Below are 70,944 nucleotides of genomic sequence, written 5' to 3'. Positions count from 1 at the left end.
CTACTTTTTCCAATCACTGGTAAAAGATGGCAGTGGAGCAGGCTGGCATAAGGCTGGTTTGGAAAGCCAACACGCGACTCAGGGTGGAATTACCATCATACAGGCCCTGAAGATGTCCCCCAAGTGCACATGTGTGACACTATCTATTTGCCTTTCCCATCCATCATTCTGTCTACCAGTTGTATAGTGCCTTTCATATCTGTCTATCTATCCTGATATTCTGTGTATGCATTTAAATTTTTTTTTTCATGGCTCCACAATCCGTACTAACCCCTACTTTCTCTGCTGTTCTTTTTCCAGTTTTCTGTGGTGACAATCAGCCCCCCACCACCTGATCATGGCACCGTGCTGTCCCTACATTGATGGATTGAAGACCAGGTTTCCACATGACCATCATCATCTAATTCTTTCATGTGAAGCCTGAAAACCATGAGGACTGATTTAGATCATTGTGACACACGGATATCAGCAAGAGTGAAAGGGAAGGTCTACAGGACGGTAGTGAGACCAGCTATGTGATATGGGCTGGAGATGGTGGCAGAGGAGACAGAGCTGGAGGTGGCAGAGTTAAAGATGCTAAGATTTGCATTGGGTGTGATGAGGATGGACAGGATTAGAAACGAGGACATTAGAGGTGTCAGCTGAAGTTGGACGGTTGGGAGACAAAGTCAGAGAGTCGAGATTGTGTTGGTTTGGATATGTGCAGAGGAGAGATGCTGGGTATATTGGGAGAAGGATGCTAATGATAGAGCTGCTAGGTAAGAGGAGAACAGGAAGGCCTAAGAGAAGCTTTATGGATGTGTTGAGAGAGGACATGCAGGTGATGGGGGTGACAGAGCAAGATGATGAGGACAGGAAGATATGGAAGAAGATGATCCGCTGTGGCGACCCCTAATGAGAGCAGCCGAAACAAAAAGAAGAAGAAAAGCCTGGAAAAAAAATGCAAAAGCAACTCTATTCATAGTTGGACCTTTAGAAAAGAAAGATGTATTCTTCAAAAAAGTAAGCTCTCTATGCTGGTGGATGCTCAGTGGATCAGAAAAGCCAGAAGAGGAGTTGCCTAAAAAAGCAAGACAAACAAGTACTCGCCACCTCCCAAGCGTATTCAGAATGAACTGCAAGGGACTGCGGGTTTCCCCCGCCTTTATTGGGCTGATGGTCAGTCCCTTACAGGGTAAGGCAGCTGGCTCCGCCTCTTGGGGAACCACCCACATGCTGTAACGTAACATACATGAGCACACAGGAACTTAAAGGTCCACAATACTAACATACACCCTGGCTGAAATACAACTAGCATAGGCCATATATGGTTGTTTGAGAGTGGCAACCGGTTGGGGTTCGAGAGGCATTCACGTATGCAAATGTTCAAGACGATTGTGATTTATAAATTGCGTACAAATATGCATATGGCAGGTTTTATAAATCCAATATTTTTTTTTTTGCCGTACACACACTTTCACGCTTGAATCCATGCAAAGTTTTATAAATGAGACCCCAGACAGAAGATGTGAAGTAGAATTCCTAGTGATGGCCAGGTGGTCCCGTGGCCTCGGAACCAGGATTTTTTTTTTCTTCTGTCCTACCTGGCCATTGGATCTCACTTTATTCTTTGTTATTTAGTATTGCCTAATTTTATTTTTATATTTTTTGTCTTCTTTCTTTTTTTTTCTTTCTTCATCTTGTAAAGCAGTTTGAGCTGCAGAAAATTTGCTATAGAAATACATGTTGTTGTTGCTGTTGTATCTATCTATTTGTTATTTGTTATATAGTACCTTTTTATATTATCTATCATATAATACATATTATACATATTATATCGCAGATCTCTGTGCCCGTATTAAGTGAAGAGCACTTTACAAAAATAAACTGAATTAAGTTGATTTGAATTGTTGTCTGCCTCCTAAAACCACGAACATCTCCTGAAATACACTGTGTGCACAATTATTAGGCAAGTTGTATTTTTGAGGATGAATTTTAATATGGAACAAACACAGTGCTATCGGTCAATCCAAAATGTTCATAAACCTGAAACCTGAATGTTTCACAACGGAAATGTGAGTGTGAACATCATCAGGGGAATACATATGTGCGCACAATTATTAGGCAACTATTAGTGTGCAGATTTATTATGCAACTAAAGGAAAATGAACATGTTCCCATCTCACTTGTTTCTTTTCATCTGTTATAGTGAGAATAATAAACAAACAAATAAACATCTCTGACATTTCAAAAAAAATCAATCAATCAATCAATGACCAATATAGCCACCCTTCTTTCCAATAACAGTCCTAAGCCTTTCCATTCATGGAGTCTGTCAGTTTCTTGATCTGTTGACGATCAGCTTTTTGTGGAGCAGTGACTACAGCCTCCCAGACACTCTTCAGAGAGGTGTATTGTTTTTCTCCCCCGTAAATCTAGCGTTTAAGAAGTGCCCACAAGTTCTCGATAGGGTTTAGGTCAGATGAGGAAGGGGGGCCATGTCATTATTCCTTCATCTTTAAGGCCTTTACTGGCTGGCCACGCAGTGGAGAACTTCGATGCAAGTGATGGAGCATTGACCTGCGTACAAATCATGGTCTTTTCCTGTATCACTGTTTGAAGAAAGTGTCTTCAAAAACTGGCAGTAGGTTTGGGAGTTGATTTTGAGTTCATCTTCAATGCAAAAGGTCCAACTAGCTCATCTTTAAAAATACCAGCTCATACCAGTACCCCACCTCCACGTTGGAGTGGAGCTCTGTGCCCATTACTGATCCACAGGTCCATCCATCTGGTCCATCAAGAGTCACTCTCATCTCATCGGTCCATAAAACCTTTGAAAAAAATCTGTCTTCAGATATTTCTTGGCCCAGTTTTGACGTTTCAACTTATGTTTCTTGTTCAGTGGTGGTTGGGTTTCAGCCCTCCTTACCTTGGCCATGTCTTTGAGCACTGAACACCTTGTACTTCTGGGCACTCCAGGTAGGTTGCAGCTCTGGAATATGAAAGTACTGGAGGATAATGGGTTCCTGGTAGCTTCACGTTTGATTCTTCTCAAATCTTTGGCAGCTAATTTGTGTCTTTTGTTCTCAACACGTTTCTTGCGACCCTGTTGACTATTTGCAACAAAATGTTTGATGGTTCTGTGATCACACACCAATATCTTAGCAATTCCAAAAGTGCTGCATCCCTCTGAAAGACTTTTTACAATTTTTGACTTTTCAGAGTCATTTAAATCTCTTTTTTGGCCCATTTTGCCCGAGGAAAACTAGCTGCCTAATAATTCTGCACACCTTGATATAGGGTGTTGATCTCCTTAGGCCACACCCTCCCTCATTACACAAATACACATCACCTGACGTGCTTAAGCCAATAAGCATTCAAGTTAATACAGCTTGGAGTTGGAATATACGCATTAAAATGATGATATGGTCAAAATACTCACTTGCCTAATAATTCTGCACACAGTGTAGCTTTGTCATGGCAGGCTCTGCTGTCGGTGCCTCTGATGAGATGTCTTCCCCAATATGATGCGTAACTCTGTCTTTTTCAGGTTCCCAAAATCAAGCAGCTACTGAGTTGGCTATGTAGGATCCAGCATGAGTCAACAGAAGTAATCCACACATACAAAGAAATCAAAACAAGCAAGTCCATAAATGAAGTGATGTGTAATAAAGTGGAATGACACAGGGAATGAAGTATGGAACACGCTTACTGAAATGTACTGAATACTTAGTAGAAAAGCCTTTGTTTGTGATGACAGCTTCAAGACACCTACTGTATGGAGAAACTCACCGCCTGCATCGCTCAGGTGGGATTTTGGCCCATTTGTCCATACAAACTGTCTTCAAATCTGGAAGGTTCCGGTGGCCTCTTCTCTGAACTCTGATCTTCAGTTCTTTCCATCGATTTTCAAGTCAGGTGACTGACTGGGCCATTCTAGCAGCTTCTTGATTTTCTTTATTCTCTGACACCAACCGAGAGTTTCCTTGGCTGTGTGTTTTGGGTCTTCGTCTTGCTGAAATGTCCCCCCTCGTTTCATGTTCAGCATCCTGGTAGATGTCAGCAGATTCTTATCAAGAATGTCCTGCTCCATTTCTCCATTCATCCTTCCTTCAATTCTATGAAGTCTGCCGGTGGTGTTTCTGGGGTGATGACATGCAGTGCCATTTCTCTACCAGTGACATCCAAAGAGTTCACTTTTGCTCTCCTCTGACCAGACTCTACTCTCTCAGGACTTCATTGGTTTCTCCAAATGTTGTACGGTAAACTTTCAACGAGCTTCAGTGTGCCTTCTCTTCAGCAGTGGAGTCTTGTGCGGTGAGCGGTGTGCGTAGAGGCCAAGGCCGTGGAGTGCATCACTTACTGGATCTGCTCATTCCAGGTCTTTCTGAAGCTCTCGCCAAGTGGTCCTTGGCTCTTCTGATTATTCTTTGGAACTACTCTGTCAGAAATCTCACGAGGAGCACCTGGTTGTGGCCGGTTGATGGTGACATGATGTTCTTTCCACTTCTCCACTATGACCACAACGATATTCACTGGAACATTCATACGTTCAGAAAGACGTCTGTCACCAATGGCCATCAGTGTGTTTGTGAAGGTCTTGAGAGAGCTCTCTGCTTTTACCCATCATGCAGTGCTTCTTCTGTGACACCTTGGGAATGAGAGGCCATCAATTCGGACTAAAGCAGCTAAGATTCATTTGCACTGCTAGGGGGGCTATCAGGATTGACAGATGTCAGCTGGTGTCTTGACTTTCCAGGCCTTTTTTCTCCTCCTTTTCTTCAGGTGTTCCATACTTTATTCCCTGTGTCATTCCACTTTATTACACATCACTTATTTGTTTTGATTTCTTTCTATGTGTGGATTACTTGAGTTGTTACTGACATCACGTGATAATTTCATGTTAGTAGCCCCATTAGAAATATAAACGTTGACGTGTTCAAAACTTATTTTCCCCGCTGTATGTTAACATAACTGTGAAAAAACTAACTAACAAATGGCTCTCACGCAGTGGATGCAGGCCCCTCCACTTCCTGCACACTTTATCGTGTGGCAGATTTCAATTCCCACTTTCGCTCACCAGTCTGCCCTCCATAACCATAATGACAAAGGGGGAGCACGTTTTCAGAAAGGTTTGCAAATTTATGAATGTGTGACCTGTCTTATTCACTAACAACTTGGAAAGGAACTGATTTATTGCTCTACGGGAATACCACAAGTGACGACAGATCTTAAACAAATGTCATTGCAGCTTCAAAATGCACAGAAGGAAAAGCAGCCGTTCAGGCCATCGCCTCAACTCGGTCTTCGGTTTCACCGGTAAGCGACTGCTTCAGCAGCACAGCACAAAGCTGGAGTTCTGCTCCGTTGTTTGCAGGCCTTCCTGCACTGTGCAAACTGGTAAACACAGTATGGTGGTGGTTATCTTCTGCCTGTATGAGTGCCTGAAGTCGACATACAAAAGTCTGATTTATTTATTCGCTAGGTGAGTGGTCCTCCTTGCATCTCCGAGTGCTGTGATACTTTAACATTCGATCGCCGTTGTGTGGTGTAAAAGTGTCCTGGAAAGCCTGTTTAATTTCTGAGGTTCTTTTAATGTTGGGGGGTAGTTACTACTGGAAATGCCCAAAGTGTTATCCTTGATTCACGTATACACCCCACAGCACTGAGCTATGTGACGTCCACTCATCAGTCATTGTATCAAACACCCAAACCAAGCAACTGAGCAACATGGCCAAGGCCGGCGACCTTAACTTCAAAACAGAATACCTTTACAGGGGCTAGGGTCCTATTGCTGCCCCCTTGGGCACCTCTTCTGCAAGGGCTACACTTCAGAACGCCTTAGCAACAGCCAGGAGCCACGGCAGCTATTCCTGCAGGTTTTTATATCCTGATGGCCACCTTTGATAGGGCTAAACAATCTAACAGAAGCCAAGGGCTAATCGCTACCCCTGACAGTACCTAACCTAAGCTGACACAGTTCATTTCATTAACAACCATCGGTCATTACTGAATATCAGTAAACATCGCCACAAATTCAGCTAAGCAACACTCAAACCATTTCAGTCATTACTCATATTTACTTGAAGCAATGTCAGATATGAAAACATACAGCCTGAACGGTTCAAATCGGCGTCACGCAGCAAGCTTCGTATCGGGTGTCGTAACCAGGTATGATGCTTGGGAGCAGAGGGGTGGTCTGTAAGGGGGCAAAGTCTGACCAAGGGGTCTTCTCTTTGGCAGTTGTTTCTCTCTGACTCCTCCTAATTCTCCTTTTAGAATCTTTGAATTTATAGTGCCTTGCTGGCGCACAGTTTCATGAGGTCCTAGGGACAGATACTCCCATCTCCACTGTGGATCTTTGCAGCTCCATCAGGGTTCTCCTTGGCGTCTTTGTTGCAGTTGAGATTAAAACCCTCCTGACCCGATCTGTGAGCTTCTCTTGTCAGGTTTGTCGTGATGCCATATGCTTTCCATTTGTTATAATGTAATTAATGGTACTCTGTGGGATATTCAAAGTTAGGGATATGTTTCTTATAATCCAACCCTGATCTCTACTTTTTCACATCTTGGTCTCTGAGCTGTTTGGAGTGCTCCTTGGCCCTTAAGTTGCTTGCTTAGTTAAGTTGCAGAGTGAGGGGACTTACAGAACGGACATCAAGCGACAGATCACGTGACACTTGACACACACACAGATGGACCTCGGTCAACTAATTATGTGACTTCTGAAGTTCATTGGTTGGACCAAATCTTATTTAGGGGATTAATACATACTGTATGCGTTCACAGTTTTTTAATTTTTATCTGTTTTACATATACTATACTAGCTGTCCCCCATGGCACCACTTGCATAGTTGTGAAACAGGCCAAACTTTAAAAATCTATTTAAAAAAATGTAATACTTTGTATTGAGAAGAATTTATATTTATAGTGTGGCATGCGGCTGGGGGTGGAGCCCAGCTGGGACGCCCAGGAGGGCTTGTGCCTCCTCCAGACCACGAGGGGGTGACCGCCCTGGTTGTGTTGGGGGCCACGGGTAGTGGGCTTGGAAGCCCAACCCTGTAGGTGGTGCCCCGGTGCCTGAAGAACCCTGGACCTCAGCACTTAGGCCACACCCGGGAAGTGCTGGGGGAAAGAGGACTGGGGACACCTGGAGGGCTTCCGGGTGCGCAGCCGGCACTTCCGCCACACCGGGGGTGTGCCCGCAGGGGATTGCCGGGAAAGCAGCTGGAACCCATCCGGGCTGGTATTTAAGGGGCCGCCTCCCTTCATTCATCAGCAAGAGTCGGGTGGAAGTGGACGGAGCTAGGAGAGAGGAGTGGAGGCGGCCAGGAAAGGCACTAGAAACTGTGAGGCCTGGACTTTGGGGGACGTGCACTAAAAGAATTGTAAATATTTCCTTGTAAATAAATGTGTGTTGGGTGAACTAATGATGTCTGTCTTTCTGTGTCCGGGGCCAGTTCCACAATAGCTTTCGTAAGCTGTCAATATACAATATTTTTGGTTTTGCTATCAGGGTGAGAATGTAGCTGTGATCTCTTTGCCATAAACGTAAAAAGTTGGCAAGGTATCTCTGGCCAAGTGGATGGCAGGTGCCACTCCAACATCAAACACTGCCATTATATCTGATCATGTTCAGCTCTGATGGGAGAGCGTCCCCCGCGTGGGGAGAACAGCATGTGGCTGTGATATCTCTGCCTAGGAGCAGCTACCTTCTAAAACACATGTAGCTGTGATCGCTCTCTCAAAAACGCCATATGTTACTCTTTAACAATCTCTAAATGATAATGTCTGCTGATCTAACATGTATCGCTAGCTAAGTGGCTCCCTACTCCTGAGGTCCTGCCTCTCCCTCCCCTCGGCCTGCAGCCGGTCTCTTAGATTCGCATGAATAAGTTGGTGCTGCAACCAAACTATAATATTTAGCACTTTGAGAAAATTCACAAAATTAACATGCAAGTTCAAGCAAATTATAGAAAAAAATCTGATCTAAATTTGTTAAGTTGTTCTCTCATGAAAAGTGGACAGACAGACAGACGTTGAATTTTATATGTAGAGAGATAAGGTATTTCATTTTCATTTCACTTCAAAAATTTGGACTATACTGTGAAGCCTGAAAACCATGAGGACTGATTTAGACCATCTATGTTAGGTAGAATGCCCAGTGGGGCCTTGGAGCCCCTGCAGATTTTATTTTTTTCTCCAGTCTAACTGGAAAAGTTTTTTTTTTTTTGGAAAATGTGCTATACTAATAAATGTTGTTGTTGCTATTCCAAAATCGATTAAATAAAATCCAAATGAAAGTCCATTTTAATTTCATATTGTAATGTGACAAAACGGGACAAACACCCAGGGTGATGAATACTTTCGCAAGGCTCTGTGAATACAGAAGACATATTAGTTCTGTCTGTGCTTATTGAGTTCTTTCCTTCATTCATTTCCAGATGTGTGACATTTACTTTGTGTGTGTGTGTGTGTGTGTGTGTGTGTGTGTGTGTGGTGTTAATGCTCCTCCTGCAGAGTTTTGACTAACTCATGTTAGGGATCTGTGCGGTGTGACGATGTGGGTTCTGGCTCCACACTCCCTTTGATGTTTGGGAACCCTTGAACCCAACACCGTCGATAATGAAACCGAGAGAGCTAGTCAGTGAAGGCAAATAATTGAGCATCTGAACAAGGGGATGGTTAAAAGTGAAAACAGTGCTTTTATTAAAAATTTGTCCATCAAAACAAGTGTTCCATAAATAGTGCAGGGTCAAAGTTCTTCATTAAATAATCCATAAAAAGGTAAAACGTGGAGGTTAAAATATTAAGAAAAAACAATCGTTTAAAACCAGAGGTTAAAATCTTCTCATGGAAGCAGTCTTTAAAACAACAACAAATCCAGTGCATCGTTTATTAGCGTCTCACCCGCTTATCCCGTTTGGGCCAAGCAGCAGGCAAGACGCTCTCTGCAGCTGCCCTCCTCTACACTTTCGCGAGACTGGAGACCTCCTGATCCCTGGCTCCGGTATGGCACTCATCCCAGTCCCCGAGACTTGATGTCCACCAATGACCAGGACGCACACATTGGGGACTCCACCACCAAGCCTCCCGACTTCCGCTGCCTTTTCACGGCCTTCTGCGGTTCGTCGCTTTCACCTGGTCACTCCCGCTACATGGTCGCTCAGCGGGAGCAACATCAACTCAAACGCCTGGGTGTCGGCCTAACACCCAGCTTCCTCGCAGCTGCCCACGAACGCTCGATCGCGCGCTCACCACACGCACGCACCGCCTGCTTCCTCGCTCCCTGTAACCTCCGTCCTCATCTCCTTTTTTTTTTCACACCGATCGTTTCTTTTTCACCTCTCTCCATTTTTTTACACCTCCTTCAACCGACTTGCGCTTCTTTTTTATAACGTGAGGGGCCATCACAGCTGTAGCATTAGCCACGGGAGCAATCACGAATGTGGGCAGTTCCTCACCTGTGCATGCGGCTGTCAGACAAGTGAAAGAGGAAAATATACAAAACCTTGGCTTTGCCCCCTGCTCGTTTCGCTCGCCAACCCCCGGCCTGTGCTACGTGCCAGCCACTTCACGTCCCTGCGCCTGCGTATGTAGATTTCACTTTCACCAAATAACAAATCTTTTCGTTCTTGCGATTTTTCCCTGTTGGCAACACGAATTTGAATAAGTTTAAATTCAAACAATATATTCAATCTCTTTTCATTGTTACGTTATTTCACCGAGTAATAATTTCTGTTTGTTAGCGCTAATGCGATCTTTACTATCATTTTTTTGAGACTTTCGAAATTTTAGTACTTTCATTATCTCTAACCTGCTCTGCATGTGTATCACGCCAATGTTTTTGAATTCTTCACGACATTCTACTTCGTCTCCTACTCTTTGTCTTTTATTTCCGGCCCCAGGCCTGGTTAAATCTCTTGGCACAAAGTCTTGTCTCGTGGGACGCGAAAGTATCTCTCTGGAAAAAGTCACGACTTGTCCCAGGATTTTTTTTTATTATAATGGAGAGATATACACGTTGGTGTAACCATTGTCAATTTTAAAGTGAAACAGTACACTAATTCCTACTGGAAGTCACACATTAGCATTTCAAGATGGACGAGCTCACAGATTCGCAAATGCTTATCAATGGGAGATTTTGGAATTTCAAAACGTTGATCTGTTTGAGAGCATTAAACATCCTCAACAAATTTCTTTGAAGAGTAAGTGTGCCAAATTACAGCAAAATTGGACCTCTGGGGGGAGTTCTTCCATGCAGACAGACAAACGGAAAGACACGGCTCTCACGATAGGTGCTTTGTGCATTATCTGCGAACTCGCCTAAAAGTGCTTCAACTTAACTTAACTGAGTTCCCAAATGCACCTGCATGTTATGCCATGCATATCATTTCTTGCCTGTTTACTTCTCTAATAGCCAAGCGTGTTTGTTTTTTGTTGGTACTTCTGGAATTTTCTTCACTTTTTTGGTGGATGGTAGCCAAGAAGGCAGTTATTTTTTATGTGTGACGTGTCACATTTATTTAAAAAAATTAAGGAAATGTTTGGTTGCTCCAGTTTTAAGTAAATCCATCATACTGTAGATAGTCCGGCCTTAAGTATACTAGACAAAATGATCTTGCAATGCATACATTTTAAAGTTAAATTAGAATATTAACCCTTTTGGCTCTGGACTTTCTGTTTTTATGGGAAAAATTATTTTGTGAGATATTCTACCTTTGGGGAGTCAAGTGTGGCGGACGGCTGGGGATCCTGCCCAGCATAAAACGCCTGGAAGGACCGGGAGGGGGACAATACCTTTCCTGGGCCGCGAGAGTGCAGCCGCCCTGGTCTGCATGGGGGCCAGGGAACAGAGCATAGAAACTCAACCCTGTTGGTACCCGTGGCCACTGCCAGGGGGTGCTCGGAGGATCATGGAGCCTTGGAATACAACACTTCCACCACACTCAGAAGTGCTGCCAGAGAGGATCCCAGGCATGCCCGGAGTGTTTCCAGGTGCTCATGCAGCACTTCCGCCACACCAGGTAGTGCCACCGGAAGGTAACTACGGACCACCTGGAGCACATCCGGGGCATGATAAAAAGGGCCGCCTCACACCATTGGACAAGTCGGAGTCCGGTGGAAGAGGACGGAGCCTGCAGGAGAGGAGTGGAGGTGGTGAATAAAAGAAAGACGTAAAAGATAAGAACTGAGTTTATTGTGCTGGTTTGTGTAATTGGGTGTGCAGGAAACGAAAATAAAATGTGTGTGTTGTGGACATCTGGGGTCGTGTCTGTCTGTGTCCGGGGCATCTTTCGCACTAGGAAGCTCAGAAATGAAAAAACAACAAACAAAAAAAAAAAAAAGATCACGTATTATTTTACAATAGCTGCCAAATACTTCCAATACTGCTTGTTTCACTTCGGTCTCTCCAGTCTAGACTAAAATTAGCACGCCCGATTCCAACGGCTGCAAACGTACCCGTGCTTTACAAAAACAGCTGCATATATACTGTATGTACTAGTAATAGGGTGTCAGGGCTGAAAGGGTTAACCTGAATAAGAACTAAAAACCAAAAGCCGAACCTTACGAATTCATCCTTGGGAGTTGAACTCTCTTGACATGCGTAGCCTGTTTATTAGATTTGATGTACTCAATGTTAAGCAATGCCATCTTGGAATTATAAAGTAATGTCAATTTATTTAGATAGCACATTTAAAACAACATGGGAATGCTGTGACCAAAGTGCCTTACAATAAAAGAAGGAAAAACATACAATTAACATAAAAAAAAAACATAAATAGAAATAAAATAAATAGAAGTAATGTTACATAATCACAATGAGGAAACCTCAATATTACTGAAGGTCACAGAATGCAAGTGAGTCTTTAGTCTCGTTTTGAATTGCAGACGACTCCTTTATGTGACGAGGTAAAGAGTTCCACAGGCGAGGAGCAGCAGCTGTCCCCTTTAGTTTGACACTCGGTACGAGGGACAACAAGAGACAACTGGCCAGAAGATCTAAGCACTCTAGATGGCTGGAGTAAAGCACACAGTTCAGATAAATCGGCAGGAGCGAGTCCATGTAAAGATTTAAAAACTAGCAACACGATTTTAAAATCAATTTGAAAACTGCCAGGCAGCAGCCAGTGTAAAGAAGCTCATATTGGAGAAACAGAGTCAGACTTTCTTGCCCCAACCAGGAAGCGAGCGGCAGCATTCTGGACCAACTGTAACCTGCGTATCAGAGATTTGCTAATCCCAGAATACAGCGAGTTGCAGTAATCAAGGCGAATTACTTCATAACGAGTGCACAAAACTTTTCTTCAATTTTAATAAGTACTTTTAACATAGTTACCTGTCTTGTATGGATTGCAGAATTTAGTAGCATAAGCACCATTACGCATATTCACATTTTATTTTGTTGATTACACTTTTTGTGTCAACTTAGAGTACACAACCATGTTGTACTGAAAAAGATCCGTTTGCAATGTAGGGTTATCAAGAAAGCAAAAAACTGCAAGAGTAAATCAGGAAGCAAAGGGAACATGAAAATTATGGAGAATCTGCAATGGATAGAATCTGTGATGTAATGCAACACATTTGTGGTGGCTTATGGGTAGTTTAAACACGCATAGCACAGCGCTCTGCTGGTAGTTTAGTTCAGTAGTTAGGTAGTTTGTGGCTGCAGGTTTTTGTTCCAACCAGCTTCTGTTTTTAATTGAACTCCTGGGATAATTAAGTGAACGGATGTTCTGTGTTTTGAGAACAATATAAGTTTCATAAAAAAAAAAAATATGAAAATGTACCAAGCAGTTATATAGAAATAATGTATTTTCTTTTCTTTTTTACAGTATTTTCATCTTGACTTTTCATTCTGCTTTTCAAGGTGTCCTAATTGTTTAATGAATCCATTATTTATTAATTAGTGGATCTGACGCTAAAGTACTTGCAGCCTTTGATTATTCAGTGTTGTTTGCTTGGGTGTCTGATCTTCTCATTTTAAATTGTCATTATTAAGATACAACAATGGGGGAAAAACTGCACAGAGAAAGGGCAAAGTATAATGAAATCAACTAAAGAGAGTTGAGCAGTCCAATCTCTAGCAAAAGCAGAAATATTTCTAAACTAGCAAAATACCAGCAGCGAAGTACTGCCTTAAAATTTTTATTAAGAAGAAAAGTAAACCTTTTTAAACTGAGGGAAAATATACCAATAATTATTTGTTAAGGATCTCTTTGTGTGCCACGTTGTGAGTTCGGCCCTCCGGCTGTAATATGACCAAGCTGTGCGCTGAGCTTACTCTTGAGCATGTAACGTACAGTTGGCCATGTGAACAGTAATCTTGTCTCAAATCTCACAGCTTGGATTGCTGCTGTCATAATCGGTTTGAGTTTCATGGTTTGTTTCAATTACGACAGTATTTGTAGGACTTGTTGTGTTGAAGTGACATTCGGCATCTGTCAAGCGTTGTAAGCATACAACCGGTTTCATCGATAACTTCACATCCAGCTTTTGAGAGTTTAAACATTCATAAACATCAAAGTGTCCACTACTGAAATCGTCACCTGTGAATCTAAGATGTTTAAGAGGCATTGGCGGTTGTCGAAAGGTGTAAAATATTTGGCCATTTCGGTACACTTGAAAACAATTCAGCGGCAGCCATCAACTCACATGCAGATCCATAGGTGAAGGGCTTAAGCATTTCACTCTTCTAGTACTCCTGTGTAGTCTAATTATCTCCTGTACCGTCATCAGTCCACACCTTGAACCTGTCCAGTCATTCAATACATAAGACACAATGTTCCTCCGGATATCAAGAGTGAGCCTGATATGGCCGTGCAATATGTAACACAGAGAATGGAAAAGGCAGGCGGCATCTCCGGGCATGGAGACCACTTGGTAAGTGACAGTCCTTTGATCGATGGTGATCACCTCGATTGACATGTTAATGGGGGTACGATTAGAATGGTAAAGGAAATGAGTACCTGAACAATGTAAAGTAAGTCTAAAATACCTACACAATAACTATAATCGTAATAAATGAACAATAAAACAGCGGAGAAGCCGTGGATTAAATAAAAAGGCTGTAGTTATCAGCAGGGAGACGTGAATCCCGTGGTGAAGCAAGGAAGGGAATGTAGAGACCGGAGCGATGGACAGCCTTATATAGGCAGGCAGCCAACAACATGGGAGGTGTGGGGATGGGGGACCCAACGCCGCCTCACACGGTGACCGAGCTGCAGGCTATGGACGTATATATGTACGTAAGTAGGATTCAGTTAGCGTTGGGAACCTGCGTACCAAATTTCTTGAAGATGGGCCCATAAGTAACAAAGACTGTTGAAAAGTTCAATATGGCGGCCGACAGTAGTGTGATACCACCAAAATAAGTACATACATCAGTTTCAGTTAGCGCAGGGAAGCCGCCTACCAAATTTCATGAAGATGGGGCCATAAATAAGAAAGTTCAACATGGCGGACGTTGCCGACCGTTATGACCGTTACGCATAGAATTTCAAAATGAATCCTGCTTAACTTTTGTAAGTAATTTGTAAGGAATGAGCCTGCCAAATTTCAGCCTTCTACCTACACGGGAAGTTGGAGAATTAGTGACGAGTGAGTGATGAGTGAGTGAGTGAGTGAGTGAGTCAGTGAGGGCTTTGCCTTTTATTAGTATAGATTTCTTATAAATGTAAAAATCATGATGCTATGCTTTTCTGAGTGTAGAATAAAAGAAAAAAAAAATACCAGCTAATTAAATGAGATCGGCGTTATCAGGTGCTGTCACTGATTAGGAATGTGGTTGGAAAAAAAAACCTGGAGCCACAGGGGGTCCCCAGGACCGAATTTGGGAAACACTGCTCTAGTTGAACCCAAGGTCCCATGAACATGGATTGGTTGAACCCCTGTTGAACAATGAGCCATAGTGAGATTTCTTTGGGCAGTGGACGTGAACCCTGCTGAAATTAACAAAGGATGTTGGCTTAGTCCTCAAGTGAAAACAGCAGGACTCCATAAAAAGTTTATGAATAGGCAGAACGGTCAAGTGTAACCGATGAAGCTCAATCTGGTCGACACTCAACATCACGCACACAAGCCCACATGGCAAATGCCTTCATTGGAGATGACCAACGGATTACGTTGTCCACTGCTGCTGCACATTTGGATATCAGCTGTGGAACTGCACAGGCCATAGTTCATGAAGACTTGGGGTACCGTAAAGTTTGCGCAAGATGAGAAACCAAGCAGCTTATTAACTCTTTCAGGGCTGATCTTGACTTTTGTCAAAAGGAGGAGTTGACGATGGTAACCAACTGTAAACTGTGACAACTGTTACGTTTTAGTTGGACTCTCATTGCTAGAAGGAAAGTTAGATTCATTGATTTGACAAAGATCCCATGCGCTCCCGTGAGTAGCAAGGCACACACAACGGCAAAAATGGCACTGACATCTTTGGAGAGAGATCAAAACGAATACAAAAAGCAAAATACTCCATGGACGACGTCTTGCCTTTTATCTCTGAACTGGACTATGACTTATCACAGATTTTGATATGTGATTGAAAAAGAATGTGAGGTTCCAGCTTTAGCTGATCGGTCCTCAGCTAGTCATGATACTGACAATGCTCGCCACTTAAAAATCAGATTGTAATGCATTGCGACCTTGACTGCCGCTGCTGCTGTCCCTGCCACACAAAGACAGTCTGGCAGCAAGCCTGCCGCTCATTCTTGGCAAACTGGCAGTCACATATGCAGTATGCAGCAACAGACGTTTTATGTTGATTTCTGTGTGAAACCATCGTTTTTTTTGGAGAAAATATTCAGCCCTCAAAGAGTTAATCTGCACAAGCGAACATCCTTGAAATGAATTTCAACTAGTTTCACTCCCTCACCAACGATAATGCACTAATGTAACAGATGAAAAAGGAACTGCAGGAAGCAACCATGAGTCTGAAAGAGGAGGCTGAGAAGATCAGGCTGCAGATCAGCACAGAAAAGACCAAGATCCACGCGGATTAATCAGAAAACGATGATTAAAATCACAGTGGGAAGACAGAAGAAGTTGAACAGTTCACGTATTTGGGTAGTGTGATAGAAACCAATGGAGGCATAGAAGCAAATATCTGCTGTAGAATCAGCAAGGTGTCTACCTTCCGTCAAAGATTGTGTTTGATCTGGTCATCCATCGACACAAGGCTGAAGATCACACTGCTCAACAGCATCGTCATCCTGACAACCACAGTATGACTGGGGATCACCCACAGGCTCAATGTATTCCAGCAGAGAATCCAAGAAGAATTCTGGGTGTCACCTACCATGACCAAGATCGATATTCTTGAAACAGCTGACGCCTGCAGTCTGGGAGAGACCATCAAGCAGCACAACATATGATTTGTGAGGCATGTCCAATGAACGCCAGACAGCTGTCACCCTTGGTTGGGGGCGGGGGGGGTGAAAAGCTGACTAGCTCCCAACAACCTGGCAGAAAACATTCCAAGAAGATCTGAAGACCATCAGTGTGTCATGGGGAAACATAGAAACCACAGCTGTTGACCGAAATCAGTGGAGTTGGTCATCACTTGTTGCCTGATGCACTACTAAACTACTCACTCCCTCTGGCCAAAGAAATCTCACTACAGCAAGTTGTTCAACAATGCAAAGTGCCCATGTTCATTTAACCTTGGCTTCAGTTAGACTAACCACAACATGCCGTGTGGGTTCAAATTACCCTTCAGCCATGGCGGATGTATTGTATTGTGGGCGCCCAGTGAGGGCTGGGTGGTCTCATGGCCTCAGAAGCCCTTCAGATATTGTTTTTTTTCTCTCCAGACCTCTGGAGTTTTTTTTTTGTTTTGTTTTTTTCTGCACTCACTGGCCATCGGACCTTACTTTATTCTTTTTTAATTAGTATTGCCTAATTTTACTTTTATATTTTTTTCTTTCTCAGTCTTGTACAGCACTTTGAGCTATATCATTTGTATGAAAACATCCTCTAGAAATAAATGTTGTTGTCATTGTGTTAAGCTTCTATTTGTAGAGTTTACCGCGTAATTTTCAAATTGTCTTTATAATTTGTTTTACTCTAGTAAATACAATGCACTTGTATTGTTATTATTTATTATTAATAAAATACTGTATCCCCGTCCTTTGACAGGGGCTATTGCAATTCACTTCACCTGTCAGTGGCTTAATGTTGTGGCTGATCGCTGCATAACGGACATCTATACTAATAAAAGGCAAAGCCCTCACTGACTGACTCACTGACTGACTGACTCACTGACTCGCTCATCACTAATTCTCCAACTTCCCGTGTAGGTAGAAGGCTGACATTTGGCAGGCTTATTCCTTACAGCTTACTTACAAAAGTTAGGCAGGTTTCATTTTGAAATTCTACGCGTAACGGTCATAACTGGAACCTACTTATGTGCATATATAGCGCCATAGCCTGCAGGTCGGTCGCCGTGTGAGGTCGGAGCTGCGTCCCTCATCGTCACTTCTCCCACGTAATCACGTGAACTGACTGTGAACGCAGTACGTAGAGAACAAGGAAGACCTCCAAAGAGCGCTGAAGAAAAAACGCATTACACAATTGAGAATGCAGCAAAAGAATATCAAGCGAGTGACGCATACAAGCATATTCACAAGTGCAGCTACTGCGGAAACAAAGCACACGGTGTAAACCTTAAGTTTAAATTAAGTTCATAGACAGGCTGCTGCTGGCGTTTGTCATGCATACGACGAATATGATATTCACGAGATACAAGTTTAATGAGAAGACACGAGGTATAAACGAGACTTTGGATCACTTTGTAGCGGAGTTAAAATTGCGGGTGAAGGACTGTGCTTATGCAAACGAAGATGAGATGGTCAGGGATAGACTAGTGTTTGGCACAAACTCAGCGAAAGTGCGACAGAAACTTTTAAGTGCTGGGTCTGAGCTAACATTAAATAAAGCCGTGGACATCGTGAGATCGCACGAGAGAGCACAAGCACAGTTGAGAACCTTTGATGCATGTACTCCGAGCGGCTCACGTGAACTGACTGTGAACGCAGTACATAGAGAACAAGGAAGACCTCCAAAGAGCGCTGAAGAAAAAACGCATTACACAATCGAGAAGGCAGCAAAAGAATATCAAGCGAGTGACGCATTCAAGCATATTCAACAGTGCAGCTACTGCGGAAACAAAGCATGGTGTAAACCTTAAGTTTAAATTAAGTTTATAGACACGCTCCTGCTGCCGTTTTTCATGCCTAAGACGAATACGATATTCACGAGATACACATTTAATGAGAAGACACGAGGTATAAACGAGACTTTGGATCACTTTGTAACGGAGTTAAAATTGCTGTAGCGAGAAACTTTTAAGTGCCGGGTCTTAGCTAACATTAAATAAAGCCGTGGACATCGCAAGATCACACAAGAGAGCGGCTCATGTGAACTGACTGTGAACACAGTACGAGTGATGAATCAAACCTGTTCAAAAAACGCATTACACAATTGAGAAGGTAGCAAAAGAATATGAAGCGAGTGACACATACAAGCACATTCATGAGTGCAGCTACTTCGGAAACAAAGCACGGTGTCAACCTAAAGTTTAAATTAAGTTCATAGACATGCTGCCGCTGGCGTTTGTCATGCCCACGACGAATACGGGATACAAGTTTAATGAGAGGATGCAGGGTATAAATGAGAGTTTTGATCACTTTGTAACTAAGTTAAAATTGCTGGTGAATGACTGTGCTTATGCAAATTCCGTGGGGGGATTGACAGTTAAGGCGGGTGGGGGGAGTCATGTCATCATCTCCCCTCCCATTCACCTCATTTCATTCACTTGATTTCACTCCAAGCTGAGCTCCGCACCTGACGCGGTCTTGCTGTTCTTTTTCCTTAGTGTTTAGTCCTCTCTCCTTTTACTGATTTATATAAAGGAGAGTTGAGATCGTCAGGGATAGAATAGTGTTTGGCACAAACTCAGCAAAAGTGCAAGAGAGACTTGTAAATGCCGGTCTGAGCTAACATTAAATAACGCCGTGGACATCACAATCCGAGAGACTGTGTTTGTGGAGGGATTGACAGTTAAGGCGGGTGGGGGAGTCATGTCATCATCTCCCCTCCCATTCACCTCATTTCATTCACTTCATTGAGCTCCGCAGCTAACGCGGTCTTGCGGAAGCAACTTTGTGACGCTACCACCAAATACTTACAAAAAAATCCACAAGTTATTACACACGCTGTCTCTAGAGTTTCTCTACACTCTGAATCCTCCAGGCACTACTGAGCATAATCTAATTTTGAGGGTCGGGACACCAATAATGTTACTGAAAACCTTACTGCCAGGAGACTTTGTAACGGCACGAGACTTCAGGCCACGTGTCTGCAAAACAGCCTAATTTGAGGCAACTATTTTTACTGGCAGTTGCTCAGGGGAGAGAGTTTGTATTCCTTGCATCCCCATTATACCCTCTGATCTCCAATTTCAATTCAAATGCCTCCAATTTCCAGTAAGGCTCTGCTTCGTGATGACAATTAATAAGTCTCAGGGACAGACCCTACAAAAGGTTGCCATTGATTTGAGACAGGATTGCTTTTCACATGGCCAACTGTACGTTACATGCTCAAGAGTAAGCTCGGCGCACAGCTTGGTCATATTACAACCGGAGGGCTGAACTGACAACGTGGTATACAAAGAGATCCTTAACAAATAATTATTGGTATATTGTCCCACAGTTTAAAAAGGTTTACTTTTCTTCTTAATAAAAATTTAAAAGCAGTACTTCACGGGGATTTTGCTATATATATGTAGATATGTGTGTATATATATATATATATATATATATATATATATATATATAGTGTGGGTATGGAAAGTATTCAGACCCCCTTCAATTCTTCACTCTTTGTTATATTGCAGCCATTTGCTAAAATCATTTAAATTATTTTTTTCCTCATTAATGTACACACAGCACCCCATATTGACAGACAAAAAGAATTTTTGAAATTGTTGCAGATTTATTAAAAAAGAAAAACTGAAATATCACCTGGTCTTAAGTATTCAGACCCTTTGCTCAGTATTTAGTAGAAGCCCCCTTTTGAGCTCATACAGCCAGGAGTCTTCTTGGAAAAGATGCAACAAGTTTTTCACACCTGGATTTGGGGATCCTCTGCCATTCCTCCTTGCAGATCCTCTCCAGTTCTGTCAGGTTGGATGGTAAACGTTGGTGGACAGCCATTTTTAGGTCTCTCCAGAGATGCTCCATTGGGTTTAAGTCAGGGCTCTGGCTGGGCCATTCAAGAACAGTCACAGAGTTGTTGTGAAGCCACTCCTTCGTTATTTTAGCTGTGTGCTTAGGGTCATTGTCTTGTTGGAAGGTAAACCTTCGGCCCAGTCTGAGGTCCTTAGCACTCTGGAAAAGGTTTTTGTCCAGGATATCCCTGCACTTGGCCGCATTCATCTTTCCCTCGATTGCAACCAGTCGTCCTGTCCCTGCAGCTGAAAACACCCCACAGCATGATGCTGCCACCGCCATGCTTCACTGTGGGGACTGTATTGGACAAGTGATGAGCAGTGATGGTTGTCTCCACATATACCGCTTAGAATTAAGGCCAAAAAGTTCTATCTTGGTCTCATCAGACCAGAGAATCTTATTTCTCACCATCTCAGAGTCCTTCAGGTGTCTCTTAGCAAACTCCATGCGGGCTGTCATGTGTCTTGCACTGAGGAGAGGCTTCCGACAGGCCACTCTGCCATAAAGCCCTGACTGGTGGAGGGCTGCAGTGATGGTTGACTTTCTACAACTTTCTCCCATCTCCTGACTGCATCTCTGGAGCTCAGCCAAAGTGATCTTTGGGTTCTTCTTTACCTCTCTCACCAAGGCTCTTCTCCCCCGGTAGCTCAGCTTGGCCGGATGGCTAGCTCTAGGAAGGGTTCTGGTCGTCCCAAACGTCTTCCATGTAAGGATTATGGAGGCCACTGTGCTCTTGGGAACCTTAAGTGCAGCAGAATTTTTTTTGTAACCTTGGCCAGATCTGTGCCTTGCCACAATTCTCATGATTCTCATTTGCTCTGACGTGCATTGTGAGCTGTAAGGCCTTATATAGACAGGTGTGTGGCTTTCCTAATCAAGTCCAATCAGTAGAATCAAACACAGCTGGACTTAAATGAATGAGATCTCAAGGATGATCAGAAGAAATGGAAAGCACCGGAGTGAAATATATGAGTGTCACAGCAAAGGGTCTGAATACTTAGGACCAGGTGATATTTCAGTTTTTCTTTTTTAATAAATCTGCAACAATTTCAAAAATTATTTTTATTGTCTGCCAATATGGGGTGCTGTGTGTACATTAATGAGGAAAAAAAATAATTTAATTGATTTTAGCAAATGGCTGTAATATAACAAAGAGTGAAAAATTGAAGGGGGTCGGAATACTTTCCATACCCACTGTATTTGTATGTGTATATATGTGTTGATATGTGTATATATATGTAGATGTGTATATGTATGTACATGTAGATATGTTTTTGTGTGTGTATGTGTATATATATATATATATATACCTGTATATGACAGCAACACTCATAACAGTGACAAAACAATTACATTGACAATCATGTTAAGTTATTTTTAAAATGTTTCCTTTTCTTTTTCATAACTTCTTTAACACACTACTTCTCCGGCGGGTATTTTGCTAGTTTTGAATGTGCACCTTTAAGAGCTCCAGTACAAACTGTTCCAGACTGAGTACTGGGGAGTGAAAAAGACTAAATGTCGAGATTAAAGTCGACATTTACACTTTATTCTATTGTTTATTTTGTCAGTAGAATGTCGCAAACTAAACTTCATCTTTAAATGAATGTTCAATTTACTAGATTTTCTCAAACCCCTTCATTAATTAATGTAGCACATTAAATGCTTTATATTAAGTGTTCCCCGACCCAGTTGTTAATCTCTATGCGCTTCTTCAACTGACTTCCTCTTGCACTGAGAGGCGCAGACAGCGATCGCCGCACATTGACTTCATGATGTTCCTGCTCCAAGAACATTCAGAATACTAAGAGAAATACTTCATATCTTCTAAACGATGAAATGCAATAAAGCATGTATTAAACATGGGTGGCGGGGGGCACGGTGGCGTGGCTATAGAGCTGCTCCCTTGCATTAAGGGGTCCCCAGTTATATGTTCAGTGCAGTACAAAGTCCCAAAAACTGGATATATGAATGGGTATCGCACAGGTTTAACTTAAATATTGTGTAAATATTGGGCTTGGTGGGTCGGAGACACGAACGCAGGATTAAATGGATGTTCTTCTTATTGCATGCGTGCTGTCTCTATCTGACGTACTAAACCTCCAGTTTCTATCCTTGCTTTTTCTTTCTGCACATAACCAATCACCACAAGATAAACGTCTTTGTGAAATTAAAACAAGTTATAAACTTAGACCTCGGAGTTTTCAGAACTTTAAATTATTAAAGCATGTGGGGGCACGGTGCTTGCTGGGATGGAGTTTTCAGAAATTAAAAAAAAAAATCTTCATTATACATGCTTAATTATGCCATCCATTCAGGGTTGCGCCCATCCCAGCAAGCATCCTGTACGAGGCAGGAGTCAATCCTGAATGAGACGCCAACACATCGCAGGGTGAATACGTGCAACATATAAAGTAGCAGGGTCAATAATACATAACAAAACCCCACATCCTACATGTCTTTGAAAGGAAATTGAAACACGCCGAGTAGACCCACCAGAAAAACATGCAAACTCAAGGCAGGGAACACCCGGGAACCCCCTTGCTGCTGCGAAGCAGCAGTGCTACCACCACGCCACCGTGCCCCCATATGCTTTAATACATTCTAAGTTCTGTACATTTTAAGTTTTGAAAACTCTGGGGTCTAGGTTTATAACTTGTTTTAATTTCACAAAGACGTTTATCGTGTGGTGATTGGTTATGTGCAGAAAGAAAAAACAAGGATTGGAACTGGAAGTTTAGTACGTCAGATAGAGACAGCGCGCATGTAATAAAGAAAGCCCGCTCAGAAGAACATCCATTGAATTCTGCGTTCGTGTCTCCGACCACCACATCACGAACCCAACATTTACACGATATTCCAGTTAAACCTGTGCGATACCCATTTATATATCCAGTTTTTGGAGCCTCGTCACACTTGCCATAAAGTTCACTACACTGAACATACAACTGGGGACCCCTTAATGCAAGGGAGCAGCTCTATAGCCACGCCACCGTGCCCCCCGCCACCCATGTTTAATACATGCTTTATTGCATTTCATCGTGAAGAAGATATCAAGTATTTCTCTTAGTATTCTGAATGTTCTTGGAGCAGGAACATCATGAAGTCAATGTGGGGCGATCGCTGTCTGCGCCTCTCAGTGCAAGAGGAAGTCAGTTGAAGAAGCGCATAGAGATTAACAACTGGGTCGGGGAACACTTAATATAAAGCATTTAATGTGCTACATTAATTAATGAAGGGGTTTGAGAAAATCTAGTAAATTGAACATTCATTTAAAGATGAAGTTTAGTTTGCGACATTCTACTGACAAAATAAACAATAGAATAAAGTGTAAATGGCGAGAATAAAGTGGAAATGTCGAGAATAAAGTCAACATGTCGACTTTAATCTCGATGTAAATGTCAAGAATAAAGTCAGCATGTCGACTTTAATCTCGACATTTAGACTTTTTTTTTCTTCGCTGTGTCCGTATTTTTTTTTTCACCGTGACCCTAATACGCTTCCGTAGTTGCTAGATGATTTTGCATTAAAGTTATGTTTGCTTTAAAACTGGGGTGGATTTTTTTAATATACATTACAGTTTGGACGCAGGAGTCACGTCTTTCACAAGGGCCAGAACTAATTACATTTTAACGCACGGGAGAACCAGTGCTTTCTTTTTGTCAAGCAGCTCAATTAATTCAGCTGCTACGTTTTTTTTTCCCCAACAGCGATTGTCTGCAATTGAAAAACCTCAAAAACTGCGTCGCTGCAATGACAGTTTCACAGGCTTTTGAAAAATGTGAACTTACGAACACCTGACGCAGAATCGAGGCCATGCCAAATCACAGTCAACTGGTGTCCAGGAAAACTAGATTTTATTGTTTTGTTATATAAAACACATGCATTAACGATTTATATATATGTGTCTAAACAATTAATTAAAGAATCTGTTGGAGGGACAAACGTGTCTGGATGAGTAGTACCCACCCTGACTAACCTGTTGCCGCATATCATACCGTCTTAAAATCAACAGAGCGCAACTGCAACCCGTATTGTACTTCTCTCAAAAAAAGTAGAAGATGCGGAAATGACGTCACCGGATGTGAGGCCAGAGGGCGGGCTGGCTCGCGTCGCTCTCTCTCTCTATTTTATTTATTCCTCTCAGCGATGGCGGCGGAGTTTGAGTCTTCTTCTACCTGCAACGGAAAATGGTTTTTTACACGGGAACAGATCGAAAATAGTCCGTCTCGCCGAGCAGGGCTTGACCCCGACAAGGAGCTCTCGTACCGACAGCAAGCCGCCAACCTTCTGCAGGATATGGGACAGAGGCTCAATGTGTATCTTTTGTTTTTTTCTCTTGTTGTTGGACTAGCGGCCACGGGAAGCCGGCCGGGTGGCATGGAGATATTCTAAAAATCGGGCGCGGGAGTTGCGTAGGACGACGTGATCCACATTGCGCAGCCTCACTGTACTTTTATTTCCGAGTGCTTCTGTTCTTTCGAGTCTTTTAAACGAAATGCGTATTTTTTTAACCCGGGTGTCTTAAAAATGCTAGCTCCAGGACCTGTAGGCCGCAACCTGGGCCTAGCGCAGCAAGGCAAACCGATCTTCCCCGACGCTTAGTCGGCTAGCCTGGCAGGGACGCGGGTGTCGACGTCTTTATCGGGCACTTATAGGAGTTGAGTCCAACACGTGGTGTGCACGAGGTTGTTAGTTTTAACGTGTCTTTGTTGTTTTTTCGGGGTGGACGGTGGCTAACCTGCTGTAACCCCATCGATCCCGAAACGGAAGTTTGGGGTGGGGGATGGGTCAAATGAATACAGTAGCTCCCTTGGTTAGAATTTAAGGGTTTCCAGTTTTTTAGGATCTCAGACTAGCAGTCGAGTCTTAATAGATGTGCTTGTTGAGGTGGTGAGGTCGTCTGGCCGCCTTTGGCTATTCGTACAATCAGAAGCACCCTGTAACCTTCTAAAGCGACTGAGTGTTCTCCATGAATTTACTTCAGTTCAGAATTGTCCCTTTGTTTCTTATAACATGATAACCGTGAATAATACTCAACTGATCAGAGTCACTTTTATTCGCCAGTATTTAATATACAGGAATTTAACTTGGTAGGTTTGGAATTGTATATAACAGAACACAGCATCACATACAAATAGGTTGAATAACATTCATTATAAACAGTTACAGAATAGTGCAATTACAGTATGTATGCACACAAACGCTCACTTGCACCTTTGTACGGTATCTGAGTTGAAAGACCAAAACTGAAAAGGGCAGGCTAAATTACTGGTTTGTGAGGGCTGTAGCTCAGGCAAAGAAACTGTTTAGGTGTCTAGTTTTAATGTACACAATGCATCTACCAGAGAGGAATTTTTGGAGCAAGTGATGAATGGTGAGATGAGTCGATGGGTGAACCTTCTGAAATGGTGTATGGCACGAGATGCACCCAGGTGTGCAACAGATAGAAGAGCACAGCTAATTGATTTTTTATAACGTCCTAATAAGTGTAGCAATAAATACAATTTTGGATTTTTCTCCATTTTTTTTCCTCCATAGTTGCCATGTTTTAAATGTGGCAAGAAGTGACACAGATTTTTGGTACACAGAATCGTGCAGTTGGAACAGTTAAAATATTAACTATTTATAGTAGTAGTTGAAGACCGGTCCTCCCTTGCCTTGTGTACCCAGAGTATTCCTCCGGTACCTTTTTTTGGTATCGTGTGTGTCTTGCCCATTGCTTCCTTGCTTGTTCCCATTCCCGTAAAGCCAGATTCTCGGACACTGTCATTTCCAAGTGTGCTGCTTGCCTCCTTTTGACTACCAATAATAGATGGGACCTCTTTAACCACTGTGAAAACATCATTCATATTCTTTCTGTTGCTCCCTGTCTTTGGAGAAGACTCTCTTTGTTAGTCATCTGCCTTTCATCGGGATCCTTATGTGTTTTAACAAGCAGATTCTCAGACTCCTTTCCCGTTGTGTTGCTTGTTTCCTTTCTGCTTAGAGTACCACCAGTGGTAGACCGGATCCCTTTACTTGCTGTGAATGCATCATTCTTACAAATACCCCTTCCCTTCTTTAGAGGAGACTCTCAGTGTTAGTCTGGTAACTTTCCTCGAGAGCCTTGTGTGTGCCCAGCGCTTCCTCACCCTATCACATTCTTGTTAACCCATATTTTTAGATGGTGTCGCCTTATTCACCTCTTGTCATGTTATTGGACTACCACCATTAGTAAACAGACTCCCATTGCTTGCTGTAAAAAAAAAAAATCATTTGTATTGTTGCACATACTTAAAGGCATCTCCCAGCATTCATCCTATGGCTTTCCTCCATGTCCTTGTGTGTCTAAACCTCTGTTGCCTGATGATTCCTCATGTCTGTAGGATTTGACCTGGAAGCCAAAGTAAAACTGGTCAAGTAGGCCAAAGCAAAACTGACCAGTCTGGTTGTTCAAAGGGTCCACACACAGTACTGTTGTATTTGTTATATAGTAGATCAGCTGTAAAAAGTAATTTAGAGAAAATTTGATTTGTTCTTTCTAGCTGTAGATATGGTTGGCAAACCTAACAACATTAGAATTGTAAAACCCAAGCAGACAGTAGTCATATCATCAGGTTTTATTTTGTTCCTGTCTTGATACAGTAGTTTGTACCAGATTCCCAAAGTCTTTTGTGGGAGGAGAGTGCTGCTTGATTCCAAATGTGACTGCACTTTGTCTTAAGGTACACCAGAGCAAGTTTTTAAATTTAGTTTTAACCGTGTTAGCTGTTTCTACCTTTTTGAGAATTTTAGAGCTCGATAACAGCTCCCCTTTTACCCATAGTGTGGCATAATGATTAAGGCTTTGCTTGTTAAACCATGAGGTTTTGGGTTCACATGCTGCTGGTGCTGTTTGACCATGAGCAAGTCACTTCACCTGCGAATGCTCCGGTTTGGGGGAAAGACCAAAAGACTTGTAGCCAATTTTATCGCAAATGTTGTAAATCTACGTGGGTAAAGATGTAATAACTAATTTTTGGTTGGAGTATGGTGTACCATTCCATTTGGGGTGCATTTCATACCACTCTTGCATTGTATAGGCAGGCAGTGGGACATGTTGGTTAAGGCTTACTTTAACTTAAATCCTGAGGTTGTTGGTTCAAGTCCTGACTCCTGCCACTGTGGTAAAATTAAAAGTCTGAAATTGCTGTTGACCCTTCAGAATCTTAGCAGCACGAGGTAACTGAAGCTTAATTATAGATTAGTATGTTGTAATGAGCATGGTGACAGAAGAAACAGGCACACGTAGAGCGATGCAGCTACTCGGCTTCATGTTTTTGAAAAGTCCTGTCTGCTGTGATATCTTTCTGTCATTGTGACTATTGCATCAGCATATTGTATAACGCCAACAAATACAGTGTAGATCAACATTGTGGTCTGTGTAAAGACTGTGTTAAGGCACTGCAGCTATATAATGGCATCACATGTTTGCATATACAGTTAGATAGTAGTCAATTATTCTTTTAGATGTGCAGTCAGAAGATGGATGTTGGGAAGCCTCCTTTGTGGATGTGCTTGTGATAGACAGATTTGTTGGTTTGGTTGTTTTGAGTACTGAAATCTGCATCTCCCGGCATATTTTGCAATATATGTTTTCGTGAGCATAACTTCCAGTTTTTTCAGACTTACATAGACTCCCGCACTATTGCTGTAACTCAGCAGAGGTTTCCATTTTTATGATTTTCGAGGGTTTAAGGATTTTTGAATTTCACATTAGGGATTCTCAGTCTGTAATAAAATAGATCAGTGGCTGTACGTAACAACCTCTAGCCAAATGGTGTCTTGTCTCATTTCCAAAGCGTTGCAGCAGGCTGCAGATTTTTCTTGTAGCCAGTTGTTGTTAATGGTGCATACTTTTTGTTTAATGTTAGCTCTCTTTCTACTTAAAGACAGTTAAGTGCTCATCAGTTCTGATTCTCTGTCTTTTTTTAATATTTTTCTCAAAGATCTATGTTGAATTTCCCTCAGGAAAAAAACAAGAGCACTGATGAGCATTAGAATGAAAGACTCTACTTAATTCTTGTGATTCTCAAAAGAGTTGGCCTCTGTTTAGATAATGCAGTGAGTGCCATCCTTAAGATGTAAAGCGGATGTCCTGTCTGACTGATCATTAAAGATCCCTGGGCATCTTTCAAAAGGAGTAGGGTGTTTCCCCCTGTCCTGTCTAAATTGTCTGCCATTGGCTGATTTATTCTGGACCGCTAATCATCCCTTGTCCCTTTATGGCTAACTGTTTCTCTCATTTCCTTTACCACCTAACAGCTAATGTGTGGTATGTGTACTGGCACAAGAATCATCCAGGTGGAAGATGTACATTGGCAGTGGTTGAAGTGGCACCCCTATCTATGTAAAGCACACTGAGTAGCAAGAAAAGCGCCATATAAATGTACATTTTTTGTACTGCATTCTGGGCTGGTACCACATCTACCTCAATAAAAGGATAAGTGTCTGTTCGTCTGGTTGCTATGTTTCTTGTCATTCCAACAGATGGCACATCACAAATCTTTTTAATAATGAACTCTGCATTGTGTTTGTTATTTCAATAGATGCCGTGTCACAAACATCAGCACTGCTTTTATGAATCCCATACCAAATGGCATATACTTGAGACATGCTTTGCATGGTACACTGAAGCCAATGTTGATTCCTTGGGTTTTAACTCATCCTATACCTGTAGCACAGCTATTAGTAGTTAAGTGCACTTTTTTCTTTTTTTTGTTGAATCACATTGGCAGGTGTGTACATAAAAGATGAAGTGAATATATAGGTAATTTTTTATTTTAATTTTAAATGCCTATAAAGTTAAGTAATATCAATTGCCCATTACATTTAATGGACACATGATCACTTCTGTACTGTTGCTTTGTTAGTGCACTAGTTGTAATCTTAGCCAGAAGTAAAACTCCCTTAAATGTGTAGTCTAAATGGAGATTATTACAGTTTAGCATTATTGAACTGTTTTGTTGTACAGGAGTCCTATCCAGGGGTGTTTTCTGCTTTCCGTATAATGCTGCAAGGAGACCCACTGCTCTAATAATAAAAAAGGTACTGCACAAAATATTTGTTTTTATTGATGTGCAGCATACAACACTTTCTTTAAATGTTTTTGTTTTGGTACATTTAATTCAGTTTGTCCGTGTTTATGGATTTCAATAGATGGCTGCACAGACATTTTCTCTTAATCTATCTGAGCAGTGGTACTCAGTGTTTTGGATTGATGACCACTTTTCTAATGTCAAATCTAACAGAGGAGCAACTTGAGTCTGACGATCACCTGTTAGCATAATTTTGTATTTTTCAAGATTTATTTTAACAAAGTTCTGCATTTGCAATTTAGCATGCCAGCTTATCAGCCAGTCTCCGATTTACAGCAAGAATATTGTCCGCTTGTCGGCCACTTGAATCACACACGAGGATCCCTGGTGGTCTATGAGAACCACTGTATTAGAGCCCCTCCCTTGTTGTTAGGAGCATTGACCTGTGTTTCCCTGAGCTTCAGGAGTCCTGGAAATGAGACGTACACATTGTGTGTGCTGTTGTTTTGACCTTCTAGTTAAGTTAACGTTACTTTCCTACAGCTGTAATTCATCCCTGCCAAAAAAATACAATTTTCAGCGCTTGCATTCAGTGGTGTTTGTAAGGCAGGCTGGGTAGATTTGGGTAGTGTTGAGCAGTGATGGCAGGAGCATTGAGTAGCACCTATTCAAATCTTAAGATTGTTTCGCCATTGATTGGGAATCTGCTTCAGTGTGATGTGATAATACGTAGTGTTAAACAGTGTTACTTAAATGCAGTGAGGAAAAAGTTGTCATTGTTTTCACAAGTTTAAAAAAAAATGTAGCTGTCCTGTAGATTAATTAAAATAAGGAATATTCCCAACCTTCTCTGTTTTTAACCCGTTTTTACTCCATAAGACTGGGTCTTAAAATTAAATGTGGTTAGTCGCATGATATTACAGGTGAAGGGCAGGAGGCAGACCTGTTAGGAATGGCAGTCCTAAAAATGTCATGTTAGCACTTCATCCTACTAGTGGACTTTGAAAGAGGTGTGCTGTACCTTATAAGTCGTGTGTTTAACATTTGGCGTTCAGTTAGGATTGCTTTCTTTTCCAGAATGTTGCTCGTAGTACTAGGGTGTTGTACCATGTCAGCCATTATGCATGCAATGAGATGTCAAGCAAATTGACACCTTTTATTGGCTAACTAAAAAGATTACTATATGCAAGCTTCCTCACATATCATCTTTTTAGTTAGCCAATAAAAGGCGTCATTTTACTCCTTATTGCAGACTTGTTTTAAATCCCTATTTTTCTGAAGGTTGAGTTTGATAAGGTGGTTATGCCTAGCTTTAGACATGTCCTTTCTTTTACACCACATAAACCCATTGTGCTGACTTTTCTTTGGCATTGTAAAGTTGCCTGGCCCTCCTTGGCATCGTGACTCTATTATATTCCTACTAAACCAGGGGTCACCGTTTTTATTCTAACCCCCTTTGTTTTTTTTTTTTGTTTTTTTTAAATGAGTGCCCTGTTTGTGCTGCTACGTAACTTCTTGTGAATTCATTTTAATTGAATTGCTTTTTTCTTCTTCGTTCCTCTGAATTACTTAATTTCTTAAATGGCACCCAAACAGAAATGAAATGTGAAGTGAGGGAGCCAACAGAAGACCAACTAAGTCAGGGCCTCAAACTCCAACCAGTTTCACTCGTAACCAGCTGCTTAATGAGGTGCCAGTGCTTGTCGTTAATTTAGCCTTTTATTTAATTTTGTGGCTTTGTTGCTGCTCTCATGGTGCATTAATAGACATTTCTGCAGTTGTTGATTTTCTCTTTTCTAAGAGCACCCTGTTAAAATGTGTTGTGGACCTTAGCAGATTGGCATTCCAGAGACCGTCATCTTTCTTTAATTTCAGATATTGTATGATGGACACCAATTGTTTTGGCTAATTTTGTATTTTAATCCAAAGACATGCAGGTTAGGTGGGTTGGCGATTCTAAATTGGCCCTAGTGTGTGCTTGGTGTGTGGGTGTGTTTGTGTGTGTCCTGCGGTGGGTTGGCACCCTGCCCAGGATTGGTTCCTGCCTTGTGCCCTGTGTTGGCTGGGATTGGCTCCAGCAGACCCCCGTGACCCTGTATTTGGATTCAGCGGGTTAGAAAATGGATGGATGGATGGATGGATTATTTGGCTGCTAATTAAGGAAAAAAGAACAATTAAAGGGCCTGACTCTTCAAGAACAAGTCAATTAAAATGAATTCAAATTAGCAGCAAAAACAGGTCACTATTTAAGAAAAGGTTTAGAACGAAAACCTGCAGCAATGGTGGTCCTCCAGGACCGGAGTTGGAGACCCCTGCACTAAACCCCAATTACTGGAATAGAAATGGATCTCACATTTTCCTTTAAATGGCGTAATTTGCAGTGAACAAACTATCTCTAGAACTTGAAATATAAAAAAACAAGCCATTTACAGCCTAATTACAGAATTTACTTTCTCAAACTTGGGTGTTATTAAAGTTAGACATACTATAATAGAGTATCTTGCATACAGAAGTGTACTTTTGAACTCCTCACAACTATTCAGTAGCTGGGCATTAATTCAGATGCTGGTAATGAGGCATCTTACTAATGGTTTTTTTTTATGTGTTGCATTTTTTCTCCTTTTTCAATTTTGAAAGCTAGTTTATATGTACTGTATATCAATATTAATCGGTATACTTGATACTTTAACAGCATTACAGGAGGCCATTGTCTTATCACTCTAATAAGGGAGATCCAGAAACCTCCAGTGTTGCGTACACGGCCCCTTTTGGTTGTTGTCCATCTCTGTAATTTAGCTTGTTTTTTTTCTCATTTCTGCACTCTGGTCTAAAAATTCACATCCCTAAAATGCTGCTGTCAGATTTTATTGCCCCATTTACAGTTGTTGGTCTTAACCTGGGAAATCTCATGAAGCCCATTTCTCATCTCCTCTCCCCATTCTCAACCCATTGAGAAACAACAGACAAAGTTTGGCTTTTCTTAGCGGGCACCGATTGTCCTTTCACTTGATTATTTTATAAATTGGATGTAACTTAGTAGCAGCAGGGTTGGATTGTAAATTATACAGCTACTTGTTCAGCTGCTGTACTGCTTGCTCACGTGTAAAGGGTTGTGTGATTGTGTTAACTTTAGAAAGGAGTTGTATGAAGTTTTGAAGTTACACAAGTTTTTTTTTTTTCTTAATTTCTCCTAACAGTAGCTGTAGTGTTGAATGCCTTCAAGGAACAGTCTTTTCATCGTGTGACTCTGAGCAAGTTACTTCACCTACCAGTGCACAGATAGTTGTGCTGTAGTTTAATCCAATTGATTATTAATTTTAACATTAATAAGAATGAAAGACGCCAAATAAAGCTGCATTTGTGGTAAGAGTGGTGTTGTATAAGTTCCATTGTATTCTCCCTCTGTGACCCTGAGCACATTGCTAAACTGTGCTGCAATTATAAAAATGGTAGTAAACAACTGTAAAGTATCCTGAGCTTTTCAAATGCATCCGTCAGTCGTTTTCTTACCAGCTTAGGCGTGAACAGAGTTGCAGTGGTCTGCTGGAGCCCGTCCCAGCTAGTATTTGGCGCAAGGCAGGAACAAACCCTGGACAGAGCACCAGTCCATCGCAGGGCACCTTTTAAGTCGCATTAAGCTGTCAGCCAAATGTAAAATATAACTAATGTTTCTGTAGTTTTTAAAAAGCACAATGTCGCGTGGCGAAGTATCACTCTGTAAATGGAGGTTAGCACTGAATGGGTTTTATGGGTCTTGGCCCTCTATTGCCTGAGAGCACCCGACTGTTGGGGATTACATATTTGGTGGCCCATTGGATTCAGTTTCTTTCTTGATGCCAGGCTGGTAAACTGCTGCGGTTTATTGATGGCATTGTCCTATGCAGGACCCCAACTTATCCACTAGGGGGAAACGTTTCTCTGTCAACCTAAGAAAATTTACCAGTAAGAGGAGTGCAAATTAGCCTGACCCTCAACTATTTAGTTAAATTGTAATATTTGGGTGCTTCAGAAAAAGGCTGGGAAATTTGGTTTGAATATATGACTGCCTGTTCCTGATTATGTGAGTTTAATTTTTACATGAAAAAAATTTTTTTGGATGAGCTTTATTGTTGCCTTTTATCATTGTTTTTTTATTTTGGTATACTTTGTTCATCCCAGAGGGGAAATGGTCTTTCTGCAGGATCTTTTGCGGTCAGAGTGCAGGGTCAGCCATTGTACAGCACCCCGGAGCAGTTTTCAGGTGAGAGGCTTAGCTTTGCTTAAGGACTCAACCTCAAACTGTGCATAAAGTTGCCGTATAGTCTCTGGAGCCTGTTTGATTCGGACTTGCTCAACAACCCTGGGTTTGCAATTTCCTGCTAAGGTGTTTAGTTGTACTATGTCTGCCCTGATTTGCAGTGTTCAGAATTACACCCACTTTTCCAGATTCTGTTTCAATAGTGTGTTACAGGTTAAGAAATCTTGATCTGTATTTTAGAGACTTTTCATACATTGAGGGATGACTGTTTTATCAAGATAAACTGGTACAGCTTGCATAGGTCAGCATTGTCCATGATGTATTTACTATTTGTGTCCTGACTCTTTTCAGTACTTTGCACTTTTTTCTCTGAATTGTTCTGTCCAATATTTTAGAGAGCTCACACATTTGAGCTAATTGGCCAAGGCCTATAGCACAGGTGTCGTACTTCAGTCCAGGAGGGCCGCAGTAGCTGCAGGTTTTCGTTCTAACCTTCTTCACCATTAGTGAGCCGTTTTTGCTGCAATTAATATCATTTGCCTTTGTTTTAATTAACTTGACTCGGGCCCCTTAGTTGTCTCTAGTTCCTTAATTAGCAGCGAAACAATAATGAGACACAGATCAAGCCGTCACCTGACCAGCTCACCTGTGCTCATCACACAATATCAGAAAATAAAAAAAGGTGAAAGTCTCAGGAATGTTGATATCTCGGGTCACCCAAACATTTTGACGGTGTTCTTAGAAAAAACAGAAAAATCAACAGTTTTAGAAATGTCTGCTGTAGAAGAATGAGAGCAGCAACAAGCTGTGGAATTAAATAACGGGTTTAATTAACTGCAAGAATCAGCTTCTTATTAAGAGATTGGTTGGAGTGAAATTGGTTGGTGTTTGAAGTCCCAGTTTAGCTGGTCATCTTTTGGCTTGTTTCACATCTCATTTCTGTTTGGCTGTCATTCAACGAAGAAAAGAAATAAATACAGAGGACTGAATCCTTAAAAACAGGGCTATTAACATGAAGGGAAAAGATAATTAGCAGTGAAAACCGGTTACTGATTAGGAAAAGGGTTAGAATGAAAACCTGCAGCCACTGCGGCCCACCGGGACTGGAGTTCAATACCTCTGGTCTATAGGACTGCGACTCTGGCTGACTGTCTCTCTGACTTTCTCTCTTAAACTTTACTGTGGTCCCCCACCCCGGAGGTTTATTTTCTCTACTAGTGCTCCTAGCTGAGATTTATTTTTTCTTCTCAGTTGTCAAGTGGCCATAGTACGGTAATTAAGGGACACCGATCGTTGGTTTCCATTTATGTTAATCAGTTTGAAATTTCTTTCCCTCCTTGTATATTTAAATCTTTCTAAATATGGAATTTTTACACAATGTGTAAAATTTATACATGCATTTTACCTGGTTTATTGTCACAGCACTCTGTTTGCATTCAGTGATATACAAAAAAAAACAAAACTGAGTTGCATATACCAGACTTTGTTGAAATCTCAAAACCCCCATCTACAGTATTGTTAGGCTTGGCTACACCATGCTTGGGGATTTTAGGATTTGAACAGAGTGAGCTTTCTTTGGTTTTGAGACTCTGTTTACTTGATCACAATAAAGGATGTTGGTGGTACGCAGAACCAGTAAGCTAAAGTTGTTTGTAATGCTGCTCTTAATTTTCTGACTTGACCAGCAAATGTGAAACCTCTTTCATTTATCTGCCATTTAATTTATTTGCTGCTTAGTGGGCCATACATTCTAAATATGGAATGCATTACCACCTTGTTTATTAGAAAGAGTTTGACGTCTGCCTGTTAATCCACAGTGCAGCCAGCATTTTGACTTAATCGTAGCTACTATAGTGACATGTTCTTGTGTGTTTGGCACGGTGCTTGTAGGTGGCATGCGAAAACCTCCACTTAGATGGGAGTCTACCGATTATCAGGCATGCAACTCCAGCAAGGCAGACTGAACCCCGGTTACGGTTTTCTGTGCCAGTTTGGAGATCTGACCACTTTGGTGATTTTTCTTTTTTTTTACAGGCAGATGACTCAAAGCAACTTCAGATTATGTTTTCCCACTTTGCATATCAATTGCACAGTTTTAGAAAATAGCTTTGATGGATACAGAGTGCACAAGTGAAAGTTGCTTAAGCGTGTTTTGAGGTTGTCCACATTTGAAAGGCACACTCTAAAAATGAGGATCAGCAGTGTCTGAGGCATCTGAACAAGTTTATTGCAACTCTCAAGTATCACTCCATTTGCTTTGGCTGATCTCCGTACAACATTATCTTGGATCAAAACAACTAGAGCTTAGTGCTAATGCAATTACTGTGTGTGGTTTGAGCGTGCAATGCAACAGGCTGTGATCCCACTGCAGGGCAGTAAGCAAATTGTCTTTTAAACCAACTGCTCAAATCAACTCATTGTTAGAATGTACTGTACACTGTAGTATTGATATTTGATATAGTTCTTAATCGGTGCACACAGTTACAATTAATACATTCTGTAATTCTTTCAGAAAGTCTTTTCATTTTTTGATTTGTATAGTCAATTTGCTGTCATGTAGCTGTGTCATAATGCTTTATGGCAGTGTTTCCCAACCACTGGGTCTTGTCGTGGGTTGCCATCATTCATTTATTTGTGAGTGGGGCACGGTGTGTTTCCCTGTTTCTAGGTGAGCTTGTTTCACCAAAGGGTGGTTTGCACTTGCTGCTAGTGGGTCATCAGTGAATTTAAAATGGCAAAACTGAGGTGCAGGACCATAAATGTTGAGAAACACTGCTTTATGGAATGTTCAGTGAAAGGCTGGATAACCAGCTAGTCAAGGGCAGATTGAATTATTTTACTTCTTTCCCAAGCTGTAAGGTGTACTAATATGGGCTAAATTGTAATCCTTCTTGGCCTCAGCCCTGTCTGTGTATGCAGTTTCTCTTTGTTTGGAAATACATAAATTAGATATATTTCTTTAATGTGTTCAACATTTATTTCAGGTGCCTGTATGTTAACGTTCACTTTACAATGTGTATGCAGGTCTTTCCTATTTGCCTAAAACCCTTTGTCCTCCAGTTTCCTTAACCACTCTTTTGCAGCTCTCAGCTGACAATTAACACTGCAATTGTATACATGCACCGATTTTACATGATCCAGTCCTTCACGAGATTCCACAGGAATGTAAGTTGACTTCTTTAAAACGTTGCATTTTCTGACTGCCCGAAAGAGCACAAGCTGTGGTGTTCTGGAGTTTTGTTTGCATTATATGCTGTCTAAATCCCACTCTGTTTTTGTCCATTTTATTACTCTGGAATAAGAACCGTTTCATCGAGGACAGGCCATTTAGCCCATCGTAGCTTATCAGTCTCTCCCCTTGCCTAACATTTGCAAAATATCAAGAACTGAAGGTTGCCTAATTGCTGAACTCCTGCACCACCTGGTAACTTGTTGTCCTTTCATATCATCTTGATCTGTTTGAAACGGTCGGAGTCTAGCTGTGTAGTTCTCGCTCTGTTAAGTGTCCTGTGCAAAAGCACTTCTGCATTAGTTTTGCCACGTCCTGTTCCAAGAGTAACTTTAATAGCTGCCTGTTGCTTTTGGTTTTGGATAAATCTCAGTCACTTTCTCAACTCTTTCGCATTTTCTTGTCAGGTTATTGCGCCTGCAACTCTCTTTTTGGCTGCCAAAGTGGAAGAGCAGCCACGAAAATTGGAGTATGTTATTAAGGTGATGCATGCCCTTGTGAACCCTCAGGACCCTTCACCAGATGTCAGAAGTGAGGTGAGTACTTCTCAGTTGTGTCTAGATCACCAACAAAAGGCTGAGAAAATGTCCTACTCCGTGCATCTCTGCCTTTTGAGGTTTACAAAATAACATTTGCATGTACTTGAAATATTCACTAAATAAAGAGTCTAGGCATGTTTTGTAAAGATGTACATCTTTGTCTTATTGTTGATGTCACTGAAGTTGTCTGTTTTCAACAGGGTGTGAAATTCGAGGACTTGTGGGTGTTTGTTTTTTATTTATTTATTTTAATTGTAATACTAAATTTGTTTCCTGATCCCTCTCATCAGTTCTAAAGTCCTCCCATGCATTTAGTGAGTTGTTTTCCTTAAACAAAATGAAATGACAATGGTCATCATGTAATGAGCCTCAGCAGTGTGCTGTGACTTTTTTCTTTTTTTTGGGGGATTTTTGCATTGCAAACCTGCATATGAGAGCGTGTGAGAGAATTTCATGCCCTGTTACAGAATGTGCAGGCTGTGTTGTTTGACAGAAAAAAAAGGTGCATCCCAATTAGTAACCTGCCTGTCCTCTCAACCTCAGGCTTACCTGCAACAAGCCCAAGACCTGGTCATTCTTGAGAGCATAATACTACAGACCCTGGGTAAGTTGTCAGCACGGGCGGCTCTGTGGCAGCAAACCCGGGCTGCAAGTGAGGGCTCTGCTTGCAGGACGGAGGCTAATAATCCAAACTCTTCTCCACAGCAGAGAGAGAGAGAGAGATGGGAGGATGGAGAAGAGATCTTTGGGACCCAACCATACTGTCATCTCTTCATTTTTCATTTCATTCTAAACACACCTGTTTGCCGTTTTTATTTTAGGTTGTGTCTGTTGTTAGCTTATTTAAATGACTCTGTGTCCGCTAAAAGTATTCTAAATTAAAGTCCCAGTGAAGAGGTTTATGTGATGTTTGAGAGAAACTTCTAATATTAAAAATAGGCCATTGGTGACTTTTTTCTTTACTGAAACGTGAGAACCTGCTTTGCCATGGATTGACACTCAAGGTGCTGCTTGAAAATACTGGTGATAGCCATATTTGACAGTCCTTGTAATTCCTTGTAAATGAGAGCCTCTTCTTGATAACCTATCAATCCTTCTCCTCAGGGCAGTTTGCAGCTGTTAGCTATCATGTGAATCAGAATTTTAATGAAACAGCCAATTCCTGCCTTTAACTGAACTTGTTTAATTTGATGCCACGTTTTTGTTCTCATTTTGTAGAATCGGAAATGCACTGCAGTGTGTGAACTTTTTGTCTTTTGATTTCAGTGTGCAAGTCTGACTTCAGTTCCCCTTTCATTTAGGTTTCTTCATTTATTCCTTCCAGACCCTCACCACCTACTATGTGTGTTACTAATTAAATGCTAATTTTGTGTCATTTTCACGTGTGTGTGATCAAAGTACATCATTTTTATTTCTGATTTAACAGTTTAAGAGTAATAAGCTATATAATTGAATGTGCTCAGTTAAATTCATACATCTCTAAGTAATTACACAATAAGGTTTCACACAGATCTATGCTTTCACTGCTGTAGAGAATTTTAGCGTTTTTAAAAAGTCGGGCATTCATTTTTATTTATTTTTTTTATAAATAAAGAAAATTGAGCAACAATAATTGAAACTGACTTATTTAGAAGGCATTCAGAAACTTCATAGAAAATATTGACTAATGGTGGAAGGCCAGGCCTCCTTTGGAAAAGGCACCCCTTCAGGTTGCTTCTCCTTTGGAAGGTCACTTGCTTTCATATTATGTAATAATTTTATCTATGTATGTCTTAATGACCCCCCAAGCTAGTGACCTTGATAACTTAAAGCTAACATTTAAATGTCAGATGACAAATCCTTAATTTGAAAAAAGAAGGAATCGACACACATTTAGCTTGAAAAGTGCACCCAAACATGATGTTCTCCTTGCAGCCCCCATACAAAATTAGAATTCATTTGCTGTAAATAATAGAAGCATTTTAATACAATTTTTAGATGGAGAAAGAGTGACAGAAATGAGTAGAAACAATGTTAGCAGAGTTAAGATTTTGGTTGTCTAGAGAAAGCGGACTATCTTTTAAGAATACACTAGGGTATGGTGCGACTGTATGTAGAAGTAATGAAATGTCTCAGTTTTTTATGGCACATCAAAACTAAATTCTCTGGGTCCTTCCTTTTGACGCCTAGATTTCACTCCAGCCAATCTTAATTAGGGTTTTTTTTTTTTAACTTCGTTTTTTCCGCATCTAAAATTCCATCTGCAGACAGCAAAGTGCTCCATTATTTGAGTTATATTTTATAAAACGTACTGTGATGTCATTTCTTATTAATACCCAAGAACCTGTCATTGTCTTCAGGGTTTTTTATAATATTTAAATCACAACATTAAAGTACAGAATTCTTATTTCTCCACCATGGGTGGCATGGAGGTGCAGTGTTAGCTCTGATGGCCTTGCAGGTTCATGTCCTGGATACTCCCTGTGTAGAGTTTGCATGTTATCTCTGTGTCTACATGGGGTTCCTCCCACAGGCCAAACACATGTAGGTTAGGTGCACTGGCAGTGCTAAACTGGCTCATGTTGATGTTCACACTATGATGGACTGGCACCCTGTGCTTACTGGGATAGTCTTAGAAGTAGGCTTAGAAGATGGCATGTTATGGTGTTTGTCTACCACTTTTCTAACATTAACCCTATAAAAAAATGTAGAATTTTGTTCTGTGCTGCAGTGCTTTACATGAAACCTCTTGTATCCACATTGTTCGCTGCAAATTAAGTGGTGCACTTGTCACACGTGTTTAGTTTTACTTAAACTCTTGTTTGAACTCATTCAGTGATAAGTCCAAAGATATTTATATAAAAAAACATAGATTTTGCTATCAGGTTTGGATGAATGAATGAATTCATGTGCAATATTTCTAAAGGCTTTAAAGTGAAATGTGTACTGCTGGGGATTTCTGAATTGCCATAATAAAGGAAGAACCTCAAAATGCATGGCGTTAACAAGAATTTCTTTGAAAATAAAAGCAGATTTTGAAAGCAGCCGTAGAGTGGCAAGCCCTGTCCTATACTGCAGTTTTGAGAGTAAGGCCAGTTCTGTCTGAAGTGAATTCTATTTATGATAGATTTGACTTTACACTCGGTCTGTAGTCCGCAATACTAACTTGGTCAGTCTTTATTATTTAAAGAAATGTGCCTTTTATAAAGGGAAAATAATTTCCTAAAATTGGTTATTAAGACCAGTGGTTCTTAAACTCCCCATGTCGCTACAGCCTGTTCCAGCCAACAGGGTAGGAGTTTAGTTAAGCAAACTGTTATTTCCCAGTTTGTGTTGTGGGGTCAATATAGAACAATGGTAAAAATGTTTATTTGTAGGTAACAGGCATTTCTGTTTGCTACATGGGAATAATGTAATCTTTAAACTTGGTTTGTATCGTTTCTGGCATGATTTTCCATGATTTACACAGCACATTAGATAGTCTTTAAGCATCCAGTGTCATTTGTCCCTGGTGTCTACTCTGCTTGTTTATAATTGTCATTGTTAGGAAACAGTTAATGTAGCAAACTACAATGAAGGGGGCAAATTAATAGGGTAGACAACAAAAGAGTTAAGCATTTAATGCTATAGCAAAAATACTGTTTTTATATAAAAGTATTTCAAAATGTCTTTTGAATGTACAATCACATTGCTATGCTTTTCTGAATGTGAATGAGAAGTCAAGCAAAGTGACACCTTATATTAACTAACTAAAAAGATTACAAAATGCAAGTTTTTGAGGCAACTCCAGCCCCTTCTTCAGGCAAGTTGCAAGATTACATCTTGCCTGAGAAAGGGGCTTGAGTTTCCTTGAAAGCTTGCAAGGCTTAAAAGATGTCATTTTGTTTGACTTCTCATTTCATCCATAATGGCTAACACAGTACAACCCCCTAGTACTATGAATGTAGAATAAGAGGAGGAAAAAAGGCCAAGCTAATTAAATGAGATCAGTTAGAAATAAAATGACTGGTTGGCTGTCAAACTCTCGGGGGGATCCAAAAACCTGCCGCCACTTGGGGGTCCCAGGGCTAGTTTAAGAACCACTGATTGTTTGCTATGACACAGCTTTCACATTTCCTTTTAATAAGACTTTCCTGATGCTTAGCATGCACAGGTGCTAATGGCACAGAGTTGGTGACATTTCCATGCGATACATTGGTAGCTCCTTCTGTGTTCTCTCATTGTTAATTTAAAGCTATTCTGACATAATTAGGCATTAAAAGTAAACCTTTTGCCAGGTTCTCTTGACCTGGAATGACCTACACCTGATTTAAATCAACACAGACTGTAATGTATTACTGATTTCACAAATTCATGTTCCAAGTTAACCTAGGCCATCTCTTTAAACAAGTAGCAGGAATTGGCTTTTGATTTAAGAGTAGTGAATAAATGTACACCTATTATCCAGGTAATGAAAACGGATGTTTTTTTATATTAAATATGATATGTGCTCAGATGTAATATATATATTTTTTTTGTTTCTGATAATTGAGGTGCTTTAATGTGCCACTTTATTTGGACTGTTAACTCAAATTCTAACATCTTTCCTGTTTTTCTTCCCTCCTTATCCCCCTTTTCACCTTCTTGCAGCCTTTGAAATTACTATTGATCACCCACACACTCATGTTGTGAAATGTACGCAGCTTGTCCGAGGTAAGACATGCCTTTCTTTCGGAGTCTTCAAAAATACTGACCCTTCAGCCTACAACTTTGAATGCTCTGAAGTCCAATAACATTTGGCTATACTGGGTATTACTTGATTCTCTGTGTTTCTGATTAAGCCACTAGAGAAGCAATCGGACTGTCGCATTAATCGTTATAATACATTTTCTACAATACCTTTTAATGTATAAATTTGTATTGTGATTTTTTTTTTTTATGTATGTGAAAGTTGCAAGGGTAACACCAGGGTAAAGTGTGATATTGGGGTTGGAGTTTTGTTTCAACTAATCCATTGCTCTTTCTTACAAAAATCGCTTAAGTGGGATACAGTTTAAAATGTATTGCGTTTCTTTCTGTCCTGTTTTTGTCTCACAATGACAAGCATGGGATTGAGATTAAGGTACTTCTGTTTCTAATTACCTTTGGAAAAGATGAGAGACCCAAAAGCAGAAAGATGCTTTATTGCATCTGCCTCATCAAGTGGATCGGATATTGTCATTTTATGGGATGCAAATATTGGGTGATTTCATTCCTGGAACTTGGCGGGCAAAAGGCTCAGCAACTCCCGACTTATCCGCGGGAGAACTTATTAGCGAGTATATACGGTAATCATTGCTGTTCATATATCATTAGTATTCCAGAAATGTTTTCTCCTCCTGTTAACATAAGTTTCCCATTCTGTGAGAAAACTGAAATGATTTCCAGAATGCAAGCTTTAATCATTACTTGCTCTGAACAAGAGTGCTTCTACCTGCAAGAGTGGAAAGGAAGGTCTACAAGACTGTAGTGAGACCAGCTATGTTTTATGGGTTGGAGACGGTGGCACTAACAAAAAGACAGGGGACGTAGCTGGAGGTGGCAGAGGTAAAGATGTTAAGATTTGCATTGGGTGTGATGAGGATGGGTATGATTAGGAACGAGCACATTAGAGGGTCAGCTGAGGTTGGATGGTTGGGAGACAAAGTCAGAGAGCAGAGATTGCGTTGATTTGGACATGTGCAGACTAGAGATGCTGAGTATATTGGGAGAAGGGTGCTAAGGATAGAGCTGCCGGAAAAGAGGAAGGCCTAAGAGGAGGCAAGAGAGGACCCTGCAGGTGGTGGGTGTAACAGAGCAAGATGCAGAGGACAGGAAGATATAGAAAATGATGATATACTGTGGCGACCCACAACAGTAGTAGGCAAAAGAAGATGATACAGTTTGTCCTGTGCACCACTGTAGGTCAATCTCGGCTGGAAGACTTGTAGTTTGTGCTGAAAGAGTTTGGTGTATCCTACTGTTGTTTACACATGCTATGGGACATTGATAACTGTGGTCATAATAAGCTCTCCTTGCTGTTTTCAATTTAAAGATGCCTTATTGTTTTTTTTTTTTAAAAAGACTAAGACTGCCCACTTTTGAAAGAATGTTTTTGGCAGGGTAGATGCTAGTCATTCAACAGGATTTGGGGAGAAGTGTTTTAAAGCATTGTTTTAAGGAGCCTTTTAACAGACCTCTTCACGTTTACACATCTTTTTATTAGAACAGTGGAACAATCTGAGCGAGAACAGCCCTATCCACTTATGTTGCAGCATTTTGCCCAAATCATTTTTTCTCCCGCATTAAGTAACCCTGAATACCCCAGAATGAGAACGTGAAAACAGGATTTTAAAAAATGTTTGCAAATTTAAAACAAAAACTGATCACAGTGATTCTATTCAGACCCTTTACTCAGCAGTTAGGACAGGCGCCTTTGGCAGCCATGATGGCCTGGGGTGGCCTTGGGTCTTACACGACATGCTTCCCGCAGCTGGACTTGGGGATTCTCTGCCTTTCTTCCCTGTCCATCTTCTCAAGCTTGGATAGAGACAGACAGTGCACAGCTTTTTTCAGGTCTCTCCAGAAATGTTGGATTGGGTTGAATTCTGGGCTTTGCCTGGGTCTTTCAAGAATATTCATATGGTTGACCCTAAACTACCCCTGTGTTGTCTTTGCTTTGTGCTTGGGGTCATTGTCCTATTGGAAGGTGAACCTTTAGCCCTGTCCGAGGCTCCAACTGAACAGTTCAATCTTGGGTTTCATCAGACCAGAGAATCCTGTTCTTCATAATGTGAGAGTCCTTTAGGTGCCCTTTTAGAAGTGACCTCTTGTGTGTTGTCTGGTAACTATGCCATAAAGCTCAGATTAGTCGAGTGTTGCTGTAGTGGTTTTCGTTCTGAGAGTTTCTTCCATCTCCACACGGATTGTCTGGAAGTCGGCCAGAGTGACAATCAGGTTCTTGGTCATCTCTCTTAACAAAGCCTTTGTCCTCCAGTGGCTCAGTTTGGCCACATGGCCATTTCTTGGAAGAGTCGTGTGGTTGTTCCAATTATCGGGGCCAGTGTGCTCTTCTGATCCTTCAGTGCTGCAGCCTTCCCCAGATCTGTGCCTCGACACAATCCTGTGTTAAGGCTATGCAGGCATTTCCTTTGACCTCTTGGCTTGGGTTTTTGTGCTGTGATATATATTGTCAACTGTGGGACCTTATATAGACAAGCGTGTACCTTTCTTAATTATGTGTAATCAATTGAAATGACCACAGGTAAACTAACACGGTGTGGAAACATCTCAACAATGAGTAATAGAATGGGATGCACCTAAGCCAAACTTCCAAGTGTAATAGTAGACCTCCTAAAACTTTGAGAGCATGTCAAAATGATAGTTTCGTAAAGGCAAGTTTGAACTGAGACCCTGATGTTGAGCAGTAACTTCATTTTAATGAATACTTCTTAAAATACGGAATACTTTTATGTAAGAGAGATCAAGCAGGTTACTTTTCTAACGTTCTAATTTGTGAAAGAAATTGTGCCACGTGTCAGACAGGATGGAGAAGATCTTTACTTGCATTTCCTGGAAAATGATGCCTTCATCAAGTTCTAGTGTTAAACAGTTAACTTTTAATGTTTTCTATATGCTCTATTTGGGAGTCGTTTGGAGAAAAATGAGAGAGGGAGGCAAAACTTGCCCAAATCACCCCCATAGGGTTTTTAGCATCAATTTCAAAGCACAATGCTTTCGGATTTTGTGTTGAATGCTTTTCCCTGTTCTTACTGTCTAGGTTGCAGGAGAGGTTATACTTATGTTTTTTGTAAAAGAAAGTACAGTACAATAAAAATCAAAGAATTAATGTTTGAAATAGGAAAGCCCTGTTTAGTAGCAGGAAATCTGGTGAATTAAGCAACAAGAAACCTCTGGATAACACCTGTGCAGTGGTTGTTCCTTCAGACAAAGAATTCATGTGGTGTCAAGATGATGGAATTTAGTGTCCGCAGAAAGTTTATAGTTCAGTGGATGCAAGATGCAGGTGGATCAGTGGTGCAATGCAGGGGTCCTAGATCTTCTAGGTTGGCTATTTGGCAAGGAAACTCTCTGTGCATACGTGAACTGTCCCCCAGTATCCCATTAAGATGAGCCTCTGTAAAAGTGACTGAATGACTGTATGTTGGAGAGCTTGCAATATTGAATCTGGAGTACTTTATACAGTGTTGGTTTCCAAACTTCAACATGGATACGACGATTCTAGGCATCCTTCCGTTGAAGTCAAACAGAGAGGTGCTAGACATCTTTCAGTACTGCAGGCACTTGGGGAAATTCTTTTAGTCAAAGCAGATATAAGAGGATCAAATAGCTTCTCTAAAGAGACCGGCCCAAAAACAGGAAATTACTGAGAGTAAATAAATATTGCACATGTGTTTTTAAAATTGCTTTTTGTCCATATCTAGTCAATGCTTGCTTTTAACTAATTGTGGAAGTTATTCAAATATAAACAGGCATATTATGGATTTTTTTTGACTAATGGGAGTTGCTCACAATGGTCTCTTCTCAGCAAAACTTCTGTCTATTATTTAAAAAAAAAAAAAAACTTGCTACGAGAGAAGACTTTTTCCCAGGGACGAGACATAATCTTTTGAAGAGAGACAGAGAGTCAGAGACACTTTCACTTCCCACGAGACGGACAAGTCTCGTCATATTTACTATCTTCAGATGCAAGTCCCGTGATACACATGCGGAGCAGGTTAGAGATAATGGAAATAGGAAAATTTGAAAGTCTCCAAAAATGAAAGTAAAGATCTCATTAGCACAAACAATCTGAAATTATTACTGTGGGAAATAACAAAACAGCACAAAGAGATCGAACAATCAGTTGCAGTACAGACTTTTAAGCGTTCGCAGCTCCGCACGAAATGCAAATCACATGGCACAGCACACAACAGCAGCAAGCCAACAGCTTTCCGAGCAAAGAGGAGGTGAAAAAAAAAACCACCTGTTTCGCCAATGTATCACCATTTAAGAGGGGTTTCGGAGAGGTGGCCGCTGGCAGAGAGGGAAAAGGGGTTGGCGAGAAGTGGGGGAGGGGGGGCGCAAAGCCCCCTAAATTATTCATTAAAAGTAGCAGATTGAGTGATTTTAACTGTATATTGCCTTTTTTAATAACCAGTTCCAGCATTTTCCCCCAGAACAAAAAGGTTCTTTCTATTTTTCTGTGTGAGAGACTAATCTGGGAGGACAGAGGTTTTCCTTGAGTGCAAATCAAATTTTCACTAGAATTCTGTACGCACATACTTACTTGTTATAGATGAGACTGCAGTATGATGTAATGAGTAAAAACATCTTGAAGACCTGATGCTGCCTTTCAAGCTGGGCATGGAACATTCCTGGAATGCCTCTCAATAGAATAGAATTTAGCAATCACTACCCTTTATTTCCTGCTGGTGTATAACAAACTCTGCCTTTTTAGATCATTAGGACATCATTTCATTCTTTATGATGATAAACTTACTAACATTTCTGCAAAATTTACTCTTAAGTTTCCAATTGTACCCCTATGTTCATGTTGAACTAATTGTAACGCAACAGCTTGCATCCAGTGCATTAAATTCTGTCATTATTTTAAACACTTTAATCTTTCCTCATTACTCATACCCTGAAATCCTATAATAGACCTAGTCGCTCTTCTCTGGACTTTCTCTAGTGCTGCTATGTCTTTTTTTTTTTTGTAGCCTCGAGACCAAAATTGCACACAGTACTCCAGGTTTATTCAAACCTAACATTGGAGTAACGTTGGAGTTCTGCAATTTTTGACAACTTTGTGCCAGTATTGCTCAAAAGTGTTTTTTATGGCTGCATATTCTTAGCACTGGATAGGGCTAGAACTCTCAAGCAATGCACCACCCATCTCAAACCACATGGTACTTGACTGTACAGTTAATTTAGCAGATTTTTTTTTTTTTTTTAGTTGAACATCAGTAGTCTGTCAGGATTACGATAAATAGTATTTGCCTTTTAAGTGAATTTTTTTTCTTATTTGCACTTGTTACATTTTTATTTAGTCATTTACTGTTTGCATTTAATGGTTCATTCTCATTGTATTTTTTTGTGTTTAGTTCAGCCAGCTTGCAATAGAAAGACAAAGATTAGGCTTTTTTATTTGCTGGACTATTTCATAGTCTGCTGTTTTGACAATTGTTATAGATGTTTGTTGTCTGTCTACTGTCAAAAATCCCTAGTTTTCATAGCAAGTTTGTGTTTGTAACTTCTTATGATATCTCATACAGTATACTATACAATTCACACCCTGGCCTTTCTCTTGCAGCAAGCAAGGACCTTGCACAGACATCATATTTTATGGCCACAAACAGGTAAGCCATTGGATTATGCTATTGCTAACTGAAGCCTGAATTTGTATAATTGGAAAAGCATTTCGGACCATAAACTAGTATACATCTGACACAGAACAGAGTTGGCTTGTGGCTACCGTAGTGCTGGTGTGTAGTTTTTGTTTGTGTATGAAGGAAGGCAAGGTTAACGGGCAAGGTACGTTTTGCTCCAACTTGTCCGGTTTTGTCTCTCTTTCACAGCCTCCACTTGACCACGTTCTGTCTCCAGTATAGACCTCCTGTAGTGGCCTGTGTGTGCATTCACCTGGCATGCAAGTGGTCAAACTGGGAGATCCCAGTTTCCACTGATGGGAAGCACTGGTGGGAATATGTTGATCCCACTGTCACCCTTGAGCTTTTAGATGGTAAGTTGTGTTTGTCATTTTCTATATTTAAAAGCCAAGCAGAAGAAATTTCACGCTGTAACGGACAGAGAGTTTAGTTGTGTAGTTGTTGATTTGTCCCTTCTTTAGTCACTGTAACTTGCCTATACTCTCACAGATTGTAATGCAGCTCATCACAGGGTGAACTCAGTGACCCACACGAACTGTAGGGCCAATTTAGCATCGCCAGTCCACCTAACCTGCATTTGTGTGGGGTGTTGCTGGGCCCATTCGTGCATACATTTACACAGACTAATTTGGAGTATCCAGTTCATCTAATCTGATTTACACATTTTTGGAATGTGGGGGAAAGCCAAATTATATATTGCATAGACCAAAACACACAGATGCAGGGAGAATGTGCAAACTCTATCCTCGCAGCACATGGTCTCACCACTAGTTGCTTTGTCAGTGTGCTACCCATGGTAGTAATTCTTTAAAAATAAGATATCTGTATTTTGAGTGAAAGTTTTTGCTGCACATCTGTTGTAGATGTAGAATTGTAAAACGTAGCTGCAATGTACTGTATAGTTTGATTTGGTATACACTTGTAATCCCTGAGGGGAGTGGTTTTTTTTTTTTGCATGACCGTTGGGGGTGGTCAGAGTGCAGGGTCAACCGTTGTATAGCAACCCTGGTGCAATTATCAGGTTAAGGGCTTTGCTCAAGGGCCCAAACGAATAGGATCCCTTCTGGCAGTACATGGGATTTATACTAGCAACTGTCCCAAAGATGAGTGGTCCCTTAATCGTTTCAATCCAAGGCAACCTACTCTCCCTGTTCCGGGTCTAATTAATTGTCATGTGCACTCATTACAGTGAAATTCTTACTTGCATGTCTCCCACAGGGTAGTGACAGTAGTACAGTACCACACTGTATAATAAAAGGAGTACTGTTTCCGTGAATGGGTGTACGTGGCCTGCAGCAGTCTTTAGGTAGGTGGTACATGTCAAGGTTACATCTATATGAATGCAAGGACTCAAGGTTTCCCAGCAGAACATTGCCTAGAGCATCACACTGCCTCCGCTGGCTTGCCTTCTTACCAGTGTACATCCTGCTGCCATCTCTTCGCCAAGTAAATGATGCACCCACACCTGGCCATTCACGTGATCTGAAAGAAAATTTTTGTCAGACCAGGCCACCTTCTCCCATTGCACCATGGTCCAGTTCTGACGCTTGTGCTCATTGTAGATGCTTTCGGCAATGAACCAGGGGTCAGCATAGGCACTATGACTGGTCTGTGGCGCTACACTGTTCCATACGCTACAAACTGTGGTGCACTGTGTTCTGACACCTTTCTCTCATGGACAGCATTAAGTTTTACAGTAGCTCTTCAGTGGGATTGGAACAAACAGGCTAGCGTTTGCTCCACATGCACATCAATGAGCCTTGGGTGTCTATGATGTCACTTGTCCTACTAATCGCTGCATACCAGGAACACCCCACCAGACCTGCCATTTTAAAGATGCTCTGATCTAGTCACCACAATTTGGTCTTTGTCACAGTTATTCAGATACTTACACTTTTTTTTTCCTGCTTTCATCCCATCACCCTCAAGAGCTAACTGTGTACTTGCTGCCTTTATATATCTCACACTCTTCATTAAAGGATTATCAACTACATTTGTCCAGGGGGCCAGAACCTTCAAATAAAATTATACTTGGCTTGATTAGATGATATTGTTTAAAATGTTCACTTTCTTACAAAATGAAAGTTATTTTAATGTTACTAGCTTAGATCTGTGTGATAACTACAGACAGGCAATCAAGATACTTTAGTATTTTTTAATAGTACTGGTATGATATATGCAAATGAACTTTTATGAAGTATTTGCAGTATTTTTTGTCTCCAAAAGAGTGGTCTCTGTTCAAAAATGGCTCAAAACATGTGAGGTTTATGCTTTAATTTCCAGCAAAGAGCAGCTTCTAGTGGGGACAAAAAAAAAGCAAATGCTTCATGAAGTTTAATTTGCCCATCACTACCGATACTTCACTTTTGAGGAGCTGTCGTGTTATCTGTCAATGGCAGTTACCCTAATCATATACCTGTTTGTCAGGGACCATTCATTCACTCCGTAAAAAAACAAAAAAAAAACAAAAAATCTAAGCATCATGTTTAATTGCAGAAAACCCACAGAGCCTGAAGAGTTGCACTTGTTGCCGTTTCTTCTTCAGTTAAAGTTCTGTTGCAAGGGAAAGTGTCGCCGTCAAAAAGACTGAAGCAGAAAATTGACGCCAAAAACCACGGCTTTAATGAAGAATGGAATGAAAAGTATGCATTTAACAAGCCAACTTTTAGTAATGCCAGTCCTGTATACCTGTTTGCAATGAAACAATAACAGTTACAAAGGAATACAATATTAAACATCACCATTATACAAAGCATGCAACTTTCTAAGTGTTGTACCCTAAGCAATCAGCGGCCTGTCGTCACAGAAATGTTGCGACCTTGAAAGCTGGATATTCCCACACCAGCAGAATTAACCGATCTTGAACTGAACAAGAGAGGGCAACATGTGCATCTCCAAGTTGTCTTGCTTATCTCCAAACATAACAAACCATTTACCGATGCTGAAGTTTTTTAGAACCTGGGGTGGAATGCACCTATTTTTGTATGTAGACCTAATGAAATTATATTAACAGGCTATATCTCAATTGTTTTGGAATGGTTCCAGTATATAATCTAAATAAAATATTCTAAATAGCATACCACATTTTCCTCTCTTTACATTTTCTTTATTAAATTATTAATATTTTGCGGGCTGGAAGGAACCAGCAGGTTGCAAGTTGATGATCCATGCTCTACATCTTCTTTGGTAATGGGGAAAGTATAGTGGATATTACCAGTCCTTGTCCAGTTTATTCTCAGTGTGGAAGAAAATAAAGTTTTAGTTTAATGTTCTAGTCTATTTAAAACAGTTCAATAAATTGTACAAAAACAATATAGTTCAGTAAAAACATACTCTGTGTTGGTGTACTATTGTCCACGACACCAACTTCATCAAATCCTATCTTGTGAAGCCTGAAAAGAGAAGATTGATTTAAGGATGATAGGTAGAACGCTCAGTGGGTACTGGGTAGTCTTTTGGCCTTGGAACCCCCTGCAGATTTTTTTTTTTTTTTTTCTCCAGCCCAACTGGAGTTTTTTTGTTTTTTCGGTCGTCCTGGCCATCTGACCGTACCTTTTTTATTTATTGTTTAATATTATTGCCTAATCTTAATTGTTTTTTTCATGTCTTACAAAGCACTTTGGGCTACATTGTTTGTATAAATATGTGCTATATAAATAAACGTATCTGTAGGATAAACGGAAGAATCCATAGTGAGCAATTTCTTATCTGGTAATAATTTAAGGTTGAACTTGATTGAATCATAAGTGAATAAAAATCACAAAATTTGTGAAGCAGACGGTCATCGCCTGCACATGTGATTTAAACATGTACCTGCAAAGTGAAATACACTGGCATCATGCATGAACATGTTGCACGGCTCTGAAGCAATTCACTTGTGCCCTTTGTATATATCCCCTCCAGGATTTGTTTGATTTCTCAGACAGAAAAGTTTGTCTGAAACTTGAACATTTTGCGTGTGTGTGTGTATGTATGTGCATAACTTTAGAGAAGCTGATCCACATAGGGGAGTGTGCTTTCTGTAACCTAGTTAACAGGAAAAGAGCAGAACTCTACCCGCAATGAAGGCCAGTCTCTCACAAAAGGCACGTTTATAGTTACCAGAGCACTTTACCACCCTGTCTTCTGGCTGAATAAATATGGGTTGAATGTGACAGATCCATTCAAAAAGTCTTTTGGCGTATAAATAAAAGTGGTGAGTCCAAGGAGGCAGCATCTTAGGCAGTCTTTATATTTTTTGTGTTTTTTGTTTGAGGCTAACTTCATCACTCTTTAATGTGTCATTAGAAATCCAGCCTTTTGAAACATGTATTTGTTAAAAAGTGACAATATAAATGAATAAGGCCAGACAGTACATTAAAGTCTTACTTTGCCACCCCCCGATGCTAAAGTTGTATTAAATGCACCTAATTGGAGTGAAAAGATAAGACACAGAACACTACTGCTTGCCGCTGTCTGCCATTACAGGCTTTGGTTGGTCTTATCAATCGTTGTCAACTAGCAACTTGCTGGTTGTAGGAGATAAAAATGCAGCCCTACTCCAAAACATCAGTTTGGTTAAGTATGACAGGAATATAAATTGTATAAAATCAGTGGAAACCATTGTAGTGAGTTCCATCTCCCATTCCATCCATCCATTATCCAACCCGCTATATGCTAACTACAGGGTCACGGGGGTCCGCTGGAGCCAATCCCAGCCAACACAGGGTGCGAGGCAGGAAACAAACCCCTTTGCAGGGCACCAGCCCACCGCAGCATCTCCCATTCATTTACCTTTAAATTTTGTTTCTTGCAAACTTTATATACACTTGTGTTTGATTTAGCTGGTTACATTTTATGTACTGCTTTTCTAAACACTCAAAAGCGCTTTACAAAGACGATGGGGAGCCACTTCAATCAAACTCAGTATGCATCATCCACCTTGTTCATGTGATGGCAGCCATTCTTGTGCCAGTACGCTAACTACACAGTAGCCATTAGGAGGTGAACACGTGAGAGAGAGAGAGAGACAGACAGGATGATTAGTGGGAGTAGAATAGACAAGGCTGTGGTGGACCATTAGCTAGCACATCAGAAAAAGCAGCAGTATTCCTGCCATTGCATTAGGCATTGGGATCCACAAAGCAGCCATAGGGTAAGTGATCCCTGCTGGTATTGCACGTCTTCCATCAGCAATCAAAACTTTCCCTAGTTCTCCCAAACATGCTTATCTACAAATGAATTACCTTTTCTGAAGTACAAGTGGTAAGGGTGCTAGCAAAGCAAAATATTTTTGTGATCAATTGTATATATAAAAAAAAAAAAAAAAACTGAGCTAGTGAAGCACCCTGAACCTAGGGGTAAAGCTTTTAACAAAACTATTGGTTTATATCTGATATTCTCTGAGTTAAACACACACACACACCCCAAGATCTCAAATATCTCACCCGGTATATAGTGAGGAGAACAAGTTACCAAAATGTGTCTCAGTACATGCTTTATCATATTATGTGTAATCACGCCAGTCACCTAAAAAGAGTGAAGCGTAAAGGGATCACAATTGGATCCGGACATTCTGAGCCTCCCTCCTTAACCCCCAGAAGTTGTCTCTATGTGCCCTGTCCTCTTGATTGACATGTTTCATTTTAAATTTGGCAACATCTTTAGTCCAAGTTGTGGAGGGGAAAAAAGTGAACTGCAGAACTTGGATTTCTCTCTAACTTTGCCTGCTCATCTTTAGCACTTACTTTAGTGAAGTGGAGTTGTATTTGTAGTATTCAGAGCAGTAGTATGTTCACGAGTAAAATGTCTCTTCTAGCCCCAGCATTCAAGCCTGTTATCATAGGATACAACAGCTTCTTTGGCAAGTTAAAAGCTGAGGAGTGGGCTCTCCTGCCTATAAATAGAGCATTTTTAGTGCATTATTTTAGATTTGGTTTAATTGACATAATATGGGCTGTATTTGGGAAGATGGGCATCATTGTGAAGCACCACATGACAATTCCTAGAAATAAAAATATTTAAAAAAACACTTGTGCAATCTTCTGCTGCTAAATTTATAGATTTATAGATTAGTTTTAGGACTTGACCGTTTCATTCATTATCCCAACAGGAATGTAATATTGTAGCATGAAGATGAAAGTATTGGGTTATAAGCCACACAGTTACCAATATCCTATCTGCTATAAACATGAAGTAACTGTGGATATGCCACTTAACTTGCATTATTAGCTCCAGAACATACCCACAGATGGAACTCAAGGAGACATACGCAATTATAAACTAACTCCTGTAAAATGCAAAACTATTGCTCTATTGGAAAGTTCCAGAATGAAAAGACTATCAAAGTTTATTGGTTAAATCTACATTTTGTATAAAGCATTTTTTACATTTTATAAAACTTCTTCATGCATAGCTTGGTTAGACTCTCTGGCATTAAGGTAATGATAGAAATGTGTTTGTCCCCACTATTGTGTATGCAGGTTTATTTATGATCTGGGGTTATTTTTATGTCTAAGGTCCTGGACAACTTGTGAGATGCATAACACCATGGACTCAAAGTTTTAGTAGATTTTTAAATCAAAACCTGACTTCCTCTGCCATGAAGCTTAACTTGAGTGGTGGTTGGATCTTCCAGCAAGACAGTGATGCAAAGCACATCTCAGAATTGACACAAAAATGATTTAGTGACCGCAAAATCAAAGCTTTGCTTTGGCCATCCTAATTAAGCAATTTAGGAGAAGGTTTCTGCTGTTAAATTGTCAAAGTGAGGCTGCACACAGTAGTAAACGAAAATCTGCAAATTGTGGTATGCATACACATAGGGTGTGGCCACCAAAAGGCAGACCAGCACGACAACTCTGACACAGGCAGTCATGAACACATGTTCAGCAACACATGTTTATTTTGGCTGTTGTTTCCCAGCTGCTCAGCACAGTACAGTGCTCTTTTTTCATTCTTCTTCTACTCTCTCTGCCTTTGTCTTTCTGTCTCCACTCCTCCTCCAGCAAACTTTGTAACTCTTCCTCCCGACTCTGGCTCCCGGAGCAGTCGTGGCAGGCTTCTTTTATCCTGCGCCTGGGAGTACTTCAGTGGCCCGTTATGTGCTCTGGAAGCACTTCAGGAGGAGGTAGAATGCCAACAAAGTAGGGCTCTGCAGTCCATGCAGAAGCCCCTGGTGGCAACCACGGAACCCATCTCCCATGGAAACTTGTGGGAGTCTGAGGCACTACTGGACCCCATGGGGGCTGCCATCTAACACTCTGGGTGAGATAATGCCCTGTGCAAGTTCTCTCCCCTAGTTCTTCCTTTTATGAAAGCATCCTGGCCATCCGCCACCACGGCTAACAGATTGTGAACACCTGATCACCACACCTAACATGATGATGTTGGACATCCCATTCCAAAACCATAAGGAAATAATATGGAACTGCCCCCATCCCACCCTTTTGTGACTGTCTGGCAGCCTTTACTCTTCTGGAAGGCTGTTCATTAGATTTTATTGGTGTTGGTTGAGGTAACTAGGAGGAGTAGGGTTGACATCAGGGCTCTGTGTTAGCCACTCGAGTTCCTCCATGTCTTTATGGACCTGGCCTTAATCCAGTTGTACAGTGATGCTGGAACAGAAAAGGACCTTCCACAAACTGAAGTGTACATTTGTCTAAAATGTCTTTCTGCTGTAGCATTAACAGTACCTTTCACTGCATTCAAGGGTCCTCTCTCAGACCATGCCATTATCCCTCCTCCAGCAAATGTTACAGTAGGTACTACGCAGTCTAGAAGGCAGAATTCTCCTGACATCTGAGAAACCCAGATTTGTCCATCAGACTGCCAGACGGTAAAGCCTGATTTCTCACTCTAGAGAGTACGTTTCCACTGCTCCATGTCCAATGGCATTGTGCTTTACACTACACCCACTTGGCATCGCAAATAGGGATCTTAGGCTTGTGTATAGCTCCTTAGCCAAGGAAACCCATGTCATGAAACTTCCGATGATCAGTTCTTGGGCTGATGTTGCTCCCAGAGGAACTCTGTTGTTATTGATGCCACAGTGGATAGCCCACTGTTACACACTATGTGCTTCAGTGCACAGCAGCCCTGCTCTGTGAGGTTTACCTGTGCTTCTGCTTTGTGGCTGAGCTACTATTGCTCCTCCATACTTTTCACTTCATGAAAGATAGCAGATCAAAAATATCTGCCGGGCTTTTGGTAAAGGAGGCATCCTGTGATGGCTCTATTGAGCTTTTCAGTACAACCCAGTGTTTGTCAATGGAGATTGCATGGCTGTGTGCTTTATTTGATGCACCTGTTAACAATCATTGTGAGGGATGCCCACATACCTTTGGCCCTATAGTGTATTTGACAAAGCTATTTGAGAATTTCCTTTATTCAGTTAAAATTCATATGTTTGTTAAAATAGTATATGAAATGTCGAAAGGGTAAACACTGACATTTTTTCCACAGCTAATTTTGCTTTTATTTACTACGGTTACCAATATTAGTGGAGTGCACTGTAACCGTTCATCTGTGCAAAAACAGAACTCTTAATAAAAGGAAAATGATGGAGACGTTTGCTAATCTAAAACAATACCCGTTCATTTTACTGTTTATAATTTCTCAAGTTTTCCTTTGTTTAATTGCAGCCAGTTGTATCCAAACCCTAGAGAGGTCGATCTAAAAGTTTAAAATGGTTAATGACAACTTGGAGAAATTTCTTTTCTTTGTCCTTAATCAGTAATGTTGTATATTTAGTTACCTTGTACTTAACTAGCACCTGTATTTTTGCCATGTAATTTGAAGGACATTTTTTGTTTTAAATTCTTTAAATATTTTAACAAGTCTGAGAAGGTTGTCTCTTCTACACCTAGCAATGGACTGAAAGTAAGTCATTTAGGTTAACTTGTCTGAATTCATTAACATACTTGAGGCTTTAAGCATCAAGGACTTGGGGGCAGGTTCAGATTTCACGGCATTCATACTATGCTAATTTGAGTAGCTGTTTAGTTTATGCTTTATGTAAAAACTACACCTGGACCATCACGCTCAGTATTGTGTATTTCTCTGTATTTAGAGCTTACCCATGAGTTCCTGCAGATCCTTGAGAAGACCCCGAGCCGACTGAAGCGAATACGAAACTATAAGGTAACGTATGGGGGTGCTTTTCCATGATAGGAGTGTTTGAGAAGGCAAATGTGATTAGAGGATCTGTACAGCAGATGGTGTAGGTCTTTCTCAAGTGTATGGATGAAAGGTGAAGAGAGCTAGAATATTTTCATTTCAGGATGGGTTTACGTGTAAGTATTTAGATATCCAGTGATGGTGAGATTGGTGGCCCTGAGGGATGAGTAGTATTTTAGGGTTGGTAAGGATGCAGGTCAGAGCATATCTATTTTTAAAGTTTGTGGGCGAGTCTGGTTATGGATGTAGACTGGGAAATGTTATATATACTGTAGGCAAGGTGGCTAATTGATGTGACTATAACTGTTAATTTCCAACATTTTGCTCACTATATAAACCAGATATTTTAAAACTGCCACTGTGAAATTGTTCCTGAATAAGTTGTTATCCTTGTGTCACCCAAATAGAACCAATAATGTTTAATTTTAGTTAAATTTATTCTTCCAAAGCATGCTTTTCATAAGACAATCTCTGCACATGTGTAGGGTTAAAAAATATTAATTGGCCCTATGTAACATACTACACCAGGTCAAACGTTTTAGAGCACCTCTGTTTTTTTCTGGTTTTATGGAAATGCACTCAGTTTAATGTCTTAATGTATCATGAAATCAAAGAATAGAAAAAATAAGTCAAGGAATCATTAACTGTACAAAATTGTATTCACATTTTTGATTCGTCAAAGTAGCCACCTTTTTCTGATATAACAGCCAAACACACACGTGGCATTCTTTCTATAAATTCTATAAGGAAAATCAAATATTAGTCAGAAAGATCTTCCCAACACTGGTTCAGAAACTCCTACAAATGAGTTGCAGTTGTAGGTTGCTTTCCTTTCACCCTTCTATCCAGTTCTTCCCAAACTAGTTCAATGGGGTTTAATTCTAGAGACTGTGCTGGCCAGTCCATATTTTCAGGTGTACATTCTTGTTCTTTTCTTTTAATGTATTTCTGACATGTCCTGGAGGAATGTTTTGGGTCATTGTCTTGTTTTAGGATGAACCCCTGACCTACTAGACACAGACCAGAAGGTATTGCGTGGTGCTGCAAAATGCTGTGGTAATCCTCTTGATTCAGAATGCCAGTCACTCTGTATGAGTCACCAACTCTGCTTACAGCAAAAGAACCCCAACCATCACACTTCCTTCTCCACGTTTGACAGTTGGTGTCACACACTGACACTGAGGAACCATCCTTTCACCAATTTGGTGGCGTACAAACACACTGCACAGTGAACCAGAGGTTTCAGATTTTGATTCATCGGTCCATATGACTTTTTTCCAGTCTGCAGTAGTCCACAGCTGGTATTTCAATGCTCGGACAAGCCTCACTTTCTTATTTTGTCCTGTAAGTAATGGCTTTCTTCCTGCCACTCACTCTGTCAAACCTGCAGCACAAAGTCATCACAGTAGAAATTGAGGTTTGATTTTTTTTTTTTTGTCTCCAGCCTGCACTGTTAAGCTATGATTGAAGCGGTTGTGCTGTGAGGCACCTATAACGCAAGCTGGTGACCCACTTGTCTTCTGATTGGGTTGAGACTTTGGGTCTGCCAGATCTCCTCCACTTTCCAATTGCCTTTGAATTGTGTAGGACACCACTGTACTCACTAACACTGCAATTTCTTTTGCAATTTCTCTAAATGAAAGGCATACATTTTGTAAGGGTAATAATGCCTTGCCTCGTTTTATTTTTTGATTGCATGTTTCATGCCATTATCACTGAAATTTACAACTTTCAGCAGTGCAATATTGTCTAATAAGTCTTCAGAGGGTGTAGTAAAAGTCTGTTTGAACTCTGCATTTAAGTAATCAACAGAAGTTGGGACACCTGTGCAAATGTTTTGCTTCAACTTGCAAGACTTAACTTTTATTGCTGCAGACCATCTGTAGGTTGTAATCTATTAGTTGATCCCTGAAGAAGGCCCGTTTATAGTATTCTGAAGTTTCCTTTTTTTGTTTTTTTTTGCTAACCTTAACTTTAAATTTAAACCTCTGGCAGTATCTTGTCACCATTTTAGTTCATTCATTGCATTACAACTGATTAAATTTGGAAAAGAAATGACAAACTGTGGTGTTCTAAAACTTTTGACCAATAGTGTACATATTACATTTTATTTACATAGTGCTTAACAAATGTTCATAACAGTACAGTTGGAATAAGAGCAAAGGTAATGTTATAACCGAGGATGCAATGAACACCAAATAATAAATATACGAAAAGCAAGGTTCTGAATTAGACAAAAGAGCAATATGCTTACGTTTCGGAATATAAATGTTGCTAAAATCAACCAATAAAAAGAATGATGAGTAGAACAGGTCAGGATTTTGATTTCAGTTTTATAGCCAAACACCTAATAAATGAAGGCTATGCATGAGCTAATTATTTGATGTTGAGGTCAAATCTAACAATTTCAGCTGGATATCAGTCCCGAACAGAGCGGCACGGCACTGCAAAGTAAACAGACCATTTGGAGTCTCCTCATAAAGAGAAGTAAACTCCCCTTTTTTTTTCTTTCTTTCGGGTTTTGCATGACATATTAAGATTGCAGTACACAAAGAATTGGGTAGCCCCAGTGCGTTACCATTGATGAGCCATATGTTAAGTTAGGCAATATTAGATGAAGAAAGTTTGTTGCACACAGATCCATCACCTGAGTTTATTTCCAAGCTGAGCCGGTACGGTACATTATTCTTCTCATCATAAACTCTGAGCATTAAGAGGGCTGATTAGCTCCCGGCTGGTGACAATCCCCTGTCAAAAACATTGGGGTACTGTGGTATTCAAAGTATATAAGGATTATTCCAAAACAACCATTTGCTTTCAGTAGAACATATAACATAGAAAAGATCATCACAATAATGTTTCAGCATAGTAGAAATCCAATTATTTCTCAGTGTTTTGTCTTGGTAGAGTAATATATTCCTCTACTTTCCCATTTTGTATTATTATGTAGCCTTTGTCAGAATGTCTCAAATCTCCCAGTCTTACCACTGTTTATAAGGTAATGTACCATATAAATTCTCCCCACCTTCCCTTCTACATGTATAACCTCAAGCAAATCGGTATAGTAAAAGACAAGCAGTAGTTAAGTTACACTTTAATGTATGATTGATAATATTCATAAGTAATATGCAAAGTACATTTGAATATTGTCAACCATACAACCTGATAAATGGTTATGTGTAGTTTCAGGTGGCGCACATACTTGTTAGTTACTTTAAATGTCTCTAGTTAAGGCATCGTGTGGTGAGCTTTCTTCAGAACAGGTTGCATGCCCGTCTCAATATGGCTGCCAAGCTGTGCTCTTCATTGTGTTGTCCTTTTCAGTTCATGGTGTGAGATGGTCTTTCATCAGTTTGGTAAGAGAGAGAGAGAGCTGGGTAAAGCAAGCAAATGTATAGGTTTTCTTTCCAACCCCTACAGCCAATAGGGCATCATGGTACTTAAAGGCTTCTGATACAAGCCAGTTCCAAACAGCCATACTTCATACCAATGGGGGGGGGATAGAACGCCTTCACACCTGCCCTCCAAACCATGTGTTAAGGTAAAGCTTGGCAGTTAGGTGGTCTGGCTTTCCTGTGGGGGTTGACTGAGAGACTTTAGCAGAGAAATATTCCCCAAACCTGTCGTAAAATTACAAAGAAACTCATTCCTAAAAGGGGGGTGGGGTTTGACTTTCTTAAACCATCAAACTGTTGCTGCTGTTATCAAGGTTGAGCACAGGAGAGTACTGACTGTGACCTAGAGAGGCTCCAGAGGAAATGAAAACTGTTGCTATGCGATTTTCTGATCCAGTAAAATGTGTTGAATAATACTATAAGATACCAAAGAACATCAAACTTGCATTGATAATGTGTCTACGCTTTTGATAAACAATTGTGAAAATAGTTGAACTTGTGTGTGTGTGAGGTTTTTTTTTTATTTTTTTTTTTAAACTGATTTCAATAAAAGTGTTGTAAATTTATTTAAGGGAGTTTGACGGTTGCTTAAATGCATAATGTCTGAATTTGGCCTTCTGTACTTGGAGCTTGTTTATGGTATTTTCTTAAATCAAATATGTGAGACTATTTTTTTTCCCCCTGTGCTCTTTTATTGTTGGTAAGCATTAATCTAGTGCTGTGGACCATGTCCATGAATCAAAATGTGGCCGCACAAAGTTCTTTATGAGGGCTTCATATACAAAAACACTTCTGCTTTTATTGACGTTGGTAAAGAACAATAGAGTTTTTGTAAAAAAAAACATTGTCAGTTACTACTTCTCTGTAAACCCAGATAACAGTTACGTATTGTGAATATGTTAGTTTTATGTCAAGCTATTAGTGTTCATTTAAGAGCACATATTTGGTATTAATCTTTTACATTGCACTAATGTTACTTTTCATCTTTCTGTCCTAGATTAACTAAAACTAATTAACCAGAATTGATGCCTTGCTATGTGCTTTTTATTTTATTTTTTTTAATCTTTAGGCAGGAGCTGCACCAAAGAAATCCAAGGTCCAGGAGGGAGGAGACCAGACGGAGACAATGATGTCTATGATTTCTATGGCATCTTCAGAAAGTGCTCTGGCAGGGCTCATGAGCATGTCTGCACCTCCTTCCTCTATGTCTTCAGGAGAAGAGAAGGACACTTCTGGAATGTCCCAGGGCACTCAGCAGTACTGGCATCAAAAGGTGAAAGCAGAATCTCGTTCTGAAACACTCAGGGCTACTGTTGCTGAGCATCCTGGGGTGATTAGTGGTCACCCTAGGGTGCCGACTCATGGCCACATAGCTAATACTGACATGGGCTTCCATCCTCCGCAGGTTGTAGGAGGGAAGTGGCCGGCTCCACCAGCCAAAGTATCCCTGAGCGAGTACCGAGCCAAGCATGCAGAGGAACTGGCTGCCCACAAACGCACCCTGGAGAACATGGAAGCCAACGTAAAAGAGCAGTATGCCACCGCCGCGCAGGCACTCATAGTACAGCAGAGAAAGGACAAGACAAATGCACCACACCAGAGGGACAGCAGTAACACTGAGGGCGCCAACCCTTCCCCTATTATTGTGAAAATCCCTGTTGGTGGCTCCGAGAAGACAGAGAGGCCTGCATCCAGCAAACAAGAGAAACTCCTGAAGCTTCGGCTGCCAGCAGCTGGCCCAGGGGAAAAGGTGGTTCCACCTACAGTTACCTCTCATTCGCGCCCTGAGGAAATCAAAGTGCGAATAAAGGTCCCTGTAGTGCCAGAGAGGCAAAGCTCGCCAGATGAGGGCAGCGGAAAGCACAAGGACCGGTACAAGGGACATTCCACCAACCATCACCACCACCACCATCACCACCACCAGCAACAGCAGCATTCTTATAAGCATGGTGGAGGGAGTGGTATAGGCAGCAAACATACCAGTGACTCTTTAAAGCAAAATGCCTCTCAGAGCAGCACCTCCTCCTCCCGTAAGCGTCCGTTCACAGAAGACGTGTCTACTGCCAGCTTGGTGGCTTCTCACAACCATCATCCAAAGGCGAACAAATACTCCAGAAACTCTTCCTCCCACAAGCTACACAACTCCTCTTCATCTCAGTCATCCAGCCAGCAGTGTAGCTTCTCTGCTCCAGGTCTCTTGTCTTTCCCTTCCTCCCTTATGTCGCAAGCAGTTGGCTTTGGTCATGGAAAGGGGGAGAAAGTGCCAGTGGGGAGTGACTCAAATGGACATGGTGTAAGCAGCCAGTCAAATGAATACCAGGACACGTTTGAAATGCTGAACTCCTTGCTGAGCGCCCAAGGTGTGCAACCAGCACAGGCCCCTATGTTTGACTATATGCCTGCCTACCGTTTCCCAGGGATGGCAGTGGGGGCAAAGCCCTCGGGCACAGACGGCTCCAGGCCGCCACCACTGCCAGCTGAACCACCTCCCCCACTCCCACCTCTCCCAAAGTAATGGCTTTGCATCTTTGCACAAAGACACTGGTTTTATTTTTGTCTAACCTCTTCCCCCATTTCTGTTGTGGTCATCAAGATATTGTCTATTAGATCCTGGACAGTGCTTTCAGACTCTCATGCCTGCCACTATATGTCTGACAGCAGAGTAATGTACTGCGTTCTCATGTGATTTTTTTTTTTTTCTTTTGTTAATAGCCACTTGTCTCGCCAAGGACATAGATGCAAAGCGAAAGTGGCTGGTTGCATTTTCTACATTTTGATAAGACGATCGAAAGGAATTGGAAGTGCTCATTGTCTTTTGATTTGGCAAGTCCAGTTGAGAAATGATTATTGAAGCTACTGGACCTTTTTACATCTGCATTTCTGTTTGTTTGTTTCATACAGAAAAACTTGGGCATTGCGGGTAAGAGCTGAGATGTACACTAGTGGCCTGTTCAGTAGATCATTTGCATCCAAAGCAGTGTTTCTGATTGTTGCCACTTTCACTGTCTGCCAGTTTGACTCGCAGCCTGGCCCTTCAGAGAAACTAACATTTAATCAATCAGTGGAATATTTCTTGTCTGGTGAGCAGATTTGAAGGTTATGATGTAGACTACTTTGTGACTTTTACTGAACTAGTTTTGCTTTAACCACTGTGACATCTGGTAATAGACACTAAGGTGGCTCTATAATCATCTTGTGTCCTGTCTCCACTTCAGAATTATTGCTATCATGCATAAACCGTTCTCTCCTGTTCCTGACTGTCATTCAGGCAAGAACGCAGAGAGGTGGTTTTACAAATGACGGTGACATGCACCACTGTTGTTAAATCCCCCAAGATTCCCATGCAGTCTTCCCATGTAGGTATAATTGCAGTTTAGGTCTTAGATAAAGCAGTGTTTTCCAGAACCTGTCAGTGATGACATGCTCCTTTTCAAAGGCAGACAGCAGATAAAAAGGACAATGATCAAGGCTGATTTATGCTTTCCGCATTGGCTGTTGCATGGTCTTGGTGAATGGCCTCTGTAGAGATTGAGGAATTAAGATTTTCTTTAAACTCATTCCAGTGGCATGGTGATAATTTAAATAGTTGTCCGTGTACGCAACAATCTGTTTAAAATTCACAAAATTACTGAAGTCACCCATTTACAAATCTGAGTATCTTTACGCCAAGCTTTCACAAAAAAGAAATTGCCAATATTTTCTAATCCCACTCCCAACATATATGGACAGAAGTGGCTAAAGTCTATCCCAAGTTTCAAAAAGCAAGGACCAATCCAAAACAAGCACATTGCAAGATGTACCTTTGCAAGCAGTGCTGGCTAGCTTACACTGTCTTCGTCCTCAGACATGTCAGGTTAAATGGAAATTTTAAATTGACCTTGTTGGGATGTGCATGAGTGGGCCCTAAAATGGATTGTACTCTTAACAATTTTCAGACTTATTACATCACTAGCCTTTTAACATTACTGAACATTGTCATGTTAATATGTTACTTATGTAGTTGTGGCTGGGGAAAAAAGGTGTGTGTTTTATGAAGAATTAAGATAGCAAAATTACTGATATAGTAGGCATCAAGTGGAACCAATGCAGAACAGCAAACAAGATACTTTTCATGGATCTTCTGATTATAAGTTATACAGGTACATGTATAATTCACCTATTCGGGGATATCCAACTCCGATCCTGGAGGGCCGCAGTGGCTCAAGGGTTTCATTCTAGCCCTTTTCCTAATCAGTTGACCAGTTTTCATTGCTAATTAACTTCTTTTCCCTTATTGTAGTAGCCTTGTTTTTAAGGATTCAGTCCTCTGAATTGATTCTTTTCTTCATTAAATGGCAGCCAAACAGAAATGAGATGTGAAGCAAAACAGATGACCAACTAAATCAGGGATTCAAACTCCAACTAGTTTCACTCCAAACAATTGCTTAACGAGAAGCAGAATCTTGCTGTTAATTAAATCTGTTATTTAATTCCTTGGCTTGATGGTGCTCTTACTCTGCCACAGCAGACATTTCTACTTTCCTCCTAAGAACACCTTCAAAATGTTTTGGTGACCTGAGAAATCAACCTTACTGAGACTTTCAGCTTTCTTAATTTTCAGATATTGCATGATAGGCACAGGTGAGAGCTGGTCATGTGGCAGCTTGTTTTGTGTCTTATTATTTGGCTGCTAATTGAAGGCAAATGTAGCTAATTAGCAGCAAAAAGTGGTCATTAATTAAGAAGATGGCTAGAATGAAAACCTGCAGCCACTGCAGACCTTCAGAGCTGGAGTTGGACACCCCTGACCTATCTGGTGTTCAGAGGTATGCTCCAGGCATTTATTTTGGCTAAAAGTATTGTTCTGGAAAATTTGCTTGTACAAAACGGGAATGCATTATTTGGCATCATGTGAAGGGGATGGTAGCCAGGGAATGTGCCACTACAAGGCAGGACTCCTGACCAATGAATAAAGGGGTGGAAACGGAGCTTCAGGACAAAAGCTTGTTCTTATTTCGGTGTGTTCCACTTTCATTCAAAAAGTGAACTTTACAGATATGGTCTATGTAACTTATCGTAAAAATCTGTGTGTTCAGGACACCATGAGCATAGAACTTGAATATCTGACACAGGTGATTTGAGTTTTTTTTTTTTTTCTTCCCTAGGGCATTTTGATATTGTTTGCTGCTGTTCAGCATTGCCCACCATTGTTGCTTATTGTACCAGAAATTGTGTTCCCTTCATTCTTCATAAAACATTGTAGCCATAACTACAAACAGTCTGGGGTGTAAGTAACATAAATGATTATCGTTGGGTGGGGTATTCCTTTAAACTTAAGTTTAGTCGTATAGATAAACTAGTATTGTTGACATTATGCTTAAACATTCAACAGTTTTTAATGATAGTCTCTGGTAGAGTTGAAAAAGGCATAATTACGGCATACAAGTCTATCACTAACTGATGCTTCTGTCCATGCACAGTAGTCTCTCAGGATGTCGTTATGCTTTCTGAGGTGATATGGCAGGAACACGTACTTAGGATGCTGTAAATTACAAGCAGCGGGTCTGAATGCTGAGCTAAACGGCTCACCTGTGACGGGGCTGATGTGCAGCTGTGTGCTCGATTGGTTACATTCAGTGACGTAACTTGCTTCAGATTTAGTGATGATTGTTGGCGCATTCATCTGTGTCAAAATTAGCTACATTTGTAGGTAAAAAAAAATATGAAAACATCCAGTTGAAATTTTATTGAAATTTGTTTGGAAAGAAAATTTTGGGGGGTTTATGTGCTCATTCGTATCTATGGAACTGCCGATAGTTGAGTTCACCATGGCCACAGACCCTGTACTTTACAGCCAGATTGTATTTGTTCGGATTAATGATTTTGTATTACTAAATCATACAGGCCTCTCTCTCTCTCTCTCTCTGCATCCTGTCTTCATGTCTCTCTGTTTTGATTTCGGTGTCATTTACTGAATTTGGAAATGTGCTTTATGACAGATGTGCTATGCTACATGACATTGTGACCACCTTTCACTTTGCGTCAAAACATAAATCAGCCTGTCATTTGGCCATAGAGGGGAGAGGTGGTTGGTGTGGGTGAAACCTCCTGCTGAATGCCATCCCTGCAAGGAAGTTGAAGTTGTAACTGGTGGGACTTGGATGCAAGGTGACATTCTGAATAGGTTTTGCCAATGTGGGGGACACACTAAAAATTGAGACATTGAGTCAAAGAGAGGCTTCAGTTCCTTTTAATTTTGTTTTTCTTAAAAGGGATGTTGCAGCAAAACAAATATTAATATGTTTTATATTGATTCTCCTTGAAGTTAGTATTTATGTCAAAGTTTTGTGCTGTTGTATTCACAATTTGCACTTTTTATTTTTATTTTTTTATTTTTAAGTACACCAGATCTTGCCAGGAAAGTGGAAAGAAAGTGAGGAACTCTGAACCATGAATGCAATTTTATGAAGCACCTTTCTGTAGTGAAACCATCCCAAGATGCGTTGTTGTGACTTTGTTGTTTGTTTTTTTTCTCTGCATTTCTACCACGGTCAGGTGAGGTGATTCAGGGTCATTCGAGGAGACAGTAGGAATTGAACCTGTGACTTTGTGCTTTACACTGTAGGGTCCAGCACCTTTGCAACTAATCTGCTGCACTGCATTCATCTGACATAGGGGCGTTTAAAACTGCTTGACTTTTTCCTAGGGAATTCATCCTGTAGCACTATACAGGTACAGTAAATGCTTCACAATTTCTAAAACAGGAGCACTAAGACTAATAGAAACTGAACTGACATGTTGTTGGGTGTGCCAGCATGTTGACTACACTGTGACTGTCTAACTTGTTAATTTTATTTTGCGTTTTGCTTCGGTATTTAGCAGCGATCTGCCAATCCATTTTAGCCAGGTAGGTTTGCAGGGCACCAAACTGTAAACATTTATTTTTTGTAGCATCTTTTCTATAGTAAACATCTTCCCAAGGCATTTGACAAGTACACATACAACAATATATTACAGGTATAGCATTGGCAAATTTAAGTGACTTGTTTATAGTCGACACTGCAATTGGACAGTGACCAGCAGATCCCTGGGGGGGGAGAGTCCAGTTCTTTGCCGTTAGAGCACGCAGGAACACCCTCCAGGATAAATCTGTTCTCAAAAGGTCACAGTTGCCAGTTCAGGACATCAAGGCCACTTAACAGGCATGTCATTGGGCAGGAGCCTGTTATTGGTTTACTGGGGTCTTTGTCTGCCTGGTGTGGATTGGCACATTTGAGAGTTTAAGCACCAGCCCTCGTCGTTTTGTTGTAGTGTTTACAGAATAGGACTATGTTGATCAATAATGTTCATTTTTTGTAATCATCAGGATTAAAACCCAGTGCCTTGTCGGAGCAGAAAGTACCACCGCAATGTCAAGTCAAATTGTGTCTGATATAAATTATACATACGGTGCAGTATGTAGTGAAGTTCTTGTTCATATTTATGTACCTAATACAAGTATGGTCCAGCTGGTCGACTGTTTGATAATTCACAGCAGCAGTTCGTCACCGGCAGGGTACACAGTTGGAGACGTCTACAGTGTCTCTTTGGTCCTGAAGATTCAACTTGAATTCCTGCTCTTGCATTCGTAGCTTAAACACTCAGACTGTCCATTCACAAATGGCAGGTTTTCTGTGTCAATTTTTAATCCAAGATGCTTTATGAGTGTCTCTGTCTCTTCCCCACCCCCTTACATTTTGCAGATTGTATCTGCTTATTAAGGGGCAGGCCAGCGAGCAGCAGAATAACATGTTTTGACTGCTCTTAGAAAAATAACATTACCTCCTTTTGGCAACAGTGTGCAAATCTCCATGTTGGAGTTGCTGCCATTTCAGTCAACTTAAGCTTGCATTTGGAAGTGGAAATCCCAATCACGGTTGACTTGGGTACTACAGACCACCTCTAGATTATACCACTGACCACTGTTGTTAAACAAAAAAAAAAGAGGGTGGGGGGTCCTCTGCTGATGAATTATTGCATAAGATATGCTGGATGGGGTACCAACTGAGAAAATGGAGGAATAGATGACGAGATCCACTGGGTGATGTTGAGTTCATGCAGAAGATAGCAGGAGACTCTGTCAGACTACTGTTGTGAGAAGTTAAGCAAAATGACACCTTTTATTGACTAACTATTGTAATCGTTCTAGTTAGCCAATCAAAGGTGTCATTTTGCTTAACTTCTCACCACATCCATGATGGCTAACAAAGTACAACACCCTAGTACTTCAGGCTACTGTTCTAATCTTAAACCAGTCAGCCAGGTTTGCTTTGTCTTTTCTTCAAACACGTAACCCTCGTGACAGCACAATTAAATCTGGACTACAGTGCAGTGGCCGCTGATTAGCTGCTGTGGGTGGAAGATTTAGTTGAAGCTGACAGACAAAGAGGCAGGCGGAGATTAAACGTGGGCATTGTGGTGGCTTTCGCACACGGGGTCTTTGTCAGTGTTTTGCTTTAATTTTGTTTCTGGGTAGCTTTTGTTCAGTCAGATTCAACTGTGGTAAAGGCGTTGATTGAATGGCACTTTATGAAAACACCCCGTTTTGACTACTGTGTATGGGTGAGTGGAGCTTGGCAGCCACTCCTGAGACGCTTTGAGATACCCCAAGCTTTTGAGCGTTTGGAGTTCATTGCCAGACAGAGATGGCTTCTGAAACTGGTGACCATAAAACTACAGGTGCCAAGGCTCGTATGAAGTACTGGCATGTGTAGTATCTTGGGTCGCAAGCTTGTCGAGAACATTTGTGAGAAAACTGCACAAAATGGGCAAAAAAAACCATGAAGAAGAGACTTCAAGGTGTCTGGGCCAAGGCCATTACCAGGTGAGTTGGGACCTCTGATGCTGGAAATGTTTGCCTTTGGTGTAGTTTTCTTTGTCCACGACTGACTGAAAAGATGGTGCAGCAGCACCCAAATGCCATTCAAGGCACTAAAGGAAAATTGCCATTGTCTGTCAGGCCCGTTATAAAGAACATTGTGAAAGCACTTCAGTAATGCAACCCAGGTTGGGCTTTTTGAAGAACCTTTGTCTTCATCAGCCCAACCCCCATGTGTGTGTCCATTCCCCTCCCCCTTATCTGTATATTTGTATTTGATTGTAATTAATAATTGAAATTCTGTTCTTGTAAGAAAAGGAAATCTGTATACACACATCTGTATGTAAAGGATAAGTGTACATTGTACATACATTTTTGTATGTTTTTAGTGATACCAAGATGAACTCAGGTTTAGAATTTCTTCTGGGGGAATTCTTTTAATACATGTAAAATAAAATTAAGGTTTACATTTCACAATTTTTTTTTTTGGTAATTTTTCTTTGTAAAAATTGACAATGTGGTAGAGTTCCTCCCTGATGCATTACTCCTCTTGATATACATATATATATATATATATATTTATATATAATATATTAATTAATGAGCTGTATGCTTGGTGCTAGTGAGAGAGAGAGAGAGAGAAGAGAGTATTTGGATTGTCGTGGGGATGGTAATGGGATGGGGGTTTGATTCCATTTTAACAAACTGCCAGAATTTACAACCTCTGACATATGAATATGAAACGAAGATATATATTCTAAATATATATTTTTTTTTTGTTTTTGGCACCTGTTCTTTAATAAAAGAATTCAAATGAATATGGTCTGCTCATTCGTTGCCAGTTGGTGCTTTACTGAACTGCTGTCTGCTGTAGATGTTCACTGCCCTGATCACGTCTTAACCCTTACAACGTCTTTGGGTCAAATTTGACCTGGTGTATGTCTGAAATTGGTAAGAGCACCGTAAATGTCTCTTCAAGGAGAAACTCGTTAAGTGTTCCTATGTTTTTTTCCCCCCAATATATATATATATATATATATATATATATATATATATTTTTTTTACTATTGGTTAACACCCCATAATCTGTACTGTTTCTAAAAACATGAAATATTTCAGACTGACTCTAAATCTTAGGTGCTTTGCTGTCTGGGGGAGCATATACTCCCATTCACTCATTTCACATTTTTCCTTGTAGCAACTTTGTGCTAAAATAACTTCATTTTTTTCCCTCACCAGGCAACACTCCTTCCCAGAATGACAGAGCAAAAAGAAGATTTTTAGAATTTTTTCTAAATTTATTAAAAATATGAAACTGAAATATCCCATTAACACCAGTATTGAGACACTTCACTGTGGCATTTGAAATTAGGCTCAGGCACATCTCATTCTGTTAATCATCACTGAGTCTAGGGGGCTCTGCTTGCCCACCCTCGGGTTTGGTTTACCGGATATACCATTTTAAGAGATGATGGGAATGTTACCAATGCTTTATTTTCACTTTTACTTAATTAACTTTAGTAAAAACAATATGTGGGTAAATACGGTTTGTTTTCCTAATGTTTGTCCATGCTATTTCTTCTCCGCTTTGTCGTTGACTTGTCATCCAGAACGTATAAAATTATTGTCCTGATAAAATTTATAAGAGCTGAAAGCACAGGAAGTGTGTCTGACAAAAGCATTCACACGACTGAGGTTAGATGACCGTGGTCTTGTTTGAAAATAGTTGTAAGTATGGCGTGACTTGAAAGAATCTCATGTTTAAAAGCTTCCGCCTTGCAGGACTTCATACCGCAACGACGTTTTTGGAATCTTAATTCTCATTGGCAACACGAATAAGACGAACTACAAGTCTCCGACTTAAAGTTTAAATCCAAACAATATATTCAATCTCTTTTCACTGTTCCATTATTTCA

The 70,944-nt window shown here is 40.8% G+C and overlaps 2 protein-coding genes across 3 annotated transcripts; both read left to right on the top strand.

The window, feature by feature from the left end:
- The first annotated feature begins 24,322 nt into the window (after window positions 1–24,322).
- LOC120524862 (cyclin-T1-like) lies at window positions 24,323–61,347 on the top strand. Of its 2 annotated transcripts, XR_005632859.1 has the most exons (8): window positions 24,323–24,529; window positions 36,590–36,671; window positions 37,143–37,271; window positions 37,818–37,878; window positions 41,883–41,945; window positions 47,566–47,611; window positions 56,691–56,761; window positions 61,262–61,347. XR_005632859.1 is itself a non-coding variant. In XM_039746665.1 (6 exons), the coding sequence occupies exons 1-6, from the start codon at window positions 24,360–24,362 to the stop codon at window positions 47,613–47,615; spliced, it is 555 nt and encodes a 184-aa protein (XP_039602599.1). In that variant the 5' UTR covers window positions 24,323–24,359. The 2 variants fall into 2 exon arrangements, 1 of the variants encoding a protein (XP_039602599.1); XM_039746665.1 differs by lacking the exons at window positions 56,691–56,761; window positions 61,262–61,347 and having other exon boundaries at window positions 47,566–47,615.
- Window positions 61,322–63,937, top strand: LOC120526427 (cyclin-T1-like). Its single transcript, XM_039749600.1, has one exon. It carries the CDS (start codon window positions 61,322–61,324, stop codon window positions 62,705–62,707), a length of 1,386 nt encoding a protein of 461 aa, XP_039605534.1. The 3' UTR covers window positions 62,708–63,937.
- The last annotated feature ends 7,007 nt before the right edge of the window (window positions 63,938–70,944 follow it).

The sequence above is a fragment of the Polypterus senegalus genome, chromosome 3, assembly GCF_016835505.1.
Source record: "Polypterus senegalus isolate Bchr_013 chromosome 3, ASM1683550v1, whole genome shotgun sequence".
In the NCBI taxonomy this organism is placed as follows: Eukaryota; Metazoa; Chordata; class Cladistia; order Polypteriformes; family Polypteridae; genus Polypterus; species Polypterus senegalus.
The sequence above is the reverse complement of the archived record's forward strand: the minus strand, read 5'-3'. Positions and strand labels throughout refer to the sequence as shown.

Excerpts from the sequence above, each read along its gene's own strand:
- LOC120526427 (XM_039749600.1), top strand. The coding sequence starts at position 61,322 with ATGTCTATGATTTCTATGGCATCTTCAGAAAGTGCTCTGGCAGGGCTC.
- LOC120524862 (XM_039746665.1), top strand. The coding sequence starts at position 24,360 with ATGGCGGCGGAGTTTGAGTCTTCTTCTACCTGCAACGGAAAATGGTTT. Across the intron at positions 24,530-36,589 it reads ATGGGACAGAGGCTCAATGT|CTCTCAGCTGACAATTAACA; the intron begins GTATCTTTTGTT and ends ACTCTTTTGCAG. Across the intron at positions 36,672-37,142 it reads TCACGAGATTCCACAGGAAT|GTTATTGCGCCTGCAACTCT; the intron begins GTAAGTTGACTT and ends TTTTCTTGTCAG.